General features: G+C 42.2%; 1 protein-coding gene across 6 annotated transcripts; it reads left to right on the top strand.

The window, feature by feature from the left end:
* Window positions 1-12,674: 12,674 nt before the first annotated feature.
* On the top strand, window positions 12,675-58,056 carry SFXN1 (sideroflexin 1). 6 transcript variants are annotated; one of them, XM_082456531.1, is made up of 12 exons: window positions 12,675-12,831; window positions 27,631-27,803; window positions 38,827-38,997; window positions 39,722-39,820; window positions 41,361-41,436; window positions 42,029-42,114; window positions 43,037-43,164; window positions 45,946-45,995; window positions 52,244-52,316; window positions 53,544-53,593; window positions 54,003-54,050; window positions 56,695-58,056. In XM_082456531.1, exons 2-12 carry the CDS (start codon window positions 27,640-27,642, stop codon window positions 56,755-56,757), a joined length of 1,008 nt encoding a protein of 335 aa, XP_082312657.1. In that variant the 5' UTR covers window positions 12,675-12,831; window positions 27,631-27,639; the 3' UTR covers window positions 56,758-58,056. The 6 variants fall into 6 exon arrangements, with proteins under 6 accessions (XP_082312657.1, XP_082312658.1, XP_082312660.1 ...); XM_082456529.1 differs by lacking the exon at window positions 12,675-12,831 and adding an exon at window positions 13,595-14,828; XM_082456532.1 differs by lacking the exon at window positions 52,244-52,316.
* The last annotated feature ends 14,033 nt before the right edge of the window (window positions 58,057-72,089 follow it).

Genomic DNA, 72,089 nt, shown 5'->3' with positions numbered 1-72,089 from the left:
AGCTAAGGGGATGTGATATGCTGATAAGCCAATCACCCTGGAGCTGAAGTCTGGCTCAATCCCACCTAAAACAAATGGCTGCTATGAAACAGTATAGAGGTAACTGTTCCACGCCAGGGTGCTCTCAACAGGCGGGCAATGGATGTTGAAAGGCAATCATCAAATGTCCACTGAATGCATTCTATCAGGCACGGTGTCAATCAGGAAAACAGAAACTACACACGTTAGTTTAACAGAGAGGATTTAATCTAAAGAATTTTTAACTGGGTGGGTATTAGAACACTGGAATGCAAAAAGGAACGCTAAACCATCAGAATGTAGCCACTGCAGGAATCAGCCTCAGCCCTAATGCAGCAGGGGAATGAAGGGAGGGGTCTGGGATCATTAAATCTTAGAGAACTGGGGGAGAGAGCGCAGCTTGGATAGTGCTGGTGTCTCAGAGCTTGGAGGAGATGGCTCTTGGATCTTGGACCCAGAACTCTGAGGAGGGGCACCCCATCTGCAGTGCTAGTATCTCTGAAGAGGTGCAATGAGTCTGAGTCTGGGAGTGTCTAAAAAAACTTGGCCTCTGAGATGAGGAAGCAAGGCTGTGGTGATGCCAAAAAGAATAGCAAGCAAACAGGAAGGGACATGTCCCTCCTTCCTTGTTCAGCCTCTCATTTTCCCCAGGCCCTGGCAAAGCAGAAATGTGGCTTGCAGAGTCCTAGAATCACAAAGCAGAGTACAGAAAATTTGGGTTGGGTACAGAGAGATAATTAGTAGCACACAAACAATTCACATGATCAGGGTATCAGTGAGAACAGTTTGGCTGTAAGCAATGGAAAAAACTCTAACTTAATTAGCTTAAACAATGGCAAAATTTTCTTACTCACCAAAATATTAGTTCCCAAGAAGAACAGCTCCAGGACTGCTTAATTCAACTATTCAATATTGCCATAAGGGATAAAGTTCTTTCCGTCTTTCCACTCTGCCATCCTTTTTTAATTAATTAATTAATTTTTTGGCTGTGTTGGGTCATTGCTGTGCGCGGGCTTTCTCTAGTTGCGGTGAGTGGGGGCTACTCTTCATTGCAGTGCGCGGGCTTCTCATTGTTGTGGCTTCTCTTGTTGTGGAGCACGGGCTCTAGGCGCACAGGCTTCAGTAGTTGTGGCATGTGGGCTTAGTAGTTGTGCCTTGCGGGCTCTAGAGCTCAGGCTCAGTAGTTGTGGTGCATGGGCTTAGTTGCTTCGTGGCATGTGGGATCTTCCCGGGCCAGGGCTCGAACACAAGTCCCTTGCATTGACAGGCAGATTCTTAATCACTGTGCCACCAGGGAAGCCCCCATTCTGCCCTCTTTAGAATGTGGCTTTATCTTCAGTTAGTTTTCCTCATGGCAACAAGATGGCTGCCACAATTCCAGACATCACACAGGCATTACAGATCCAGACATAGAAAAAAGTACTTTGTGAAAAAAATCTCTTTTTAGTGCAAGGAAACTTTTCCCAGAAGCCTCCCGGCCGATTTCCTCTTATATCTCATTGGCCAGAACAGAGTTACATGGCCATATGGAATCAATCCTCAGCAAAAAAAGAAACTGAAGCAGCAAATAATGGCTTAGAGTAATTAAAACTTACTCCTGGGTGACATATGGGGAGAGTAGATAGTTAAATAAAATTGAGACTTGAGCCAGAGGTGTAGGTTATATATTTAACAACCAGTACTCTGAGAAATATATATATACATGTATAAAATAATTTTATTATAAATATACTGATACAAAGGATGTGTAGAACAAAATTTAAAAATTATAATAAATTATACAATACTCTTTATATCACATAGACAACTGATTCTCATAAGATGTTTCATTGATTTTTACCAAATTACTGTATTCTTAGCCAAACTATGATTGCAACCGATCAGCAAGTTTAGTTCTGAAAAAATATTGATTGATATATTAAGACAAAAGTGAAATAACAAAGATGTATATTTGAGCTTCACTCAGCCAATAATGTGAGCAATTTATGTAAATGAACTAAATCTCTATCTCAATCTCCCATTCCACTGAGGTGGTTGAAATTTTGTCTTAGTTAATTAAAAGTTCACCTACCCTCCCATTTTCTTGGGGTTGAATCTAAGTTCCAAGGCATGTTAGAAGGGCCCATCAGTCTGTCGTTAATTCAAAGAGGTTGCTATTTTCACGTTCACATACCCCTATGTAAATGTCAATATTCATATATCCCTCATTTCTGTCTGCCAGCACTCTTTGGATCTATCAGCTCTGTTTCCATAACCCATACCTGAGAGCCTGAGAATCTCTATGAAGCTAAGACTCCATCTCCCTAGACTCATTAAAGTCTGCCAGGGAAGCAAGACGCAGGTTCCCTCTCCCTGGAACATATTAATATCCGGATTTTCAGCATTTTCCTTCTTCTCTCCTCTTCCTTCAGCCTGATGAAATCATTCCCAGTCTGGGGAAGGAGTAAATCCTACACTCCTTAAATCCCCTGATCCACCGTTTAGTAGACAGTGTAGTGAAAACAGGCTCATTCTTGAAAGAAAAATGAAGTTGAATCACACTATATACAAAAGTAGATTCTAGATTGATTAAAGACCTAAGTGTGGGACATAATATTGCACAGCTAAAGAATTAAACATTGGAGAGTGATTTTACAATCTAGCATTGGGGGAGACCTTCTAAAACCAGACCTCAAAAGCTCAAAACATAAGGTAACAAGTAAATGGCTTTAATTACATCAGTATTAAAGATTTCTGTTCAACTACTGTATAGCACAGGGAACTCTGCTCAAAACTCTGTGGTGACCTAAATGGGAAGGAAATCTAAAAAAGAGGGGATATATGTATACGTAAAACTGATTCACTTTGCTGTACAGCAGAAACTAACACAACATTGTAAAGCAACTATACTACAAGAAAAATTAATAAAAATAAAATAAAACCTCCAGACAAAGAAAAAAAAAATTCTGTTCAACAAAACACACTGTAGACAAGGTTAACAGAAGGATGACAAGTTCGGAGAAGATATTCACAGTGTTTACAACAGACTCAGAACACGTGCAAAGGAACAAAGACAGGAAAACTGCTTTCAAAAAAAAAAAGGCAATGAATATGATCAAGCAAGTGCTAAGTAGATGAGAAGATTCTCAAAATCACTGATAACCAAAGAACTACAAATCAAAACAATAATATAGAACTTTATTCCCATCAGACTGGCAAAGATCAGAGAGAAGGATAATGGTAATTCTTGGTGAGATGTGAGGAACAGGAGCCTTTTTGCACACTGCTGGTGAGTGTTTAGATATTGCTGCCATTCTGGAGAGTTCTCTGGCAGTACATATCTAAATTAAGTGTGCTTGTATGTGCAGAAATCTCACCCTTCCGTACATTCCCAGAGTCTTTATTAAATAGGACCATAACTGGACATATGAGAAGGCATTTATCACAGAGTTGTTTACGGCACTGAGAAGTAGAAGGCACCCTGGTGCCCATCATGGATAGCGGATGAGTAAAATATTGTGGCTTTACTCCAAGGAATTGTATCCACAGTTAGAAGGAACAAAAAAGATATGCACACATGGATGGACCTAGAGATTACCATACTAAGTGAAGTGAGTCAGAAAGAGAGAGACAAATACCATATGATATCACTTGTATGTGGAATCTAAAATACGACACAGATGAACTTATCTATGAAACAGAAACAGACTCACAGACATAGAGAACAGACTTGTGGTTGCCAAGGGGGAGGGGAGGTGGGGGAGGGATGGATTGGGAGTTTGGGGTTGGCAGATGCAAACTATTATATATAGAATGGATAAACAACAAGGTCCTATACTGTACAGGGAATTATATTCAATATCCTGTGATAAACCATAATGGAAAAGAATAAGGAAAGAAGAATAAAGGAAGAAATAAAGGAAAAGAATAAAGGAAGTTGGCCCAGAACAGCTTGGTCATTTGAAGGGGACCAGAAAGGGGGTTGGTGGAGGAGACCGGTTAATCAGCTAACCAGCTGATCTCTCAAAATATTATCCCACTGCAACTGTTTCAGTCTTCTTGGTAAGCATTTTCAAACCCATAAAAATATCCCATAAAAACTATTATGTAGACAATGGATAAACAACAAGGTCCTGCTGTATAGCACAGGGAACTATATTCAATATCCTGTGATAAACCATAATGGAAAAGAATATTAAAAAGAATGCGTGTGTGTGTATATATATATGTATATGTATAACTGAATCACTTTGCTATACAGCAGAAATTAACACAACATCTTAAATCAACTATGATTCAATAAAGTAAATTTTTATAAAAATACCCAGAAAAAGAAAGTCTATTCCATCTTATCATTTTCCTATGACTTGGGTGAGTCTGTTTTAAATGAACCTCAGTGAGGGCTGCTACATGCAGTTGTACAGTCTGTGCACTGCACAAAGATGCCCCTGGGCAAGGGAGTGAGAGGGAGCTAGAATCCATCAGGGGCTCTGCTTATAAACTGGGCCAACCTGGAGCTGCTTTAATCACAGGTAGGAGAGCCTTTTGGTAATCTGTCTGCCAGAGAGAGTGACCTTTTGTAACTTCTACCAAGGTATTATATGTTCCAGCTGGAGCCCTGAGTCTCAGTCTGATCAACATTATCAGAAATTCACGTGTCAACTCAAAGGTTTCTTTGTAGCCTCTGCTTTTAGGACAGTCCTGAGGCTATTTCACTGGCCTTTCCCTCTGCCTGGAACACTCTTCCCTGATCTGGACTGGCTCCTTCCCTCCTTCATCAGGGTCTCTGTTCCAATGTCACCTCCACAAAGACGCCTTCCCTGAACATCCCCTCTAAAATCAGCCCCCTCCCCATCCTTACCTTGCTCTATCCTCTTATCCAGCTTTCTTCATTCCACTTTTCACTCCGTGAAATCCTGTATGTATTGGATTATTGTCTGTCTCCCATGGGAGTGTAAGCTCCCCCAAGTGAGGGACTCATTCTCATTCACTGGTGCCTGTCTAGTGCCAGCACAGAATAGATGCTCAGTAGATGTACGTTGGATGGATGAATGGATTGGACCTAAAGGACGAGCAGGATGTCATATTCTTCTCAGAAAACTTACAGAAAAGGACCGGCAAGTCCTTAACCTGAGCAAAAAGAAATGTGAAGTATTATTTCTTCCTTATTTCTGCCCTATTATGTTAAGATTAATTTGACTAATGAACCAGTTTCTTAAAACGCATAATGGAGTGACTCAGCTTTCTCAGAATAATCAACATTGTGTTTAGTCTCCAGAACCTGTTTAAGACATAATTGGCTTCCAAGTGATATTCAGTGTTGCTTTATTTTAAAACAGAGCCAATTCATGATGTGTTTTTCAGATGCTTAGTGTGTGACACACTGAGTTTTCACTCCCAAACAAGAATGCTTTTAGGATTATTGTCTGCATATTTGAGGCATAGAAGCCTAAGGCCTGTCTGCCTGCTGCCCACAGGCCAGCCCCCATCTGGGGCAGATGGCAGGTCAACTCTGCAATTACCCACAAAGATCCCTGTAGCCAACACCCCTCACCTCAAGAACAGGAGGGGCCACTTTGAATCAACTGAAGGATGATTCTGTGGGTTTGCTGTTTGGTCCATCCCTTTACCGCCATGACCTCCATCCCTGGCTTCACACTGAAGCATTAAAAATCCAGATTCCAGGTCCTGCCTTTTAAGATCCTGATGTAATCCATATGGGTTGTGGCCCAGGAAATTGGATAAAATTGGGAAGTTTTTAAAGATCCCCAGGTGATTCCAAGCTGCAGCCTTTTAAAAGGTCTCTGGTAGGACTTAGGCAAACAGCATGAAATCCCACTCTGCCGGCACTCTGCCTCCATAAATGCCCTAAGCTGCTCATTTGTCCATTTTGCTTTGCTGGTCCCTTAGTTTTCCCTTCTTGGGCCCTGGCCCTGGCCCCATTCTCTCCCTAATCTCTCCAATGAAGAAACCCATGAGGATACTCTTTCCAGCTTTGACCTCACCCCTCCCCGGGAGGATTCCTACATGCCCTCTAGCTATGCACCCCTCTCTTGTCTGGGTGCCTCTTCTCCACCTACCCTCAGCCCTTGAGATCTACAGGCAAGCCCACCCCATGCCCATCATTCCCCACATGGGCCACAGCTCTCCCACCCATGCCCAACCAGTTGGCCTCTATGTTACTGCACGTACTGCTCCCCACTGCAAAGAATGTCCTTTCCTGCCCCTTTACCTTGCTTTCTCCTACTTGTCCCTTAAGCCCTGATTCACCTATTACCTCTGTCAGGAACCCTTCCCTAACATGTACACAGAAAAGGCCAGCTGGTCCTTCCTCCAGGCTCCATGTCTGCTGCTGAGACCACCTGGCCCTGCCTGTGTTGGGCCCTGAGTGTCTTACCAGCAGGTGGACGGCGTCTAACTCACCTCAGTGGCTGCTGTACCCTCATGGGGCTTAACCTGATGCAGCATCAGAGAACGTGGTGAGTAAACCAACAAACAAATGGGACATCAGAGAAAACTAGGACATTTGCCTTGGTTTTCAGGTGCATCTCTGTTTGGGCTACGAGCAGGAATTTAACATTCCTATTTTTAACTTTCCAAAGTAAGAATGATCAGAATGCAGATGTTGCATGACGAAGTTTGAAGTACAAGAAGCAAATGAGTGAAAAATGGCCTGAATCCAGCCCACAGACGTTTTTTGATTGTCTTACCTTGTATTTAAAATAACTTACCAACATTCAAAAACTAGGAAACTCTACATATTTTGTGGTTTTCTGGTTTCTCTTGAAACAAATCAGTAGATGTGGCCCCTCGGAGCTCATACTACCATGGCAACAATGTGCTGGGATGGCAGGGCTCTGCACTCTCTGGCAGATGTGCCCCGACCACTCAGCCCACCTCCATGCTCTCTTCTGTTCTCATCACCAAGACCAAGACCAAGAACCTCAGGCCCTTTGAGCTCCAACCCCTGGTCTCCTTTAACTTGCACATGGCGATTAGCATGTACTCCACCATGCGCTGTGGTGTTAAGAGCATTTAACCTGGAATCAGGCAAACCTGCAGTCATAGAAGCTGTGCGGTGTTTAGGTACATTACTTCACAGCTCTGAGCATCCTTCTTTGCCTTCCAGAGCTCACAGACACAAGAGGAGACAGACCATGATCATAGAAATTTATGTGATGAAATAAGTGCTCCTACAACATTAATACCAAACACGTATACCAAAGTGTGTACCCAGTGGAGAGTACAATAAAGTGCCTGACAAACTGAAGGACAGCTCCCTGGAGGAGGTGTCTTTCATCTGGGTTTTGAGGGATGTGTAGCAGTTTGCCCAGGAATCAAGACTCTCTGGGGAAAGGCATTCCAGACAAAAGCTGTACAAAGGCAAAGAGGAAGAAAACAACCTGGTACATTCTAGAAACAGTGAGTTGGTCGATGTGTCTGTATGAGGGTGTAAGGCAAAAGATGTAACTGATTGGAGGTTAAGGTCAGTATCAAAAAGCTGTGAATACCATACCAGGGAGGTTGGACTTTATCAGGAGGCAAGAACTAACTTTCACATGGGGAGTGACGTGAGCTTCAGGTCTTGGTAAAATCACTCTGGAGGCAGAAATTAGGTGAAAACACATGCCCCAAACATGTGAACTAAATGCAAGAAAAGAACTGCTCTTTTATCCATAAAAAGATTGTACATGACTGTTTATATCACAGCTGCTTTATTCATAATAACCAAAAACTGGAAACACTGTAAATGTCCATCAATTGGGAAATGGACACAAAAATTGTGGTCTATTCATATGAAGTGGAATTCTACACACTAGGAAAAAACAAACTACAGCTACATCCAACAACATGGATACATCTCAGAAACATGCTGAGCGAAAGAAACCAGACACACATGCAAAAAAGCACATACTATATGATGCCATTTAGATAAGGTTCCAGAACAGACAAAACTAATTAGAAATTAGTGCTAGACATCTACAGAAAAGTTTTGAGGTGGCGCTGGCACATGACCGCAGCTCAGCCAATCAGACGCGCGTGCCCAGACGGTGGAGCATTCATTCCAGCAGTGGCTGTAGGAGGCAATTCCAGGAGCAGCGGTAAGTCTTGTGTAAGCTGCAGTGTCCGACATCCGGGGTGGAGGCCGGAGGGTCCTCACCACAGTGGTGCTGTGGCGTGATCTGAGCGAGGAGGGTAACTGCAGCAAACATTGTTCAAGGAGCTGAGAGTACAGTGTCAGATAAGGCAGACAGGATCCCTGCCCTTATGGTGGAACATTCTAGTGGAAGAGACAGAGAAGAAACAAGTCAACAAATAAGTCAACAAGGTGATTTTGGATAGTAATAGTGCAGTAAAAGAAATAAAAGAGTGATGAGCTCCAGTGGGAGTGGGAGGGGCTACTCCAGACAGGTAGTCAAGGAAGGCTTCTCTGAGGAGGTGATATTTGACCTGAAAGCATTCCAGGCAGCTGGACCAGCATATGCAAAGGGCCTGAGGTAGGAATAAGTTGGCCTGTTCAGAAGTCAGGAAGTTTAGTGATATTAACATGAAACCACAGAAATAGTACAGGACAGATTATGAGGGTCCATAGGCCCATGATGGAAAGTTCAAATTTAATTGTAAGTAAAACTGGTAGCCGTTGAGGATTTTAAAGCAGGGGAAGAATTGATCTGATTCACATTTTCAAAAGATCAGGGGATGGATTGTTAGAGGCAAGAGTGAATGGAGACATAAAATCAGGGGAAGGGTAATGTGATGGTTAGTTTTATGTGTTAGCTAGGCTAGTCTAGAAACCCAGTTATTCAATTACGCACTAATCTAGGTGCTGCTGTGAAGGCATTTTGTAGATATGGTTAACATCTGTAATCAGTTGACTTTGCATAAAGAAGATTGTCCTCCATAATGTGGGTGGGCCTCATCTAAGCAGTTGAAGGCCTTAAGAGCGAAAATTGTTTTTTCCCAGAGAAGTTCAGCCTTTCAACACTGCAGCATCAATAGGAGTTTTCAGCCTGCTGGTCTGTCCTATAAATTTCAGGCTTGCCAGCTCCCACAATCATGTGAAAAAATTCCTTAGCAAAAATAGACAGACAGATAGACAGATAGATAGATAGATAGATAGATAGGTAGGTAGCTATAGAGATAGACATGTATCCTATTGGTTCTGTTCTCTCTGTGAACCCTGACTAATACAAGTAGTTAACCTCTCAGAGTTTCTCTGAGGACTAGAAAAGATGTTTGCGAAAGTGTCTACTATGTGCCCAACTCACAGTGGGCACTCGATGACTGTTATTCCCCTATGTTCCTTCTCCTATAAGGCTCAGGAAGAACAGAAGTTTGATTAGGTCAGAAAAGAAAATAAAATCTTAGAAGGAAACATACTAAAAATCTCTCAGGGAGAGAGCTGAGGAACAGCAGAGAGTGTGTACATGAAGTTTTCCATACCTCTCAAATTCATATGATTATGCATTTCTTTTATCATCACAAATACATTTGCTAATTGAACCTGGAACTTAAGGTTTTCATTTAAATATTAATTTAAAAGAAACATATTAAGTCTCACTGAATTCCCTGTTCTACCGTGAGGAAACTTTCATCTTGTGATATATTCTGCAAGATCTTTGATCAGCTCACGGAACTTTTGCTATGCTCAGAAATGTCCCCCTATCTTTGCTGACATAAGCGTTGTTTCGTTTTTACCATGCCCTGAACAGTTCAAAGTCCATATTAAAATGCCAGTGTTCTGCGACCTTTGTCAATGCTAGACTAGCAAGAATTCCCAAGCCCTCAGTTTCCTTATCAACAAAGGTGAAAAATACTACTTTAGCTTCCTTGAAATCTCTTTCTGAAAGATGTTTATTTAAAACAATGGTAGGAACACATGTGGACATCTGCTTTTTATTCTTTAAACCTTAGCTCATTTCTTCTTCCTTCATCTGCCTTCTTTTCCTTGATTTTTCAAATTTGATTTCATTCAGCTCAAATGTCACCACTTCTGTGAAGCCCCCAGTCAGTTAGAGACAGAACTTCAACTCAAAAGAGCTTATGATTAAAAAAACAAAAAAAACAAAAAAAACTGTATGTGGGTGGATTTATTGGCTCTTATAACTGGAAGCTTAGGAGGTAGACCTAGCTTCAGGATTGGCTGAGCCCAGGGCCTGCAGTGATGTCATCTGAACTCTCTCTCTTGCCACCTTTCAGCTTAGTTTCAATTCTTCAAACAGGCAAAAAGAGCAGCCCTGGCAGCCCCTGATCCACATTCTCCCAGCTTAGCAACACCTATAGGGTCAGAGGAGGGTGATGACTTCTCTTTTTCCCAGTGTCTACATATAACTTCAGGGCAGGATTCTGTTTAGCCGAGCTTGGGTCACATACCCATGGCAGTGGCAGGCATGAGAAGATGAAAGTCCCATGACTGACAATCTGACCAGGATCAAATGAAGTGAGAGTGAGGAGATCCCCAAAAGAAACTGGGATGCTGGGAAGGCAAAATACACACAAGAAAGAATTTCTGAAAAAGAAAGCCCCCAATTCTCCACTTGTCTATATATCACATCTATTTATAATGTCACTTTGCAGCTCATCCCATCAAGAGATAAAGAATCTGGGCTGGTCTTGTGACTTGGTTTGACCACTAGGCTAAAGCAGAAGTGAAGGCAGCCTTGAGTATTCTCTCTCCATAACTTTGCTGGAAAAATGAGACCTGGAACAGAGTCAAGTCAGTCCACATGTCCTAGCTGGAGCCTCAGACAGTGAGCAAACCCTGCCAAGACCCACAAAGCCACCAACTGAGGAAGCCTTGCAGAGCCCAGCTCTGATCAGCAGAACTGCCAGCCAACCCATAGATGCAGAAACAAAAATAACCTTTTTCTTTTTTTGTATACTCCTGAGGTTTTTGTGGTTCTGCTGCAGCATCACCGTGGCAACAGATAATGGATACACTTTGTATCTACCAGACCTCTCTCACATCACCATTCTGCGGGCAGAGCAGGGCATCCCTCCTGTGCTCTCATAGCACGCACTTACATAACCCAAAGTATGCTGTTGCAATATTTATACTGGGTTGTAATCATCTATTGTAACTACTTGTTTACATATATATCTCCTTGACACTAAGCTCTTTGAGGGAGGAATTTTTTTTTAATCTTTTTGAGCCCAACACTTGGCACAGAGTGTAGTAAAGAACAGAAACCGGTTGAACGTTCCTAGGAATTCTGAGGATGAGGAGTCCCACCAAAAAACTATCTGTGAAACCTACGCTGAGTGCCCAAATCCCTAGCCAGGTTGGATTTTTTTTTAGGTATCAAGGTCATTTGTTTTTCTTTCTCTGTGAATTGCATGTTTCTTGTTTTTTATTTGTTTATCTATTGGATTGTTTCTCTTTTTTCTTATTAATTTGAAAACTTTTTAATATTTTCTCCATATGTATTCTTTGCCAGATCCATGTATTGAAAATATTTCCTGCCAGTCTGTGAACTCTTTCCCTTTTATTATGCTATCATTGGTGAGCATGACTTTTTTAGTTTTAATGAGGTTTAACTTTTCAATCTTTCCTTTATATTCCATCCATTTTGTGTTTATTTAAGACTGCATCCTTAACCTCAGTCATAAAGATACCCTCCTATATTGTCTGCTAAAAAGTTGGGAGTTTTGTTTTTCATATTTGGGTCTTTAATCTGCTTGGAGTTCAGTTTTATACATGGTTTAAGGTAGGGGTTCAATTGCCCCAGCATCATTTAATGAATATCTAACCTTCCCGTTCACTTGGGATGCAGTTAATAGAAGGTTTCTGTATGTGCAGGGTGTGTGTCTGGTACCTCTTATTTGGCTGCACTATTTTTTGATCCCTGCACAAACACACAACCTCTCTGTGTTCATAGGATGAGTCACTCCACCCTGCTTTTTCTTCAAAATTGTTTTGGCTATTTCTGGCTCTTTATTTTTTCATATACATTTTACAGTCACCCTGTTAAGTTATACACCAAACTCTTATACCCACTAGAGTTGACAGAATTTTGTTTGGTATTGCATTATATTTTTAGGTTAATTTGGGGAGAATTTACGACTTTAAAAATGGAATATTCCTATCCATGAACATGATGTAATTTCACTACTTATTAAATTTCACCTGTCTCCAAGATATACCCAGAATCCAATAATTCTCACCGCCTCTCCTGCTACCAACCTGGTCCAAGCCACCGTCATCTCTCCCCTGGTTAGCCCCGGTAGCCTCCCTGCTGGCTTCTCTGCCTCCACGTCATCTCCTCTACAGCCTATTCACACAGCAGCCAGGATGATGATTCTTGTTTAGACATAAATCAGGTCGTGGCCCCTGTACCACCTAAAATCGCCTTGTAGCCCCAGTGGTGCCAAATTCCACGCTTTGGGAAACAATGGTTTGAATGAATGAATGAGAGGATGCTGACTGTATGTAAGACCCTGGGAACTGAGAAATGATCAAGTAAGGGGTCGGTCTCGGGGAAACCAAAATGGGAAACATGGCACGGAGCCCCGCACCACGGTGAGGGTGAACTTGGGAGTTCATGATGGAGCCAGAAGCAAAAGCGCGGGCATAGAGGATCGCGCCTGGACCAGGCGGAGGCTGCTTCCAGAGCGCAGCGACTGCGAGGGCGCGTCCGGGGCCTCCCGCGCGCGGCCGCCGCCCAGCCCAGCCCAGCCGGGCCTCGGGGCTCCGCGCGGGGACGCGCTCTGAGGGCGCGCTCCGGACGGCGGCGGCGCGCAGGGCCGCCGTGGCGGGAGAAGCGCTTCCGGTGGCGGCGGAGGCGGTGTTGAGCGGGTCTCGAGAGCGGCGCGGGCGGTGGCCGGGGGGGAGCGGTGAGTCGTGGGCCGCGGGCCCGGGTGCTGTGGGTTGGAAACGCGCAGGGAGCCTGGCGGAGGGGCGCGGGCTGGAGCGGGGGCGCGCTCCCGCGGGCCGGCTGCCGGGAGACACCGGGGCTGGGAGGTCAGAAGCCCCCTCGCCATGCCCGGGACTTCCCGGGCCAGGGGTCCCTGCACCTTGGAGACCCCTGCCATCCCGCTGCCTGAGCTCCCCACCTCCAGCAGCCTGACCTCCTCTGAGCTCCCCCTGAGCCCCCGCGGTGGAGTGGGTCTCCCGGCATGGGAGGGGGCTCACCCATCCACGCCCGCACGCGCCCTGCCACGCTGTCCCCGCGGCCGCGTGACGAAACTCGCCGCGGGGAGGACACCCAAGATGGCTGCCGCGGGGACAGGCCACGGCGGGGACTGGCGCGAGCGATTGCTAGGTGGCCCGGTGGCACCGACCCCCACGCCCCTCAAGCTCCTAGCTCCTGGCTTCTCCTCCTGGCGCAGAGGCGGGGCTCGGAGGTCAGAGACCACCTGGCCCCTGCCCTAGAACTCTCAGTCTAGTAGGGAAGAGGAAAGCAGGTAATGGGAACAGGAGTGATCCTGCCCGGACCTTGCATTTCCGTGCTGACCGCCTGAGCTCTCCCACTTGTCACGAGTCTCTGACCTTCTCAGAATGACAATAGCCACAATGCCTACTAAGAGTTTGCAGGTGATTCAGGTCCATCTACTTTTACATTCCTCCAGCCCCATGAGGTACTTGGCCTTGCCTTCCTAATCCAGATGGGGAAGGAAACTGGGGCTCAGAGAGGTTGTGTAACCTGCCTAAAGTCACACAGTTGGTTATCTGTAGTCTCAGCTTACATGTTACTTCCTCAAAGATGCTCTCCCTTGGCTGTGTTGTTTGAAATTGCCCCTTCATGCACACATCCTTTGTTAGATTACCCCTGTGATTTTTCCTTAAGAGAATTTGTCACCAGTTGAAATTAACTGTTTATTTGCTTGTTTGATTCTCTGCTTGTGATCAGGGCCTCTGTTTGTCTTGCTCATCTGTCTGTTCCCTGCACCAGGGAGACCCTCACTGAATATTTGTTGAGTGCCTGAATGAAAAAGCTCAGCATGAGTGACTTCAGAGCTCGGGCACTTAACCACTCCATGGGCAACTGCCTTCTGAACCCCCATGGCATTTTGGTTTTACTTTTCTCAAAGTCATAATCTCTCTTCTGCCTCATCTTCTAGATTTTTACTTGCGTGTCTCTAGCTTTTCTCTTCCTATGCCCATCCCCAGTTTGCTGAGCTGCTTCCATGTTCCAGGCACTGTAATAGGTGCAAGGTGGGTATACAGGTAAATAAGGAGACTTTGCAGCTCTTGTGGTGCTGAACTTGCCATATAAGAGCTGTAAGCTGAGAGGGAAATCTGTGAGGATGAGTGGAGGCTCCACCAGGAGGTTCTGGGACCTCAAGCAGCTCCTTTCTCCCCTCAGGACTGCAGGTGTCTAGTTTGCAAAAAATGATGGTGTTTGGAGAGGAGGATATATCGGTTTCTATCCAGCTCTAACATATGATTGCTTTAAGTATGTATTCAAGGGTTTGCTTGAGCAGGCAAGCATTTAATTTAAGTCCCATGGGCTTTCAGGAAAGGGATATCTGTGGTTGCAGTTGTCAGAGAAGAAGCTGTATAGCAAGGGGTAGATGTAGCTCAGGATCAGCAAAATATTTAGAATGCTTTTAATATTCTGTAAAAGTTTTATGAAATCCCATGTGGATGAGTATAGAAAGATTTTGTCAGAGGGAGGGGACCCCTTCCCCCTCCTCACTTCCTGCAAAGGAAGGTGAGAAGACAACCAGAGCAGCAGTGACCCTTAGAGCAGACCCATCATACAACTTCTTTGCTCTCTGATGCTTTAGAATGAAATATGGCATCTACATCCTACTAAGCAAGCCATGGTTAGATGCATTCGGTTGGAGTATAATTGTGAATGGAACCAACCTTTTGTTTGAGGTTAAAGGTAAGAAATCAGCACTAAGTCATTTTTTTAAAAGGCTGACTCTTGCCTAGACAGTGAAAAATTATTGTCAGAATACATATCAAACCTATACTTAATTATACAAAGTTCAAAGTTATTAAGTTTTTAGTTAACTACTATTACTTTGTGAAATATTTTAATACACAGTATATATAATCTGTTACTTGATTCTTTAAAGTAGATGGGAAAATATTCAACTGAATATGTCCAAAATACTACAGTTCGGGAGTACTTTATTATATTTACAGGCTGATACCACCATCTCAAGTAAAAACTAATAGAATTTTTTTTTAAAAAATGGATAAGAGCTTCACTCATCATAAGAAATCGATTAAGAAACCCAAAGTTGATCTTGAGGTTCACCAGAATATGAACCATGATTGTATTGTTACCTGGGTGTTTTAAAGTTCATAGAAGAATGGGATCTGCCTTGTGGATGGGGAGGTGGAGGCAGGGAGTATGGTGGCAGGAAGACAGACAGAAGGCAGTCATTCCCCATGGCTTCCTGATTCTACACAGGCCCCATGTCTCCATGCAGACCTGTCCCTGGAATAGAGGAGAGTATGCAACAGAAAGCCATTGCTGAGTGGAAATGCCCTTTGAAAGAATCTACTCCTTAGCACAAGATTCAACTTTCTGATCTATAATTTGATCTCTTGTGTGGCCATGCCCATAAGAAAGGAATGCTGTGTGTGGATGACCAGCACAAAGCCAAATTAGGAAATGTGCTCCTTCAGTGAACGTGACTGCCCTTGCCAGACACATCACTTCTGGCTCCACAAGGGTCAGAAGTGGGGTATAAAGTCAAGCCGAACTGCCTTCTTGGGCGTGGCACTTGATTTCTCTGAGTAACTCTGCAAAATAGGGGGAGATTTCTTAGAGAGCTGAAGTGAGAATTTAGCAGTCTAGTGACGCATGGAACACCCTGTGTCTGGCACACAGTGGACACTCAGCCGTGTCCCCCTACGGTGACTTTGATAGGGTATGTCACACCTCTCTGGCCCTAACTAAATAAACCAAGAGCAACCAGACTCTTCTTCAACTCTTTCAAATGCAGTAAACAACTGCATTATGTTAGTTAAAACATAACTAACAATAAGTTTCCAGTTTAATAATTTAATTATCGTTGTTAATCTTTAGCCAGGGTTAAAGGTCTTTCTTACCAAGTCCCTGAGAAAGCACATTCCCTGCTAGTTTGTCTTCTGTGAAGTTTTGGAAAATTCTTCTTTTTTTCCAGTAGCTAAGCATTTTCTTGGCATGTAGCTAAAAGTTTGAAATACAGCTTATCTCAGAGAAAAGTCATTTTTCTTAGGCATCAGCTTCAGGAAGCTCAGGAAGCCAAGTGCCATTCCATTTCCCACCCTCCTCCCACCACCAACCCCACCAGTACTACCAGCCACTATGTTTCTGGGCAGGACTTGAGCCAATGAGGGCAGGAGATCCCTTGCATGGAGAATGACATGTTAGTAATGACCCTACCTTTGTTTAGCCCTTTACACTTAATAAAGGTCAATAAAGCCCTCTTGCACACCTCAGTTTCCTGATTCTTCCCACTGTGTCAGCCAACTCTCATCTCCATCTTACAGATGAGAAAACTGAGGCTGAGAGCGGTGAGGTGACTGACCCAGTGACATGCTTAGAAAGGAAGAGGCAGAGTCAGGACTCTAATCCACATTGCAGTGGTTCAAGTCCAGTTCTCATTCCGTGGGTTGTCAGTGTAGGTACTCAGCAGACCAGGCTACAGGGCAGGGAGCCTTCCTCGACAGGACCCAGCCAACACCCGGCCTGAGTGGCCATGGGGTCATCTAAATATTTATATTGCCCCTGAAAGAGGGTAAGAATCTTCCCTTAGCTGGTAGGGCATTTGGTTATTTATTTATAAGTTTTATATTCTTTCCCACATAGTGTTTCCCAAACTTAGCTAATCATAGGATACCCCTGGTGTATTTTTTTTTTTTTATTTGGTTGTGCTGGGTCTTAGTTGCTGCATGTGGGCTTCTTAGTTGGGGCATGTGAACTCTTAGTTGCAGCATGCATGTGGGATCTAGTTCCCTGGCCAGGGATCGAACTCCGGCCCCCTGCATTGGGAGCGCAGGGTCTTAGCCACTGCGCCACCAGGGAAGTCCCCCCGCCCGGTGTATTTCTTAAAGATCGCCTTCCTAGGCTCCACCCCCGCTTTACTGAATCAGGATTTCCAGGAAGCTACTTTCCAGGTCAGAACCACCTCCCCAGGGAGCAGGGATTCTGGAGCCAGGTAATAAAACGTCACACTCCGGCAGCACCGCTTCCTCGAGCAAGCTCGTTAACCACCCTTGTAACCAAACCGTTGCGAGGGTTACATGGGGTAATATAAGGAATGCTCTTATGATAAGTGGTTATTAAACATTAGTGTTATTATTAAGCAGCATCCTAATTTTGCTGATAAAGATGCAGAAACTTGGGGCAGTGGGATAATGTGTACAAGGTCACAGAGTCGTCGGTGGAGCTGGCATTTGAACTCAGGTCTGTTGCCTCCACAAGCATAAGCCCCTAACCACTACACACCCCTTCCCTCATCACCTCCATCGGAGGATTCCGGGTTACAGGGCAGTTAGGGAGGTGCGGCTTGGAGCCAGAAATTCAAGTTCCGCTAACCAACTGGTTCAGTAAACTTATTTGGAAATGAAACTGATCACCGTTGTCTAATTGGAACAGACTGTTTACCAGCCATGAAGGCTTTTTTATATGTGGTGCGAAGTGGTCCTGGGCCTCTGAGTCAGGGGGTGGTCCTCGCCCTTGCATAGCTTTGCACTGACTGTGTAACATCTAACCTAAAAGGGAGACAGTATTGCCCTCCCAGAATTGGTGATGAAGGTTGTGATATAACTTAAATAATGACTTGAAAAAAGCTGGAGTTAAGTACCATTTCCGGTAGGCCTATAATGTGTAATACAGTATTATGACTAGAGAATCTTGGTCATGGCACTCATTTTGGCTTTAAAAGCTTATAAATTCTGTGACTGAGTTATCGTGGATGTTAAAGCAGGTTTACTTCATTGAAATAATGGATATTTTTGAAAAGTGTGTACAGATTTGGATATGAGAATCATTCATATCACAGTCTTCAGTAAGGTTTACCCAGGTTAGTAATCTGATAACTCAGTTGAAGACTGCATGGACAGAGGTGGGTGAGGTCCATGCATAATAAGCTCTGTATGAGAAGGGTGTCTATAAGCACGTTTGGGGAAATTTAGGCTCTATTCATTAGAATGTGTTTGCTTTGAAGTTTATTTACTGCATGTTGGGTCTTTCCAAATCCAGGGCCAAGCCAGCGCTGGGTATAGGAGAGGCCTTCAGTGCGTATTGAATGCATATATTAATTTTGTTTATGAATGAATGAATAAAGAAAACTTGGAGAAATTCATTTTGATGAGTTTTGATGAGGCTTCATGATACTATATTTACCCAAAACCTTAGCCAAGAGATTGAATTTTAACAGGACTTTTTTCCCCTCTAGGAGATTATTTCTATCCCCTTTGAGGGGTTAATTAATGTATTAACGTATATAATATGTAAAATAATATCTTTAGGAATGACTCATTTAATTGCAATCTAATGCTATAATTATTAATGGCCCCAGATAGCTGTCATTCTTAGTTTATTGATTTTGTCTTCAGGTAACAAAGCCTTGACTTTATTTCTTAGCATAAGTGATGTCAGTCACTACAGAAATTTGTTTTGAATCCCACTTTTTTTCTCATACAAAAAAATATTTTCACACCTTTAAAATCCAAATTTTTCTTTGAAATCATTCATTTAAAAAAAAGATTCTTAAGTCAGAATTAACAGCTCAGTTGGCCAAGTGTCAAAAAGCAACATTATAACTATTTAAATATACAGAGACCTCCTTTCACAGGTCGGTTCCTGTTAACGCCTCTCTTTCAGAATCTTCCAGCCTCCTTTGCTTCTCTACACCCCCTATTCCATCATTTCTTCAGGTCATGGAAACTGAGTTTGTTGACCATCAGATATCTACTGATATGATTATGTGTAAACCGTAACATTCCACAGTTGACCGTCTGCAGCTATTCAGTCAGCTGGTCACTGGTTAGTAAATTTCTCCTTGGGAAGCTCTTCACTCAATCTATGTGTAGCCGTGATATTTCCACCTTTCCTGTCTCTCCTTCTGTAGCCTCTCTAAATTTCTGAAGATATTTCCGCCCTTCTGCATAACTGTCAAAGCCTCAGATAGACGTGGCAGAGGGAAGATCCTCCCACTGATGTCTTCTAAGTCCGTTCATGGCATCTTTCACTTGCATGACTTGTAAAGCTGATAAACTCGCACATCCTTGAGCACATTGTTTGGTGTCCCGTGCAGTCTGTCCCTTGGAGGTGTGGCATTTTCCCTTATCCCTGCCACCCCTGAAATTGGGCGATATATACATATATGTATGTATATATACATATATTTACCTTGTTCTCTGAAGCTTTCTTTTGAGCCATTGTGGCTTCGCAATCATCCGCATGGTCCCCAATATCATCACGAGGGCTGTGCAGCAGAATGACTTACCCAGTCTACTTCACAGAAATTCTTAGCTGAGAAGCACTTGTTCTAAACTGTCACCATACATTGTCATGAAATACTGTCAGAACCGCGTGGTCAGTGGTGCTTAAGAACTCTCTGGAAAGGTATCTGATCTTTGACCAATGCCAACCTTGGTGAGGAGACAGAGAGGAAAGTCCAGGAACCACAAGTTCAGGGATGGCTGTGCTCTTCATGCATAAACCAGACAGTGGGGAAAGCAAATCTGTTTCTTCCCCTACCACCCCTGGGACTTCGCTCCCTTCCCACGAAGGTGCCCGCGGTGGCCCCAGCCCCACGGCCTGGCCCGCTGGTCGGTACCGAGCGTGTGGGGTGGATGACCCCAAAGTGCAGACCCCGGCAGCCGGTGGGCGCCCTGGATGCTGCAAGTCGCCGACCAAGTGACCAGCCCACCAAGCCCTGGCGATGAGGCAGGTAGGAAGGCGATGTGCCCCAGGGACCCCCGCGTAGCGGCCAAGGCCATGGGGGTGCCTTGGCCCCGGAGGCCGCTACTGGATCAGGAGCCCCAGCCGTGGCCCCCTGCCTCTTGGCCAGATGTGCAGAGCTGCTCCCGGGTCCACAACTGGAGGGAGACCAGTGTCCAGGGCAGCAGCACCTGGGTGCACTGGTTTTTTAGTGCAAAATAAGAAATAATTGTTTTGAAAACGGGACCCCTAGTTATAGAAACTGGTTATTTATTTAGAGTGGGGAAGAAAGTGAAAACTGTTCCTGGGCTTGAAGGTTGGTGTGTGAAAATGCTTGTCTAATTGGAACATGGGAGTCCTAGTCAATAATTAAAATTTTATCTGGTTTGAAATCAGCTGTCTTTGTAAGAATGTTCATATGGCATTCCTGATTAGCCTTATGGTTTTGAAATTGGTGGGGGCAGGACAGGCTCTCAAGTCTAGTTGGTATTTCTTATGCCAGTATAGAGTTCTACTAAAATCCTTTTTAAATTTTTTTATTTATTTATTTTTATTGAAGTTTAGTTGATTTACAATGTTGTGTTAGTTTCAGGTGTACAGTAAAGTGATTCAGATATATATATATATATATATATATATATATATATATGTTCTTTTTCAGATTCTTTTCCCATATAGGTTATTACAAAATTCCAAGTATAGTTCCCTGTGCTATACACACAGGGAACTATAGGTGTAGGTCCTTGTTGTTTATTTTATATATAGTAGTGTATATATGTTACTCCCAAATTCCTAACTTATCCCTCCCCCGCCCCCGCCCCCTCCTTTCCCCTTTGGTAACCGTAAGTTTGTTTTCTAAATGAACTTATTTACAAAATAAAATCCTTTTAAGTAGGGAAAAAGAGTGCTGAATTAGTAGCCTATTGCTATTTAGCATATTACCACAAATGTACCTTAAGACAAAACAACTATGTGTTAGCTTACTGTTCTGAAGTCAGAAGCCGACAGTGGTTCTGCATTGCTTCTGGAGGCTCCGAGGGAGAATCTGTTTCCCTGCTGTTTCCAGCTTCCAGAGGCTGTGCACCTGCCTTGGCTCGTGGCCCTGCATCACTCCAAGCTCTGCTTGTCCCTTGTCGCATCTACTTCTCTGACTCTGCCTCTCCTGCCTGCCTCTTTCTCTTATAAGGACCCTTGTGATTATCAGGCCCCCCTAAATAATCCAAGGTGGTTTCCTAGTCTCAAGAGCCTTAACTTAATCATACCAGCAACCCCCTTTGCCGCGTAAGGTGATCTATTCAGAGTCTGTGGCTGTTGGGAGGTGGACATCTTTGGGCGGGCACGATTCTGCCTACCCCAAGTCTATACGAAGTGCATCAGTATGAGCGTTCAGCGTTGGGGTGTTGGTGGGCTTGGCCTGTAGTCTGATGATAAGCCTGCTTCCTCCCTTGCCGGGGAGATAAGGGGGTAGCTGTGAGTGACATCTCAGAATCTTACTTTCCTCTTCTGTGAAATGTGCACAATATGCGTAAAGCACAGCGTTGTGAAAACTGACACAGACTATTCTGCCACTGGCACATAGTAGGGGCTTGCACTCTTAGGCAAGCATCCAGCCCAGGTCCCTGTATGTAATGGAAACTCCGAAAATGTGGGGTTTCCTTTCCCCATCTGTCTCCTTTTTCTTTGCCTTTTTAAGAAGCGACTTTGTACACACTACTCTATATAAAATAGATAAATAACAAGGTCCTACTGTATAGCACAGGGAACTGTATTCAATATCTTATAATAACCTATAATGGAAAAGAATCTGAAAAAGAATACAGACACACATACACACACACACACATACACACATACATACATAGGTATGTATATATATATCTGAATCACTTTGCTTTACACCAGAAACTAACGCAACATTGTAAATCAACTGTACTTCAATTAAAAACAAAAAAGAGACTTTGTGAGGCCTCCACAGCATTCTTCTCACGTATACTATGGAGGCATCAAAGGGTTAGCGTAGCACAGAGCTTTGTGGTGTGAGTAGAGCTGTTTTTATTTAAAGGAAAAAAGGAGGGCTTCAAAGATACCAATTCTGTGCAGACATTAATTGCTGTACTTTGGCGGGGGGGAGGGGAATAGCTAACAGAGAGTAATAGAGTAGAAAGAGTGAACTTTCTGACCAGTGCTCAGGAGTCCAGTCTGGCTTTGCGTCCTCGCCCACTGCCTTCTGCCACCAGCACCAGGAGCACACCCTGGACAAGTTATTTCCCCCCTGTGTGCCTCTGTTTCCTATATGATGAGAACATTGGGTGGATTATTTTTAAGATCCTCTCCAGCTCTTATGCAGTAGAACATTTTTATTTTATGAAGCACCATGTTGTAAAACCAAATCATGTTTTCAACAGCTTGACCTAAAGTTTGCCCTATATTTAACAAATTGGAGATGGTTTGTTATTAAGAACTAGAATTCTATGAAAGCTACATTTTAATTTTTTGTTTGTGCTATTGTTATATATATTAAGTGTGAAGGGGAAATAGTGAGAATTATACTTCAAAAGGAAGATAGATTGCTTGGTACTCAATTTTATGAGAAAAAATCAGTATCAGATATCCGCTGGGAAGCATTGCAGATTGCTCAGGCCTGGGGGAAGGCACAGGCAGCACAGAGAAAGATGCAGGGAAGGAAACAGCTCCCAGCTTCATGTAGAGTCACAGCCTGGTGCCCAGAGAGCTGGAGCTCCAGACCCAGAGCGCCTGCAGAATCACATGCCCAGCCTTATGTTAGACCTTCTAGGTCTGAATCTCTAGAAGGGGGATAGTATTTGTCTTTTTCAGAAGCTGTCCAGGTGATTTCAATACGTTCTGTTGGTTAGGAATCACCAGTCTGTGCCGGTGACTTTGCAGGAATAAACAGTGCCCCGAAGAGGGGGCATTTAATGTGCTGTGCATTCACTCCCTACTTGCCATCACCATTGCTAAGAATTTTTAGAATTTGCCAAGATAACCATCCTTGCAGTGTTCCCATTCCCTAGATGGCCCTTCAGGAGTTGTATCCCCCTCTTCACTAGCCCACGATGGGAGTAACCAGCTACCAAGGTGTTCTTCCTTTTGGCCGATGGGACTACCAATAGACTCACTTCACCTGTCCTCCAGGACACCACACTCCGCTGAGTTCCTACCCACTGGTCACTCTTTCTCAGCCTCCTTTGCTATAACTTAGTCTTTCCTGACCTCTTAACATTGGAGGTCTTGGATCTCTTCTCTGTTTACGTTCACATGCCTGTTGCTCTCCCATTGCATGAGTTTCAGTCGTCTCTGCTCACAGATGAAGATCTGCAGACGAAATGTCTCCTCTGAACTCTGGACTCTTGTATGCAACTGCCTCCTGGACATCTCCACTTGGAAGTCCCCTAGGCATCACAAACTCCATCCATCCAAACCCGAACTTGCTGTTTGATCCCTGACACCGGCTCCTCCTCCAGTCAAACATCTTAGGAGTCATGCCTTTTCTTTCTCTCACACCCCACAACCAAGATTTCAGGAAATCCTGTTGGCTCCATCAACAAAATATCCAGAACGTCAGCACTTCTTGCCCCTCCTTGCTACCACCTGCACCACCATCAGCCCTCTCCTGGATGCCTGCAGGAGCTTTACAATTGCTCTTATAGCCCCACTGCTTTCTCCACACAGCAGCCAGAGAGATCCTTTTCAGTTGTAAGTCAGATCATTTTAGTCCTCTGATTGGAACCCACCAATGACTCCCATTTCCCTCAGGGTAAAATGCAAAGGCCTCACGGTGGCCACGAGGCGCCAAGCAGTGTGATTCCAACTAAACCCCTCCCCATACCTCTCTGACCCCTCATCTCCTGTCTCCCTCCCTCTTCCTCTCTCCACCCCAGTTGCATTCCTTCTTGCTGTTCTTTGAAGACACCTGCTTCGGGGCCTGTGCAATGTCTGTTCCTTCTCCCTGGAATGCTGTTCCCCTGGATACGCACATGATTCAGTTCCTCACTTCTTTTTGATCTTGCTCCATTGTTATTTTCTCAGTGAGGCCTACCCCGACTGCCCTGTTTAAAAATGCAGTCTGTCCTCATGATGCTTCCCATTGTGATTCTTCCCCAAACCATTTATTACCTTCTAATATAGTGTATACTTGGCTTACCTTGTTTATTGTCTGTCTACCCTTCCATTGCCAACACCCAACATCAGCTCCACCAAGGCAGGAATTTTTGTCTTTTGTTCACTGATTTAGCCCAAGAATCTGTCACGTGGTGGGTACCCAGTCAGTGAACACTAAAGGTAGGAGCACTTTCTAGACCTTAAAGAAAAAACAAAGCTAAAAGTTTTGTCCTGGTCAGAATTTCATCTGTTCTGTATTTAATCTGTGATCTACTAGAGGGTAGGAATTATACCTTCTAGTGGTCCATTCAAAAACAGAAGTGAATTAGACCAGATTATCTGTCTTTTCTAGTTACGTGATTATATGTAGCATTTATTTGGTGACGTTTAAGTATAGAAACAAATTGTGATCTATACGCCTAAGTGTAAATTCAAATTATGACCCTTGGACGAGGCCAGTGTCCTCATATTGGGGAAAATACAGAAATTGGGGGTAAGCATTTAGGAACTTTCATAACAATATGATAGAGTTCTAGTATATCTGCTGAACCTAATAATAAAAAATGGGGGCTTTTATATGTGTCCCACTTTTTTATTTCATTTTTTCAAAATTTATTTTTAATATAGTTTACAAAAGTATTGGTTCATGATGGGACTGGAAATTAGAACAACCAAAGCAGGTCCTTCACCGCACATAGTTGAAGAGGCACTAATCAAATGGATGCCAGGGCTGACTTAGGAAGCTGGAGTAAAAAAAAAGCTTGAAACCTTCTGGACCTTTATGAATCGTCTCATAGATCTTCAGATTGTCCTCTCCTATAGTGATTTTCAACTTTTTTCTTTTTTGCTTTTTCTTCCCCCCCGCAAGCATTAGAACCCTCCCTTTAAATGATCATTGCCATAATTCCCAGATGTAGAGAGCAGATGAAAGCAGACCTGCTCTAGTTGACTATAAACTCAGGGGCTCAGAACGCACCTGCTTGAATCCCCTCCACTCCCTGCAGGTCACTAACATGCCTCAGCAGAGCCCTAGGTCCCTACACACAAGTCTGAAAACTGTTCTCCTGGATGGGAATTAGAGTTTTTGTTTTACTTTTTGTATGTTTTATAAATAATACATTTGATACATTCTTATTCAAAATTGAGACATTTCTTCATACAATGACACAGCTCTTTGAAGTGCATTATATCCTTACATCCCTGGACTTGACATTCATGACTTAGAGGTGTCCTAATTTGAAATTCAGACACTTCTCTTATCATAGCCCAGCTGACTGAAAACCAGCAGGGACAAACCTTAGTTAAACAAAGTCATGTGTATTTCAATGAGGGAGACCACACACTGGAGGAACTGGGAGTGTCTCACCAACAAAGGAAAAGATAGGTCTTTCAGAGCATCTTGGAGAATGGTGGAACTTAGGGAAGTTTAATGAAGCAATATTTTGATTGGCTCAAAGCAGGGCTGGGTGTAAAGATCTGAAATGTGAAGTAGCCCATGACCTGGAAACTACAGAGTTTCCTTGGAAACTTCAGAGTTAAGAAAGACATGGAAGGGACTTACCTGGTGGCGCAGTGGTTAAGAATCCTCCTGCCAATGCAGGGGACACAAGTTCAAGCCCTGGTCCGGGAAGATCCCACATGCTGTGGAGCAACTAAGCCCGTGCGCCACAACTACTGAGCCTGTGCTCTAGAGCCCGCAAGGCACAACTGCTGAGCCTGCCTGCCACAACTGCTGAAGCCCATGCACGGAGAAACCGTGCCCCGCAACAAAGAGAAGCCACCGCAATGAGAAGCCCACGCACCACAAGGAAGAGTAGCCCCCGCTCGCCACAACTAGAGAAAGCCTGCATGCAGCAACGAAAACCCAACGCAGCCAAAAAAATAATAATAATAAATTAATTTTTTTAAAAAAGAAAAAAGACGTGGAATGTTGTGTCCAGAAACTCCCTAATCTGAAACTCTGCACCTGGGCTGGAAATCCAGGCTCCTTTTCTGTGTCAAAAGTGGGATGATTCACTCTTCCTAGTATGATTTCAAACAGCAAAGTTTCTGACAGTCTGTGATTGTGGAGAACAAGGTTTCTCAATGAGATAAGAAAGCAGTGGTCACCCAAAGAAGGGGGTTGTTATGACACCTTTTAGCTTCAGTGTGACCTTGGGAGAAATATGGTTTCCTGTCAGCTTTGCAGCTGACTCTATCTGTGTTTGTCATCCCAGCCTGCTTTATGAATAACGGGGCTGATTTTTACTTTCTTACTCTCACTGACTAGCTGTTTTACATATACTAGATTCCTCACATCTCTGGGCCTAACATGCTTGATTTTGATCCAGTGGGCCGTGAAATGTGTTAATTTGAGATTCTGATAAAGTTCAAATGACAGGCATCTGCACCTGACATCTTAACACACCTATGATCTAGTGAAGCACTGAAAAATAACTTAATGAAAAATACCTGGAAAAGAAAGCCACTATAAGAACCAATATTAGAAATATAGAAAGAGGAAAGAGGTATGAGAAAGCAATGGTTTGAAGCCTTAATAGTGATAAGATCCTTTGACCTGCTAATATCACATAGATCTAGTTTAAGGAAGTCACCAGTTGTGAGGAAAAAAATTAATAGACAAGGATACAGCATTATTTTTCATGGTGAAAAACTGAAAATAACATAAAGGTTGAAGGTGTTGCTAAATACCTGAAATGAATATTTAATGCCATAGGGAGTGCTCATGAAATAAGTACAGCAGGAAACAATCAGGATATTAAAATATAGAGTATGATATCAACTTTATTTTTTTAGTTAGAGGGTAATATGTGTAGAAAATGTCTGCAAGGAAATATATCAAAACATCAACAATGGTTATTTCAGCATGACTAAATTATAGCAGATTTTGTTTCTTTATTCTTTATTTTCTACAATAAGCTTATATTATTCAAAATACTACAATAAGCATGTATTACAGCAATACAAAGCAGCTCTAAAAATAAGCATATATTACTCAGGGAAAGAAACTAGTTACTTTAGAAAAAAGTAATGGTTCTTAGCCAGAAAATAAGTATTTTATGAGGAAAATTATATGCTCTTATGTTATTACTATTTTTGGGGTTGTCAAAATGTGTTTTTCCCACTATGACTGTTATATTGAGGAGAATAATTTTTCATTTTTGATTGGTGGTTTATACGCTGAATAAGGCTGAATGAATCTGAATCTTTTTTTAATTGTAGAAATTTTAGCATGTAAGCCTTTGTGCATAATTAGTCACTTCTAGTTGTAGGAAAAACAAATTTAGTAAACCAGAATGCCGCAGTAGTTTGACGTTGGTTCTTTCATCCAGAAAAAGTGTTTCAGACTTCAGACCCTATTATTGTTGATGTTATTTTTAACTTTTTATATTTTTATTTTTTTCTGAAGAATAGATTTCCAAAGTAAGGGATGATGAAATACTATGTCCTTATAAAAAGAACTATGTGGGAAATTATTGAAATTTGGTTAAGATAAATTGAGATTTACAGACAAATTTAGCTTTGGATTTAAATAGCCTTTCTGCCATTTATAGCAAAATTATTTTCATAAATAAAATGTATATAACTCTTTATTTGAAGATTAGTGTGACTACAAAGTTTCTAAATGTGTAGTGACTTTTTAAGTCTTAACTAGGCCTGTCCTTTTGACCCTCTACAGTCCAGGACAATGTCTGGAGAACTTCCACCAAACATTAACATCAAGGAACCTCGATGGGATCAAAGCACTTTCATTGGACGAGCCAATCATTTCTTCACTGTAACTGATCCCAGGAATATTCTGTTAACCAACGAACAACTAGAGGATGCAAGGAAAGTAGTGCATGATTACAGGTAACATTAACAAGTATGCTTTGGGGCTTAATATATTAATAGATCATCATGTTAGCCTATTGTCTTTAAACCTTCCCTTAGTGATTTTTCAACATTTTTTTTTGCAATTGAATCCTTTTTATAAAAAAAAAAAAAAAAAATGTAAGAAATAGGAAGACGTGTTTCATTCCCCATTGTTGACCCTTAACACAGATATCCAGGGTTCGTAGTAACCTGAAAATAAGCCAGCCATCCCTCCAACTCATAGGTGCCAATCCGTGAGGTCCCCTTTCTAGAGCCCTGTCTTCTGCTCGCCAATACAACCACACCTGCATCCACAACTTTCTGTCTCCAGATGGAGACTGCATCTTACAAAAAGCAAGTTGTCAAGAATTAGGGTAGGTTGTTCGCTTCTTCTCAGATTAAGCCCCAGTGAATAAACCCCACATATAGTAGCTCAGATGGGAAGGGTGCTGGTGGCACAGTTTGTAGGTTTGGGATGGACTCCGTCAGTTCAAAGAGCCAGGCATGAGGTGAGAGAAGAGACATGCTCTAAGGCAATGGTCACAACTTTCTTTTTTTTTAATTTATTTAATCTTTTAATACAATTTTTAAAGATTACACTCTGTTTACAGTTACTACAAAATATTGGCTATGTTCCCCATGTTGTACAATACATCCTTGAGCCTATCTTACATCCAGTAGTTTGTACCTCCCACTCCCCCACCCCTATGTTGCCCCGCCACACTAGTAACCGCTAGTTTGTTCTCTATATCTGTGAGCCTGCATCTTTTTTGTTATATTCACTAGTTTGTTGTATATGTATGTACATGTTCCACATATAAGTGACATCATACAGTATTTGTCTTTCTTATTTCACTTAGCATAATGCCCTCCAAGTCCATCCATGTTGCTGCAAATGGCAGAATTTCATTCTTTTTTATGGCTGAGTAATATTCCAGTGTGTGTGTGTGTGTGTGTGTGTGTGTGTGTGTGTGTGTGTGTATGCCACATCTTCTTTAGCCATTCATCTGTTGCTGGACATGCAGCTTTCTTGATAAAAGACCATATAAGAAATATTTCAGCCTTCGTGGACCACAGAGGATTTCCGTCTTATTCTGCATGTTCTGCCTATTCTTCTTAGTGTCTTGGGGGTTTGTTTGCTTGTTTGTTTGTTTTCTAGGGCTTTTTGTTTGGTTGGTTGTTTTACAATCCTTTAAAAGATGTAAAAATCACTCTTAGCTAGCCAGCCATACAGACCACAGACAGTAGTTTGCTGACTCCTGCTCTCAGGGAAAGTCAGCCAGAAGCTGAGAATTGGATTAGTGGGAGCTATGAGCCTAAACATGCCAAGAATAATCCACGCAAGGTACGTATTTGACTGTCACATGAGTAGTCAGTGAGGCTACCAAGGGCGGTCTATAAACTTTGTTACCAAACACTGAGTCTGGCCAGGTCTTAGCATGCACAGCCGTGCAGAAAGAGGGCTCCCGGAGCAGCAGAACGTCATGGAGCCCTACGAGCAAGTCCTGAGGAATGAGGCAGAGGAAGACAGCAGAAGCGCATTTCACAATTCCATCAAGTAAATGCTCCATGATTCTGGAACAAAAGCCATAAAAAGAGGAAAGGTGGAGATGTAAAGACAGCTAGAGGACTTGAAAGGAAGCCATAAAAGAGATTGCAAAGCCCCTAAACTTGTAAGAGCAAAATTAAAATCTTCACTGGAGGCAGTGGTGGAGAAGTAATGACATCAATGGTACCGAGAAAAAGTGGAAACAGAGATACTGGGGATAAACCTGAGTCACTCTCCAAGGATGAAGATCTGAGGTCGGCACACTTTTTCTGCAAAGGGCCAGATGGTAAATATTTTCAGCTGTGCAGACCTTACAGTCTCATTCTGTGTTGTTTTGCTTGTTCACCACCCTTTAAAAATGGAAAAACCATTCTTAGCGCACCAGCCATTCAGAAATAGGCATGGGCTGTAGTTTGTCAACTCCTGATATAGATGAAAAGGTGAGTGCGTGAAAAGGATTATATTTCAGGGGACTAGAGGATGGAGAGTGAAGATATAATTTATTGATGCTTCTCAAGGAGAAACTAGAAAAATGCGAAAGAGGTCGTAGTAAGTAGATAAAAGAATTTTCCTGTAGTGAGGACAAACAGCCACAAATTAGGCTCACCCTGTTTCAGGCAAAGAGACCCACATATGGAGTTTTTTTTCTTTTTTCTACAAAGCAACTTTTTAAAATTTCATAAGCATTCGAACAGGGAATAAAGTCATTAAAAAAGAACAAATGACAGAGAAGTCTCAATCTTCTTATCTGTGCACTGAGCGCCAGAGGACGGTAAAGGAATGTGTGCCGAGTTTCCAGAAGAAAGCATGTAACCCAGGAATTTTATACCAGAGTGACTCTGTTTACAGAGGCAACAGAAAAATACATAACAACATCAAAAATAAACTCATAAATCCTTCTTGAGAGGTCAGGAGATGAAGCAAAATTGAGTTCAAAAATAAGAAATCCATAGTATGTTGTGATTCCTCAAACAATTCAAAATGGAATTACCATATGATCCAGCCATTCTACTTCTGAGTATATACCCAAAAGAATTGGAAGCAGGGTCTTGAACAGACATTTGCACACCCGTGTTCATAGTGGCATTACTCATAATAGCCAAAGGTGGAAGCAACCCAAGTGTCCGTGGATGGATGAATGGAAAAATAAAACGTGGTATATTCACACAATAGAATACTATTCAGCCTTAAAAATGAAGGAAATCCTAGCACGTGCTACAACATGGATTAACCTTGAAGACATTATGCTAAGTGAAATAAGCCAGTCACAAGAAGACAAATTATTGTACAATACTACTTATATAATGTGCCTGGAGTAGCCAAGTTCATAGAGACGGAAAATAGAATGGTGGTTGCCAGGGCCTAGGGGGCCGGGGAATCAGGAGTTATTGTTTAATGAATACAGTCTCAGTTGGGGATGATGAAAACATTCTGGAGATAGATGGATGGTGGCAACAGTTGGACAGTAACATGAATATGCTTAGTACCACAAAACTGTACAGGTAAAAATGGTTGAGATGGTAAACTTTATGTTACATATTGTATTACAGTAAAAAAAAAAAGTAAGAAAGCTGTAATATAAATAGACTAGTGACGAATGTCGAAACTTAAAATAGAAATAGTTGTTGCATTTCTAGTTATAAAGCATTGTATAGGCAAAAAGAAATTTTAAGTGTTTTGTAAAAAATAGTAATAGCTATCTGAATCTAAAGCCCTAGATTGTAGTATCAAAAAAAAAGTTTTTTAATTAAAAAAAAACAGGAAGAGGAGGAATTAAAAGTATACCAAATATTTATCTTAAATAGGAGGTGGACTCAAAAGTATATATGGTTTGGCTCTTTACTATGTTAGAGAAACGTAGAATGGTTTTGAGAATCTTAATGGTAACCACTAGTCAAGTTAAATCTTAGTATATATCTTCTAAAACCCCAAAGGCATAAAAACAAAGACAGTGTAATAAGTGTAACTAAAGGTAAAACCAAAAAACTGTCATAGAAGCTTTTAAAATAACGTAAAACAAGATGGAGCAGGCCAGACAGCTTAGTAATAACAGTATGTGTAAAAGGGATTAAAACCCTCTATTAAAATCAGAGACTTTAAAATAGTGTAAAAACACTTTAAAAGCTCAACAGTGACATGTCATTCCAATTAGAATGCATGAGGGTTGCTAGCTACATGACTAATCTCTGTATGAGGTCGTTGTGCATGGAAAAATACAATGCCTTCCTCCAAGAATCGCTGAGCACCTCACCTTCTTTTCTCTTCACCTTTTAAGGAATATAAAACCCTTAAAGTCTGTGCCATAAATTGCTGCACTGGGGATTAGGGGTAATGCTGCTTTTATCATGTCTGCTTTTATATACATTATATATCTATATCTATATATCTGTATCTATATCTATATCTTTATATATTCATCAGTAAAACCAATTGGTGAATTAATGGATAAGAAATATTCCAGAGTTCTCCCCCTACCCACTAAGAGACAAATTAGCTGTGAACTCTCAGAGGAGAATAGCTCAAAGGGTTAGTTGGGATCAAGGAAGTATCATGTACAGTGTACCTTCAAGGAATATGAATACCAATGATCTATAGTCCTCATGGGATACCAACGTGCTATTTTAGTATGAATCCAAAGGGAGGTAATAAAAATGACTGACATCACAAAGCAGGACGAAGGTAACTGCAAATAAAAAGGAAGCTGTATGAAAATCAGACAAAATTCAGTTCAGGGCGAATAGATCAGAAAAATTTGATATTTATAAAATGACCATGTTCAGTATTCATGAACTAGTTAATGTCACATCAAAATATACAAAGAAAAGACTGTTAGAAATACAGACAGAACTTGATTAATCACGTCAGAATTGCTCAGTACTTTCCTTTAACTGTACAAAAAGAAAAACCAAAAGTAAAATTACAAAGTAAAAATAATGAGAAAATTAATATGAAAACTTAAGGGATTGCGCCAAAATTGTACTCTGAGTGGAAGTTTATAGTTTTACATGTCTCTCTGATTAAACGTTAAAGGCTTACAACAAATGAACTGAGACTTCAGCTTAAGAAATTAAAGAACAGCACAAAATAATAAAAAGAAAATAGCAATAGCACATGCTGTGTAATGATACTGCCTGAATCACTTCATGTGCATTCAAGCCTCAACAGCCCTTGAAGGTAGGTGCTATCGTTATGCCCATTTTTCAGATGAAAGAACTAAGGCAGAAAAGTCAAAGTCCTGCCACTGTTAAGTGGCAGAGCCAGCATAGAAACTCAGACGGTCTGACTCCAGAGTTCCTGCTGTTAACCACTATATAGACTGTTTTTCAAAGAAAACAGAGAGAAGGTCATTTTTTTAAGGTCAGAAATTAACAGAATTGAAAAATACATGAAAAACTGGTTCTCTGATAAGCCCAGAGAAAGATAAGCCTCTGGCATGTCTAATCAATATAAAATAAATAAATAAAACTCAAAATATGTAACAAGAGGATAAGAAAGTTGCCTGTGAGAAATAGAAATATAAAAATGAAGGGGCTTCCCTGGTGGCGCAGTGGTTAAGAATCCTCCTGCCAGTGCAGGGGACATGGGTTCGAGCCCTGGTCCAGGAAGATCCCACATGCCGCAGAGCAGCTAAGCCTGTGTTCCACAGCTCTGAGCCTGCGCTCTTGAGCCCGCAAGCCACAACTACTGAAACCTGTGTACCTAGAGCCTGCGCACCGCAACGAAGAGTAGCCCCCGCTCACCACAACTAGAGAAAGCCCGTGCACAACAACGAAGACCCAATGCAGCCAAAAATGAATAAGTTCAATAAATAATTTTTTTAAAATTGAAGCCTACTATGTAGCTCTTTGCTAAAAATTTTAGAAATATTAGTGAAATGTCTAGCCTTCTATGAATATATAAATTACCAAAATTGACTCAGTCCAAAATAAGGCAGGGAAAGAGAAAAAAAAGGAACCAGGAGAGATGAGGCAACCAGAAAACAAAGAGCGAGATGGCAAAATAAATAAGTAAAAATAAAACTTTCCCACAAAAATCAAGGCCAATTAGCATCACAGGTGAAAGAAATTATTTCTTCACAGAAAGAAACTATATCAATTCCATCACAAACTCTCTCAGAAAATAGAAGAGAGGGAAAGACTTCTTCATCCGTTTTATGAGACCACTGATAGCAAAACCAGAGGGATTACAAGACAAAAATTACAGCCCAATATCCCTCATAAACATAGACACAAAAAATCCTCAACAAAATTTACAACTTAAATCTAGCCATCTTTATAAGGGATAATACCCAAAATAAGCAGAACCCAAATATGGTTCATCACAAGATTGCAAGGTCATTTTAACATTTGGAAATCACTGTATCAGTAGACTATGACAGAAAAAATCTTCCCAAAAGGTGAAGAAAAAGCAGACAAAATCCAACATCCCTTCATGATAAAACTCTCAGCAAACTAGGAATAGAAGGAATAAAGTACATCTAAGAAAAGCCTATAACTAACACCAAACTTAATGATGAAAGAATGAAAACTTTCCCCCTGAGATCAGGAACAAGGCAGGGAGTTCAGCTTTCACTACTTTTATTCAGCATTGGACTAGCATAGCTAATCCAATAAGAGAAAAAGAGCAACAAAAATAAAAGATGTACAGATAGGAAAGGAACTAAAACTCTCTTCATTCACAGAAAACATGATCATCTATATAGAAAGAATCTACCAAAAATGCAAATAGAGTGTGTTTAGCACAGCCACAAGATACAAGATTAATATACAAAAATCAATTGGGTTTCTGTATAGTAACAACTAACAACTGGAAATTGAAATTTTAAAAATCATATTTTCAGTAGCAACAAAAATATTAAATGCCTGATTTCAAGACTTACTGTAAAACTCAAGTAATCAAAACAGTATAGATATATAGATCAGTGGAACAGTATAGAGAATCCTGAAATAAACTCAAACATATATAGTCAATTGATTTTTAAATAAAGATGTCAGGATAATTCAATAGAGAAAGAATATTCTGTTCAATGAGTGGTTCTGGAAAAATGGATCTCCACATTAAAAAAAAGAGTATTAATCTTTAAACAAAATCATAAACATAACTTGAAATGGATGATAGACCTAAATATACAAGCTAACACTGTAAAACTTCTAGAAGAAAACAAGATAAAATCTGTATGACTTTGGGATAGGCAAAGGTTCCTTAGATAAGACATAAGCATGAACAATAAGGGAAAAGATATGTCTCTCCACTTCGTAAGACACTGTTTAGAAAACAAAAATGCAATTCACAGACTGGAAGAAAATATTTGCAAAACGTATAGCTCATAAAGGACTTATGTCCAGAAGAGATAAAGAATTATTTTCATTCCAACCTAATTTGTTTAAATGGTCAAAAGATTTGAATAGGCTGATGACACTAAACCAAAGAAAATATAGAAATATCAAGTAAGCATATGGAAAGAAGCTGAGCATCATTAGTTGCTAGGGAAATGCAAATTAAAACCACAATGAAATATCACCTCACACCTGTCAGAATCAAAAAGACAACAAATAACAACTGTTGGCGAGGATGTGGAGAAAAGGGAACCCTTCTGCCCTTTTAATGGGAGTGTAAATTGGTGCAGCCACCTATGGAAAATAGTATGGAGGTTTCTTTAAAAATTAAAAATAGAAGTACCATACAATCCATCAATTCCATTCTTGGGTATTTATTCAAAGAAAACAAAAACACTAATTAGAAAAAGATATATGTACCCCTGTGTTTATTACAGCATTATTTACAATAGCCAAGATATAGAAGCAACATAAGTGCCAATCAATAGATGAATGGATAAGAAGATGTGGTATATATAGATACGTAAAACATCTATTACTCAGCCATAAAAAAGAATGAAGTCTTGTCATTTCCACCAACACGGATGGACTTAGGTGTTTTATGCTAAGTGAAAATAAGTCGGACAGCGAAAGACAAATACTGTATGATTTTACTTATATGTAGATTCTAAAAAATAAAACAAATGAACATAACAAAACAAAAACAAACTCATAGATACGGAGAACAAGCAGGTGGTTGCCATAGGAAAGGGGGTTGGGGGAAGGAGAGAAATTGGTGAGGGAGATTAAGAGGTACAAACTCCCAATTACAAAATAAATGAGTGACAGGTATACATGAGCCACAGTACAGTGTGGGGATATGTCAATAACTATAATTTTAATATCTTTGTAAGATGACAGATGGTAACTAGACTTATCGTGGTGATCATTTTGAAATGTACAGAAGTACCGAATCACTATGTTGTGTACCAGGAACTAACATAGTGTTGTAGGTCAATTATACTTCAAAAACAAACAGACAGACAAACTCATAGAAAAAGAGATCAGATTTGTGGTTACCAGAGGCGGGGGTTGGGAGAGGGGGAATTGGCTGAAGGCAGTCAGAAGGTATAAACTACCAGTTATAAAATAAATAAGTACTTGGGATGTGATGTACAACATGATAAATAGAAATAACACTGCTGTACATTATATATGAAAGTTACGAGAGTAAAGTCTGAGTTCGCATCAGCAGGAAAAATATTTCTTTCTATGTCTTTAATTTTGTATCTGTATGAGGTGATGAATGTTCACTAAACTATTGTGCTGATCATTTCATGATGTATGTAATTCAAGTCATCATGCTGGATACGTTCAACTTAGACAGTGCTGTATGTCAACTATATCTCAACAAAACTGGAAGAAAAGAAAAGAGTATACATTGGAAAGTCTAAAAATAAAAAACAAAACAAAAACCACAATGAGATACCACTTTATACCTACTAGAATGGTTAAAAAGAGAATTGATAAATACCTGTGGTTCATTCATTGAATGGAGTACCACTCAGCAATTAACCGGTCACTGATACAACAAAGATGCATCTGAAAGCACTATGCAAAGTTGAAGAAACCAGACACATAATACTACTCACTCGCATGATTCCATTCATGTGAAATTCTCAGAGGCAATACTGTAGTGGTAGAAAGCAGATCTGTGGTTGCCAGGAAGTGGGGGAATGACTCCTAAGGGGACTGAGGGAACTTTTGGGGAGAAGAAAATATTCTATACCATGATTCTGAAGGTGGTTATACCACCGTGTACATTTTTCAAAACTCATCAAATTGTATACTTAAATGAATGACTTTTATAATATTTAAATGATACCTTAATAAAAAGATTTAATTTCTTTTAATGTTATGGGGACATAGAAAACAAAAAGAGATGCTTTCCCCTTTGGTAACCATAAGTTTGTTTTCTATTAGACAGTATTTTTCAGTTTCATTCCTAAGAACAATATATACATATATTTTTTAATATATATAAATAAATTAAATACCTGGGAATTAACTTACCCAGAAGTATGAGGCAAGTACAGACCACTGGGCGACATTAAAAGATGCCTTTGAGTAACTGGAGAAATATGTGGTAGGCCTGGATAGAAAGTCTTATTGCTGTAGAGATAGCAGTTCTCTCCAGATTAATATAGTTTTGGTCAAAATACAATTGCGATCCCCTATAAAATTAACAAAATAATTCTAAGAGCTATCTGGAAGAACAAATTACTGGGTGTAACTAAGGCACTTTTGAGAAAGCAGAAGAAGAGTAGTGGAGGGAAGGACCATTGCTCTACCAGATAATAAAATGGGCCCTCAGTTACAATGGTGGGTTTGGCAGCATGAGGTGTAGATGATGGGCACACTGTAGAAAGTCCAGAAATCAAGCCTAACATTCACAAAAGTTCATGATGGTAAATATAGCATTGAAATCTTGGTATTGGAAGGGCAGACCAGCCAACTGGAATCTAAAATTAAGCAATTTCACATATTCATATCTTAAGATAAATTTCAAATAGATTAAAACTGTGACCAAAAAAAAAAAAAACTATTAGAAAAATGCAAAGAAGTATATAGGTGAACATACCTGTAATCTTGAAGTGGGTCACACCTTTCTAGGCAGAAACTTCATTTGTTCCTACCTGACTGCATAATAGTAAAAATTTTCAGGGTGGCAGATAACATAACTAAACAAAATTATCCACATTAGTATAAAGAATACAACAGGTTACCTAAATAATAATAATGCCACTGCTGCTGAGGATAAAAAAGAAAAAGACATACTCAAGTAGAGAAAAAGGATAAAAGATATATTTACAGTTTTAATATTTTACATAGCTTTTGTCTCAGCAAATGTACTCATTTCTTTCTAAATAATCTCGGATGTGGGAAAAGTTTTATTTATAAGGATATTTACTTCCTTATCCCTTACCAATGGAAAAGGTTAAAAGCAATTAAAATGCCCAACAGTAGAGGATTGGTATAATTTCCAAGGCTGCCATAACACATTACCACAAACTGAGTGGCTTTAATACAACAGAAATTTATTCTCTCACAGTTCCAGACTCTAGAAGTCTGAAATCAAGGTGTTGGCAGGGCCCTGCTCCCTCTGACGGCTCTAGGGCAGAATCCCTCCTTTCCTCTTCCAGCTTCTAGTGGCCCTAGGCTTGTAACTACGTCACTCAAATCTCTGCCTCTGTCATCACATGTCCTCCTTCTTTGTGTAGCTGCACTTGGTCGTATAAAGGCATCAATCATTTGATTTGCTCCCCCCCACCCCCGCCAATCCAGCATGACCTCACCTTAACTATGTAATTACATCTGCAAAGACCCTGTTTATAAATAAGGTCACATATTGAGGTTCCAGGTGGGCAAGAATTTTAGGGGGGACACTATTCAACCCAGTACAGATGATATAGAAGAATATCTAAAGATATAGAGAAATGTTTGCAAAATATTATTGAATAAAAAAGGTGATTGGATACAATGCCTTTAAATAAAAACATCATGTATAATAGATCCAATAAAAGCCTGAAAGGGCATTTACCAAAGCATTTTGCCAGTGGTGCTAAGTTGGGAAAGGCTTGAATGATTTTAATTGTGTTAATGAATTCCTGTATTTTCTAAATTTCTTGCAATGAATATGTGTTTCTTTGATAAAGAGGAAAAATAGTGAGCCTTTCTTATCTAGGTTTTCAAACTATAGGTTTAAAAATGAATTCATATTCTTGATTGCTACAGCTTTTGTCTAATGAGTTAAAAATATCTTAGCATTTACATAGTTCAAAGTACATTTTTAAATGTCATTTAAAACAAAGAATATTTCAAAGTTGAATACTTCCCTATTATACAAGATGCTTTTCTTTTTCCAAATTATAGACAATTTGAGGTTTATGGGTTTGACATGCTCATTTTAAGTGTTTATTGTCTTTTGTGTTATTAGAATTTCCCTGACTCTGTAATAGTTAGATTTGTCACTCCATCCAGACACAGATGTTCTAGGTAAACATAAACTCCAGAACATTCTAGCTACATGTCTCTAGAGCACTGGTGAGATATTTGGAATGAACAATTGCCATGTTATTTGTTGCTGTTTTCCTAGGCAAGGAATTGTTCCTCCGGGTCTCACAGAAAATGAGTTATGGAGAGCAAAGTACATCTATGATTCAGCTTTTCATCCCGACACTGGTGAAAAGATGATTTTGATAGGAAGGATGTCAGCTCAGGTTCCAATGAACATGACCATCACAGGTTGTATGATGACATTCTATAGGTGAGTTCTGGCAATGTAACGACAGTTTGTTTGCTTTATAGTCCAGAAGCTTAAAGTACATTTTTTTATGTGAGTGGTTTTACCGAAATAAATGTCATTTCATGTGGAGTTTCATTTTGTTGCAACTCTAGGGGGTTGTTTTACCTTTTCCCTCTGTTGAATAGAACTCTCCTTGTTGCCCAAAAGGAGGTTGAATTTCTCCCGAAATCTTAGACCCAAAAGAAAATGAGAAAGAAAATAAAAAGGTCCTCTAAGCAGATTCTGTTTTTAATCCATCCATATGATATAGGTATAAGTATAGGTGTAGGTGTAGACACAGAGGCTTATACATGTAGTGAGGAGGGACCAGAAATAGCCTACAAACGGCTTTTTTCCCTAAGAGAAGGGACCTGACATTAATCACATTAATTGAGTGCCTACTCTTTGCTGGGCTCCCTTGCAAATTTAAGATAAAATTTAAATAAGTTAGCTCCATCCTCACCCTAACCCTCTGAGTTTGTTGCTATCCATATCTAACGAATGAGGAAACTGAGAATCAGACAAGATAAACATCTGCCCAGCCACACCGGTCCTCGGCCTTTGACCCAGAACACACAGTCCTGGACCCAGCGTTCTCCCTTCTCCAGTCCATCTCCCCTCTGGTTACTGATGCTCACATTGTCCATTCTGCATGGCGGCGAGTTCACAGGCGCTGGTGGTTATGTGATGGGTCGCTCTGTTTCAGGACCACGCCGGCAGTGCTGTTCTGGCAGTGGATCAACCAGTCCTTCAATGCCGTGGTCAATTACACCAACAGAAGTGGAGACGCTCCCCTCACTGTAAAGTAAGACTGGAAGATGTAACTGTCCTCTGCACGTCTCTGGGGTTCATTTGATTCGCTGGTGATGCTCTCCTGGTTAAAAAAGTATATTCGTACAAATTGCTTATATGGTTTGGAATCCTAGGGAGCATATTTTTCAGTAGTGTTTCTTTTCCTCCCTTTCTATGTAGGTAACGATTTTTTGCAGCCTGCCTTTTCAGACATTATCCGTGCTGTTAGTGGCTCTGGTAGGAGGACACGGCTCCCACACCCTAGGGCGCATCCCCCCCCTCACCCCCGCAGAACACACAGCAGGCAGCTCAGGGCTGGCCTGTGTCAAATGACACACTGTACCCCCATCCACCCTGTGGGTGTAGACGGATACCAACATCAAAAGTAGCAGACTCAACAGTGTGATCTCTGAAGAAATCCAGGGGAATTTTATATCTGATTTGTGTTTAAGTTAGGACGCCTCCGGAACCCAAAAGAAAGTGAATGGATTTAAAATTTTGCCTCCTGTGAAAAGATGTTCAGATAGGCTAAAGTGATTAGTTAACCAAAACTTTGAGCCTAACTTAATGACACTTCAAAGCATTTTCTTTTTTGTTTTAACTCTTAAATTGCTGTTGACCATCTGTAGACTTCTATTATCATCCTAGGGACAAAGAATATTGAAATCTGCAACCCAGCAGTGCTGACCACACCTTCATTTCATCCAATCCTTGAATTAAAATTTATTTTAAAATAAGAGAGAACTGCTTGGGCTTAATTGTATTTTGAGGAAGAGACTTTCAGTATTTTTATACCATAAGATGTCATTTTTAGAATGGCAGCACTGCATTTTTACTTTCAGTATGTATAGTGATATTTTGAGAAGTATTTTTTTATTTAAGCAAATATGCTACAAACATTTAAGCTAGTATGCATTTTCCCACATTTGTAGCTTCCTGCACAGTCCCTGCTTCCTTCCCCCCCACCCCACGCATACATATATACATATTCTCTGTGTCTGCTCGTTTGGCGTGGTAGTTAGGTTCTATGTGAAGAATGCCATTTTTGTACGGGTCTGCTTTCTTTTTCTATGAATATCTCTACTTGTAGAGTGATGATGAATGTTGTTTTGTGGAATCTCCTTTTTTTAATTTATTTTATTGAAATATAGTTGATTTACAATGTTGTGTTAATTTCTGCTGTACCGCAAAGTGATTCAGTTGCACATATATACATTCTTTTTCATATTCTTTTCCATTATGGCTTACCACGGGATGTTGAATATAGTTCCCTGTGCTATACAGTAGGACCTTGTTGTTTATCCATTCTCTATATAATAGTTTGCATCAGCTAACCCCAAACTCCCAATCCATTCCCTCCCCCACCCCACTCCCCCTTGGCAACCACAAGTCTGTTCTCTGTCTGTGAATCTGTTTCTGTTTCTTCGATAAGTTCATTTGTGTCATGTTTTATGGAATCTCTATTCTTAATCTTCTTCATTTCTTCGAAAAATGTTGGGCTTGAGTTTTCTGACATACACTTGTTGTTTATGTACTATTTTCCTTCTTTTCAGTGAATTGGGAACAGCTTATGTTTCTGCAACAACAGGTGCTGTAGCAACAGCTCTAGGACTCAATGCGTTAACCAAGGTACTCAGATTTTTATTTCCATAGCAGTAAAGCTTCTTAATGTGTTCTCACCTGCCTGGCTCTAAGTCTCTCTGTTAATTTCTCAAAATAGTTCAAGCCCTATGACTCTCTTATTACAGTCATTATCTTCGACTGCTTTCTTAAAGTATATCTTTCAATACGTTTGGGAAGGAGTGTCACTAATAACATCTGCCAAGATCCTTGTCTGTACCTGGCACTGTGTATTCAATGCTAAATGCTCACCCACCCATACAGCCCACCAGAGGCTGGGTGCCGGGCTGGGTACCTCCAGGCATACCCGTGAAGAGGTAGAGGAGGCAGCATCTGAATCCAAGACTGTGGGACTCCAAAGCCCCTGCTCCATCAGCCACATAAAGCCATCAAAATATCTTGGAAGTCTGCCTTGTCCCAGTATGCCCAGGCTGGAAATAGAAAAATACCTCTAGGAAACCAAGTTTTGAACGTACTCTTGGCCCAAGTTTCTATACAAATAGGACTCTGCATTTGTAGAGGTTTTCAAGAAGAAATAAGTACTTGCATTCAGTACTACAGGAAAAATAAGATCTTGCTTTTGGAATTATCTTTTCTGCAGCATGTCTCTCCGCTCATAGGACGCTTTGTTCCCTTCGCTGCGGTAGCTGCTGCTAATTGCATTAATATTCCGTTAATGAGGCAAAGGTAAGGTTAATATGCCCTCTTAGAGAGGACTTGTGCTTGACAGTAGGGTCTTATAATAATCTGCTTGTTGAAACTTAAATAAATTTGTTTTATTTTAATATTTACAGATGAAGTTTTATGAGATCTGGGATCTGCTTCCAAATAATCTGGTTTTGGGGGTGAGGATGGGTCCGTTGATGAAACAAGCTCAGCTCTGAGTTGCTGATTATTAAAGCAGGCTGATGGCCTTATGGGGTTTAGAATAGTCTTTCTACCTCTGTATAATAAAAAGTTTAAAAAATAAATCTCAAACTTACGTCTATGCCTAGAAAGCTTCTTCTATAAAATAGGTTCTTCCCCCCTTCCCCTAAATTTTCTCTTGGGGTTTCAAATAATATTAATCTATATCTTTGGAAGTATTTTTTAGTGCTGGCAAAAATTAAAGGAGAAGAAAAAATGAGAAAAAAGCATTTTGGAATGGATAACGAAAAACAGGGTAACAGTAGGAGCTATAATTGTAGCAGTAGTGACCGTAGTTAAATATCCAGTAGTTCCGTGTACTTGTGACTCCTGTGTCAGTATAGTTAGTTTATTTTTTAATAATTATATCTATCTCTCATTTGGAAAGTTGCTCAAATTTGCACACGAGCTTAGAAATCAGCCTTATCTCTAAGTTAGCGTATTCACCTGTTGAGTCCCTATTGTTATTCAAAATGCTACACCTTTGTTTTTAGAAAGTTTACTAGCATTATTTTACTTGTGTGTCTATCACACGAGGATTAAGCATGTTTGTGGTTTTAAAAATAGACTTATTAGTGCCAAAAATGACACTGGAGTGGATTTTTGGATTAAGTAGGGACTCGGGCTTTCACAGCTTCAGTACTGTTTCCAGCCATTCCGCGAAGGCACCTGTGAACTTCTTTGCCCGTGTCTTGCTCTCTAGGGAACTCAAAGTTGGCATTCCTGTCACAGATGAAAACGGGAACCGCCTGGGCGAGTCGGCAAGCGCTGCCAAACAAGCCATCACACAAGTAGTCGTCTCCAGGATCCTCATGGCAGCCCCCGGCATGGGTGAGTAGAACTTTGCCATCCATTCATTTATTCGGTACGTTTCAATCAAACAAGCGTTGGTGCACCAGTGAGCAATAACCACAAAGGATCCCTTCCCTTGGTGGAACTTACTTTCTGGCAGGGGAGGCAGAAAACTAACAAAAATAAGTAAAATATGAATATGTGAGATGGTTGTAGAGCTAAGGGGGAGAAAAGAGGGTTGGGGATCTTGGGGTGGAAGTGCTATCGAACGTAAGTCCGTGTGCCCGACATATAGTGAGGCCAAACGATACCAAAATGTCGGAGTTTGGAGCAGAGAAAGGTTTATGGCAGGGCCATGCAAGGACAACGGGTGGCTCATGCCCCCAGAAACCCCCGAAGGGTTTCAGCAAAGCATGTTGAAAGGCCAGGTGAGGGAGGTGGGGCACAAGGTGTGTGATCAACTCATGCACAATTCTCTGATTGGTTGATGGCGAGGCAACAGGACAGTTAACATTATCAATCCTTAGGCACCAGAAGGTCTGGGGGCTACATGCTCATGATCATCAAGTAGTTAATTTCTTCCATCTGGTGGTGGCTTTTAGCATCTGAAAAACTCGGGAAATATCCATGAGGTACTGTTAGCTGGGTACTTCAGAGAGGAGATGCAGCAGAGGATATGGGGAAGGGGTCTGTCCCAGGAAGACCCCATGGGGTCCTGCTCGGTTACAGAAGTAGACTGGACAGATGGGAGGGAGGGAGCCAAGTGGTTCCAGGGTCGAATATTCTGGGCAGACGGAACAGCAGGAGAGCAGGGAGCTATGCCCGGTGTGATGGAAGCATCACAGGAGGCAGGTGCAGTGGGAGGAGAGAGAAGGGGGTGGGAACAGTAGAAAGGAGTAGACGAGGCCCCAGTGGGCAGAACGCAGGTGGCCCTGCAAGCGTTTGGAGCCCTCGCTTTTAGTCTGAGGGGTAGGAGGCCATGGAGGGTTTCGAGCACAGGAGTGGTAATAATAACCCGGCTTAGTTTTAACTGAGTGACTCAGGGTCCTGCGTTGAGAGTAGGCTGAAGAGGGACCAAGAATGGTGGTTGGAGACTGTTCAGGAAGCTCTTGACTACTGCAGGCAAGAGATTACGGTAGTTGGACCAGGGCAGTGACAGTGAAGGTGATGACAATTTGAAGGAAAAGAATTTGATCTTTGTAAACCTTGAAAAGAAACTTCCAAAAGTTCTTGAATAGGAATAACTTCTACTGAAGATTTATTTGTATCAATTGGAAACCCTTAGAGCACGAACCAAGTTTGGTTAGTTATAGCAGCTATTAATATATGACTCAGTTTTGTCCATGGGGCTTGGACTCAACATGACCAAAAGCAGAAAATCTCCATTGTGGTTTAGTTGCTCTGAGAATCTCTGGTCCACTCCTAAGGCTTCTTCAGCTACCCTCAGACCAGGGCTCTCGAGAAGGTTCTCAGACTTACTCAGAAACCAGAGGGCCCGGGAATACATAACTCTTTGCAGAAAAATATAAATATATATTATACAGAGAGAAATGAGTATGTTTACTTTCCTTGTCTAAATCAAATGCAAACAGCACTTGGCTATTAACTAAGCTCTCAAAAGAAGCATACTTAATCAAGTGCTGTCAGGTTTTCTCACTAATATTTTTTGTTGTCTTTAAATTCCTTTTGTCACTGGGAAAGCTCATCAGCAGACAAGTAGGAGTGGGCAAAGGAAAGTTGAAGAAAAGGGCATGAAAGAAAACTTTGAGGCGCATTCCAGCTAATTGCACTCCAGCTAATTGGTTATCTGATTTAACCACATTAAGTGATTTAACAAAGAAGCACCTCAGTGCCCTCATGAGACAGCGGTGTGCACCGTAGGGGTGAGTGAATGGTGGAAACCACAGTCTTGAACTGTAGGCCAAGAGTCCCCTGAGTCCGGGACCAGCATGTTGTCACTAACCTATGAGGAGGCTGGGGAGGCCACCCCAGAACACCTGCTGAGCCCAGATTTCCAGTTTGCCGAAATCAAGGTGGCCATTCCGGTTTCTACCCTGGGTGGGCTTCTGGTTTTGTTCTTTCCCATTTTGAAATATGACGCTCCTCTTTGGAGTTCAGCCAGCCCAACAAATTTGTTTCCAGTGGCTTGGTTACTTTAAACATTATTTAGTCCCCGGAGAAGGAACACAATCTTTCTATCCCAGTGAAATCTCTAAAGGTAATTGATATATTGAAATTGATGTGACAGTTTAGTCTGATAAAAATCATGAATCAATGAACTAACCGCTATCCAATGTTTTACGTGCATCATTGCATCTAATCATCCTGGCTAGTTTGATACAATTGTCCCTATTATATAGATGAGGAAAACAGAAAACTGAGGCTCAGAGAAGTGTTTTCCAGGATCACCCAGCTAGCAAGTGGTCTGCGTGACTCAAAGCAGGAATCTTTATACTGGACTCTACGTGGGATGGACACCCCGGGAAGGCTGCATTTGTTTCATTGGTATAGGAGGGAAAAGTTCCTGATGTTTGTACTGTTGCATATTTAATGTTAGATATAAAGTTCTCTTCAAGATCATAAAATTTTCTGGCTGGCAAAGAGCATTGTGTTATTTTTCAAAAATCTAGAGAATGGAAACAATGGATTTTTTTAAAAATACTAAGGTATTTTAAAGAATTATTGCAATTACTTTTACTCTGCCAGTGTGAAAATAACCTAAAAGTAATATAAGCCTTTTGTGAAATTGTTGGGGGAAAAAAAAAAAAAGTGAGCTGAAAATAGACATGAAGATTTAAGTGGATCTATCTTTACTTCCAGCCATCCCTCCATTTATCATGAACACTTTGGAAAAGAAAGCCTTTCTCAAGGTAAGCCCCAGTTCTGTTTAACCTTGTCTCAATCCTTTCAATTTGTTTTCAGACTTCAAACTGAACAGAATATTTCCCACATGAATAGTGAGTAAAGAATTTGAAGGCCAGTGGCAATTGGGCACTTCAGGGGATATTTTATTTCTAATATCAGATATTTGAAAAAGCTCTCATAAATCTTCATTTATTGAATGCTGCCCACTCCTCTTGAGAGGTTATAACCCGGGTACACGTTCATTGTCGTCATCAGTCGGATCCCTAGCTAGGTAATAATGAGGAGATGGTGCGAATTTGGAATGATTTGTTTGTAAGTTCCTATACATACTATCAGAAAGGAAAACATAATCTGGAGTAGTAGCTTCACAGAACACTGAATTTAGTGCCCTGATGTATTTTTCTTTGGTGATCATATCTAATAATCTATTAATCTATCAGCCGCCTCCCCTCAGGGTCTGAAAATATTATAGGATGAAACTGTCACTGAGAAATCTCTGTGCATTGTCTGCATTCTTTTTGTAACTTCCTTGATTTAATGCAATCATATTTATGCTTCACCTTAGCTTTCCAGGTCTTGTAACAAGTAGGAAAGAGTGGGATAGGGGGACTCGTTTGGCTCCTGCTGTGTTTGGAAACTGACACCATTACACCTGCCGGGAGGAATGGGTCCAGTTCCTCGCTGGAGGAGCAGGTGTGTTGTAAACACTGCAGCTCTCTTGGGGTGAATTGTTTTGGGTCTTAGCGACAGAACCGTCACCCTGAGAGGACAGTATCAGACTTTGAAAAAAGGACATGGTTCACAGACCAAACATTTCCTGAATGATTTCTGTGATTAGGAGAATTCTAAGTGTCCAACAGGTAGATGTTCATTGACCTATATTCACCCTATGGGCTCCAGGAGGAAAATTAAGGCCAACACTAATTACTTTCGATACAATCACGTTCTTAGAAAAATAAGCCAAGAAAGTGTGCTTTGAAAAAATAGTAGTGTTGAGGTCCTCATTTGACCGGCATGTCAATGCCCCAACCCCATGTGAGGGAAAGGGGACCCTCTCTTCAGCAGCCCCCTCACAGTCTTTCTTGGGAGCTTTGGGTACGTGAGCAGATTATATTCCCTGAGCTTCTTCCTCTGGCAATCTTACATGTCGATGTGAATTGCAAGATGGGGCGTCACAGTGGCTCTGTAGTGATTGAACTGTCCCATTGCTCCTGGGAACGTTCCCAGGGGGCATCCACAGACCCCCCGGGCCACCCCAGGAGGCTGCATCCTCAAATGCGCTCTACGTCCCCATCCATCTCCTGTGAGGGTTTCTACAGCCTTAAGTGTAAGATTAAACAAAAATATAAAACAGTTACACTGATTTAATCAGTAAAGCTATTAGTGATGACCAAAATGTAAATTTGACCTCATTTGGCGTAATTTACCTACTTCGATAAGCCCTTATTTTGAGGATTCATGAAAAGGCTTTGCTGAAGTCTGTTTCTGCTGCAAAATTTAGAAAAGATGAATTCTTTAAAACTGCTCAGGGCTTAGTTTATGTACTAGAACAGAGACTAGATCTTGAAATTACCAAATTATGTAAACAGATGAACTCTTTAAAGCTGCCAAGGAATTAGTTTATGTACTGGAACAGTGACTAGATCTTAAAACTACTAAATTATGCAAACATCTAAAACTCACCAACTTTGACATCTCAGCGATTTTCAAATAATCTAAAAAAATAAAACCAAAAATTAATGCTCCTTCCTCTATCCATCCCTGCTTTCCTTATGGGAAGTAATTTAGGCTTTGAGGGAGAAAACCTATCAAATGAACTTAGAAAGGGGGCCATCAACATTATTCTCCAGGATGCTAATAGGAAGTGACCCATCCTTGGATCCATAACTTTGCAGACATGGAATTGATGCCCTGGGTTCTTCTCCGCTGGCTCTTGATCTGATAAGTCATTAGGATTATAGTCTTTCTGCAAGGGCATATGTTGACCCAGGCAACCTTTGGATTTGCCTGGTTGTTAATTTCTTAAGGTATTGGCATGCCAACTTTGGGAGCAATGGAGAATCAAAAACCATGTTTAATAAACCCAACTTCCCCCTCCCATGGAATTTAAGCAAAATCAGGTTTTTAAAGCAAGACCAGACTTCTGGGTAGATACAAGGCTTGGAAATTGTCATCTCATCATGTTAGTTTGTCTGGCATAAAAGTGAACTTTTGCAAGAGAGGAATACTTTTGCAAGTGTGGGTCATTCCATCAATAATATATGATTGTCGTGAATTTGCAGGTGACTGTGAGAGCAGGTGGGAGGCCACCTTCAGTGGCAGTGTCCCCACCATTGAAGCTTTCCCATCCCCTTCTCTCTGCCTCTCAAGCATCACCCAGCACCCGGTTAGCAGAGGTATGTCAGCAGCCCGGCTCTGGAGTGGAGCGGGGCCTTATTCCCCAGAGTCTCACTCCAGGCTGTGGATATTGAGCACACATGGCTGCTTACATGTGAGCCGATCATGGCGTGGGATTCCAGAAATTCTGTAGGAAAGTCTGCATTCGAACCTACATTCATGCTAAAGAGTTAGGTCACCGGGGAAGACATGTGAAATGAACTTGGTCCTTTACTATCCCAACTGTCATGCCTTTGAACTCCTGGGGTCTCAGTGTTGTTGGAAAAGTTGCCACGGTTACTCTAGTATCTTGGTGACAAACACTGGGCAGGAGACATAGGTGGGCATATTGCATCGTCTTCTTGCTGGGACAGACAGAAACTGCTGTAGATACACCTGGCATTTTCTTCCATGAAGCAGCCAGCAAATGATACAAGCAGTTAGCCACTGTTGCCACACTGCCCTAGGCTTTTCACAACAATACACGAATAAATATTGTGTTTTCCTCCCTTGTTTTTGTTTGTGGTTTTCAGCTTTGCTTGGTACCATACCCTTCAATAATCATATAGAGGTGTGCCACCTCGATTCCCCTCTGCCCGCCCCACTCCACCACTGAAGGGCCTCATGTGGACCCAGAAGGGACCGCTGGCATCAGAAGCCATGGGGCAGGGTTGGGGGAGGCGGTCAGAGTAGCTCATGGGTCAGTCCGAGCGCCTCGCTAGCTACAGAGGGTCTGGCCAGCTGAACTCGTTCAGACCTCTGTGGAGGATGGTGCTTTGAAAAAACGATGGCTAAATGTTGAGCTCCTCAGACATACATCCCACTCCCACATTCAGGGTTGCTGTTACACCAAAATATTGCATTTTGCCCATGTAGCGAGGACTGTAGGACTTCACTGATACCTATGGCCATTACAAAAGCATAGGCAGAGGCAGCTTATCTTCCTATCCATATGTTTCCATCTGCAAAGCACTTTCACATGCTGTTTGGAAGGGCAGGCTTTTCTGAGCCCTTCTACAAAGGCTTAGAGGTCATTTCCTCAGCCGTTCATCATGCCCATGTGGGTGGCATCTGCCTGGGTCGGTTAGCGCTCTGATTGTTCCCGCAGCTCCAGCGGCCAGATGTGCCTCTCTGCAAGGATGTACTTATCTGGGCTTTTACCTTGACTATGACCAGACTCCTCTGCAAACATGAAATGAATTGAATGTTCTTGGCTTTTTTAAACGTGAGCTTGGGGAGCATTCAGCATGACTCATCCTTCCCCCTACGCTTTATCTTTTCCCAAATGAAGCGCTGGCAAAAAGCATCAGCTGTGGGCAGGTGACTCACAGAGATCTTTGCAGTAAACCAAAAAGTTCACTGCTTAAAATCTGGTGCTTTTCCCAACAGTGTTCTTGAAGAATAGCTCCCGTGGTCTCTTTACTTTGCTGGCACTTTCATTGGGAATAAAGTTGATATGGTTTGGGTCAAATAAGAGCTCCTCATTCCTTAAGTTCTAGTTCGTTTATATTTTCTTTAATAAAAGTGGACGGCTCTGTCTACTCAGTAGATTTTCAGGATTGTCTGCTAATGGAGTGTGAATGTAGCATTTATTTGTTCATTCATTTATTTTATTCAGCAGCCCTTTGTTGAATGCCTGTTGCATGCCAAGCAATGTGCTAGGTCCTAGCATCAGAGAAATAGGGCTTGGGCCCTGCTCTCAGGGACCATATAGCATGGTGGTGGGGAGAGGCACAGGGCAAATGGTTCCAATACATGGCGAGTACAGCGTGGGGCACAGAGGGAACATAGAAGAGGTTTCGCCCCCAACTGCCATAGGTGGGCAGAGACTTGAAGACAATTGGCCAGGGGCACCTGCTTTGCAGAAGCTCAGAGAAGACACAGAGCACGGCTTGTTGGGAGACTTGTAGATGGTCAGGTTGCCTGGGCTGTGGGCCGTGTGTAGGGAATTGACTGTACCATATATAAAAATCAACTCCCAATAGTTCATGGAATCTAAATGTAAAAATCTACAATTGTCAAACTTCTAGAAGAAAATATAGCAGAACATCTTTGAGATCTAGAGTTGGGCAAAGATTTCTTAGACATAACACCAAAAGCACAGTCCATAAAAGAAAAAATTGACAAATTGGGCTTCAACTAAGTGTTAAAGTTCTGTTTTTTGAAAACTGTAAAGAGATTGAAAAGACAAGAAACAGACTGGGAGAAAATTTATGCAAAGTATGTGTCTGATAAAGGACTTGTATCCAGAATATATAAAGAATCCTCAATACTTGTTAAAGAAAACAACCCAGTTTTTTTTTTTTAAAAAAGGGCAAAAGGTTTGAACAGACATTTCACCAAGTATATATAGATATAAAATAATATCACGTGTAAAGATGCTCAGTATCTTTAGTCATTGGGGGAAATTCAAGTTAAAAACCACATTAGCTACCATTAAACACCTATTGGAATGGCTAAAATCAAAAAGACTGACCATAACAAGTGTTGGCAAGGATGTGGAGGACCTGAAACTCTCATTCCCTGCTTGTGGGAATGTAAAATGATACAACCACTTTGGAGAACAGTTTGGCAGTTTCTTAAAAAGTTAAACATATGCTTACCATGTGACCCAGCCATTTCACTCCTAGGTATTTACCTAGAAGAAATGAAAACATATGTCCATAAAAGACAAATGTTCAAAGCAGCTTTATTTGCAATAGCCCAAAACTGGAAACAATCCAAATGTTCATCAACAGGAGAATGAATGGATTATCAAAGCAATACATTCCATGCAATGGAATACCTAACCCAGCAATAAAAAGTCCTGAACTATGGATACATACAACAGCATGAATGAATCTCAAAACAATTACACAAAAAAGTAGATACTATATATAAAATCCTAGAAATTATAACCTAGTATATAATGACAGAAAGTAGATCAGAGGTTGCCAGGGAATGGGTACAGGGTTTAGGGAAGATGGTGGAATTGCCAAGGGCACAAGGAACAAGGAAAACATTAAGGATGATGGCTATGTTAATTATTTTGATTGTGGTGATGGCTTCACAGCTGAATACTTATGTCAAAACTTCTATCATACACAGTAAGTATGTGCAATTTATTGTATTTCATAAAGCTATTGGAGAAAAGATCATTGGGAGGAGAAAGAATTTACTCATATTAACTTTTTGAGCTTTTACTTCATTGAATATATATCTTTTAAACTTGTGATTACTGTCTTTAATTCATTTAAACTTTTCATTTAAAATATCCTCTGTTTGCACAATTCTGTGCTAAATAAGGTATGCCCCTCCCTCACGGAGTTCTGTGATTATCTAGGGGAAAACCAAACATCCTCAGCTCGCATATTTAATCTCAGACTAAGTTCTGTTTAAGAAGTAGGGATGAACGAGGCAGGATGGAATGCTGGGAAGGAGTCGGGAGGAGGGATGACATCCAGGTTGGGTTTCACAGGAGAGATCAGAATTCTCCAGGATCCTTGTCATTACCGAGAGCCTTTCCAACAAAACCCTCTGCACAAGCCACCATCAGCCTTTGGTTTGTACACATCCATCGTTGAGATTACACGCAACTGTTCAAGAGTCCACTTGCCGTGAGGGTGGGCTCTCATGGGTTCATCTTCCCACAAGATCTCATTCAGGGCTTAGCTTGCCTTCCCATCACCAAGTCTGTGTACCCGCGCAGATGACACACATCTGGGAAGTGCTAGGAAGAGGATTTACCATCTCCTTATGAAAATCCTTCATCATCAGACAGAGCCAGTTGCCCCAGATACAATATTTCCTTTTCCTGCTTTCCTTGGAGGGGTGGGGCCCCTCTGTGCGAGCTCCATGGTCTGTCTCTGCTTGATGACATCTCTCCCTTCCTCTCCAGTCCACGTCTCTCTCCCTTCACGTTCACCCATGTGATGTACCTTTTCGCCAGAGGAGTCTTCTCGGGGACCAGGGTATGCCTATCACGCAAGCCTCCTTGGAGTCGTGTGATCTTTTAACAGCTTGTGTTGACACTTAACTAAGTTGGCTGATTTCATTACAACCAGTTCACAGCTTGGTTGCAGCTCTTTCAGTGGCCTTATTTATACAATCTATATATTTCGTTGCTCTTTATATTGCATATTATGCTTTTTTAAAACTCCCTTTTGAAAACTAAAAATCTAATAGCACTTATTCTCTAAAAGACCAACCAACTCATTCACTTCCATTAACAAAAAATTGACAGGCAAAAATTTGTCATGCCAGCAATAGTTTTAGCCATACCGACAGCAACTAAAACCAAGAAAGGAAAGATGCAGAGGAGGACGGGGGATACTTGTTGGGTCTCTGCTACGTTCCGGGCACGTTACTAGGTGCTTTATTTATCTGGCATATCTTCACCCACACGCTTTTAGGAAGCTGCTGTGATCCTCCTTCTACAGAGAAGGAACCAAAGGTTGGAGACCGTGCCCTTTTCCCACAGTGGGGATGAACTGGTAGGGCAGAGATTTTTTTTTTTTTTTCTTTTCTTTTTTTAAATTTATTTATTTATTTATTTTTGGCTGTGTTGGGTCTTCGTTTCTGTGCGAGGGCTTCCTCTAGTTGCGGCAAGCGGGGGCCACTCTTCATCGCGGTGCGCGGGCCCCTTCACTATCGCGGCCTCTCTTGTTGCGGAGCACAGGCTCCAGACGCGCAGGCTCAGTAGCTGTGGCTCACGGGCCTAGTTGCTCCGCGGCATGTGGGATCCTCCCAGACCAGGGCTCGAACCCGTGTCCCCTGCATTAGCAGGCAGATTCTCAACCACTGCGCCACCAGGGAAGCCCTAGGGCAGAGATTTGATTGCAGCTTTGTTTGTCTTCCAGCCTTGGAACCACCTATACAGATCCCCAGCTAGGAGAGAAATTGTAGCTTAGTGATAACGATTTCTCCAGCTCCCATATAGCCAGGCATCTCTCAGATTATATGTGCAAGGGAGAAAAATGAGAAGCCGCTTAATCTTTGCATGTGCATTCATGGACAGATCGAAGAGGGAAGTCAGGACTAACTGTAATGCTGTTACAGTGTTAGCCCTGCATTTCACTAATCGCATTCCAGCTGGATCTTGTAATGTGGCGAGGTTCCTGTCCCAGTTAACCAGCAGAAGAAATTGTTTCTAATAGCCTATATAAAAAGTACTCAAAATAATTTATTTCTCAACACAGAGGTTCCCATGGATGAGCGCACCTATTCAAGTTGGATTAGTTGGCTTCTGGTGAGTAGAATTACTTTGATGTCATTAATTTCTTTTTTTAAGATAAATATACAGCATATGAAATGTGAGGGATAATACGGGACACACGTTTTGAAAATGAGACCAGCCCAGAACATCTGGAACTATGGTCCCAGTCATTAGCTAGACATAAACTGTCTTTAGAGAAACCTACAACATTTGGGGCTATTTGTGTGATTCTTTTTTAAACTCCTTTTATCTCTTTGATTTAAAAAAAAATTATTTTGGCAGCCCTTGGTAGTAAAATTATACAAACAGGACATATTTTTGTGAGGCAGCATAATACTCAAAAGAAAGAAAGGGGAGTGTTATCAAAGTAAAATAATAGAAAAAGAATCTGAAAAGTCGACCATTTCAAAAATGCTCTGATTTTTTTCTTTTTTTTTTTAAGTTTGGTATTTGCTACACCTCTGTGCTGTGCTCTGTTTCCTCAGAAAAGGTATGTATTTGTTATTCTTCAGAGTGATCATGCGTTTTAATCCTAAAAACCAGTTGAAGACACAGGTCCATTTCACTAGTAGGAAAGTTGAGTCTCAAAAAGATAATGAAGCCAAGTCTCTAAAAGGAAGAGAGAAGAGGCAGAAATCAAATGCATGTCTATTTAATATCAAAATTCTCTTTGCCCAGTTCTTTTCTACCTGCTACTGTTACATTTGAAAATTCTTTACTCTTGTGTAAGACTCAGGTTAACTCGTGCCAATTTGCTCTTATAAAAATTTAAATATGGTTCGATGTCCAATCCATTGGCAAATGCATCTATAATGCAGATATATTTGAATTTAAGTTCCACCCACAGGGACAGCAGTTATATGCACTTAGCTTTGGTGGTTGGTATATTTGCTTCCCTTCTTCCTACTTAGGGTTTTTTTTTTTCTTTTTTTTGCCTTAAAATCTTGATTGTGCACGTGTCTTTCATCACAAGCTGCCCTTGAATCCTGCCTTTGATGTAAGAACTGTATTGACAGGCATTAAATCAGCATCACATAAATCTAAGGCTTCAGCTTTTTTCTATTCTAACATCAAGGCACAGAGGAGCAGCATTTTGTTGTTTTGCTGTGGTTTGTGTTACCAGACTCCTGCCCTTGTAGTATCCTTCGTGGGCCAGCAGGCCCCAAACATATGGCCTTTAATGCCCTAGGCTTTCACAGTAGATTTGGGATGAGGTATTCTGTTCTAGAACTAACTTCATCAGGTCCCTCTACCTGATAGAAAAATCCATCTTTTATCTGGTCTTTCACTTCTGCCTTTGATCCCCACTGTTCTTAGTTGGGGATTTAAATTTCAAGGAGAGGGAACCTTTATCACCTTGATGCCTATAGCTAAGCCCTCCTTGAAGAGGGCGGGACCTTCAGAACCTCTGCTGAAGCCCAATACAGATGAATTTCCTAAAGAGGAACACTCATGCCTATTTAACTGTACAAACCCCAGAATCTCAGGGCTTAAGGTAAGAAATGTTTATTTCCTTAGTATATTGCATTGGAATATGTGTTCAGCCCTTGACCTTGCACTCGGTGACTTAGGAACATGGCATTTGGGTTGAGAAAGATCTGACTTCAAATCTCAGTTACACCTCCAGTTTCCTTATCTGTAAAATTAGGATAATACCTGACTTGCCAGGTTTTTATAAGGGTTAAAATGCATAATGTCTGACCCAAAAACTGAGTGCTAACTCATACCCATTATCATTATCATCAGCAACATCATTTTAAAATACTCAAGTTCCCACTATATGGAAAAAAAATAGCCATTGTGGTTTTTTTTCTAGTTTTTTCCTATATTCATAATTTTTCTCTTTTTTGCATACGTTTATAAATCTATATCCTACCTTTTTTACCTCGTAGTTTACCACATCTCAACTATATTGAAGAACAAATCTTTTTAAAAGACTGGTTATATAGTCTTACCAAACCCAGGTTCGGCTGCTCGCCGCTCAGAAGCCAATAATTCAAGAGGCAGGTGTCAGTAGAAAGGAAAGGTGCTTTAATCATAAAAGCTGGCAATCTGGGGAGATGGTGGACTTGTGTCCAGAGACCAATTCTGATGATTCTTCTCAGCCATGACAGTTTTTAAAGGGAAAAATGGAGGGGAAAGAATCTCAGTGAATCATCGAGGCAGGAGGTTGGATTCTGCATCATTCTCCGTTGCGTGCAGACTGGCTGACTCTCTTTGTTATCTTGCCCACATGATCTGCCTGCGGGATTGCTTAGGGGGATTCGTTGGGGGTAGAGAGCTAGTCATTTTTCTAACTGCTTACTTCTTCATTCTTCTTTTTATCTAGGAAAAGAATCAACAGGTTAGACACGGCATGGTGTGCATTCAGGACAGCACAAGTCAGGAGTTAGGTTAATTGCCTAGTGATCTCATTCCTGTAATTAGGTTCTTTTAAGATTAGAGGGGAACAGAAATGGGCAAACAGGAAAGGGGCAAACGAGTTGCTTTCAGTAACAAAACGTCCACAGTTTTTCTGGACAGTTTTTCTTCATCCTTAATACATATGCACATGTAAAACATTCAAGTACATTTTTAAATGCATAAAGCAAACACGAACAGTGGTCCTCTCAGTAGTGTGACAACAAGAGATGTTTCTTCTCGTACATTTTAGTATTTTCTGAAAGTTTTAGAATAAGTATGTTTTACCATACAATGGACAAAAGCACATTAACGCAAGTGAATTTTTAGTGCTAAAAAACTCCACTGAGTGCATATATCTTTTTTTCATTAACGGTGAACATTTATGTTGTTTTCCTTGGGAAGTGGCATGACCACAGGTTGTTTTCCAATACCATCAGGGTCTATGAGTGTCATCACCATACCTCCTTGCTGGCAAAAGTGGTTTTTAAGGCTTGTAATAAGATGAGAGGTAAAAAGGGTTGGGTTCTGATGGCGCCTTTCTTTGATATTTAGTGACAGTTTTCTGAGAGGAACAGGATACTTGTTTTCTGGGCACGTGAAGCCTTTTTCAAACAGGACTCTGTCGCCCTAGTCACGGGGGTGGGCGGGGCCACTCTGTCTCCTCTCTCCAGGTTCTAATTCCCACCTCCGCCCGTGGAATGACCCTGTCTGTCGTCTCTCCCTTCTCCCAGTTCCATGTCTGTGACAAGCTTGGAGGCCGAGCTGCAAGCCAGGATCCGAGAGACCCATCCTGAATTACGGCGGGTGTACTTTAACAAGGGATTATAAAGTAGGGAAAGAAACATCTTCAGAGGATCCTACCAACCGCAAGTGTGGTGTAGCCAAGTTGGTAAGGGGTATCCTGGTCCTGGTCAACTGGTGACAGAAACCTTTTAACGATCCACATTAGCCTTTTAGAGTCAAGCTGCTACTTATAGCACAGCACCTGGGGTGGCCTCCCCTTACATTTGAATCATGGTATAATTTACAGAAACACCCTTCCTGTAGCTTTTATAGCCACTGTTTTTTCAAAGACCATATCCCAACCCTCACCCAGAGTTTTCAAAAGCACCGTTAGGCATACAGTAGATGTTCAGTATATTGACTGTCAGTCAGTGAAAAGGAAATCTGTTTAAAATACTGAATTTTTATCCTACTCTTGTTTCAAATCAAGGAGAGCTCTCAGTAGTGAGTTGAGAAAACACAAAAGCCCTGAAGCTAAACTGTAAAAGAAAATGACTCATAAATATTAAGGACAGTTTACTTTCCTGCCCAGTTTGGGCTGGAGGCAACCCGAAGTAGAAGATGAGTTCTTTGCATTTGTAAGATAAAAGCTCCTTCATACACCTCCCGGAAAAGTCAGAGTGATAGACAGTGGTGAAAGGTCCCTGCTGTCAACAGCTGTATGCTTTCATATTGCTGGTGGATTTCTTCGGTTGAGTTTGAAATTTATTCTATTTTACATTCTTATGAAGATATTAATCTTACCTTGCATTTGTTGACTTTATATTCAGTCATTTAAATCAACTAATCAAATAACGGAAATGCACAAATGTCAAATTTTGGAAGTATATTCGAAACCAACGCTGTATGACTGGGTTGAATCTGGCGTGTTTGATTTTTTTTTTTTTTATAAGCGAGAGAACAGTTCCATCTGCCTGCATGTCTTTTCTTGTCATCCTCGTAGATCTCTTTGGCTTTCAGAAAGATACGGTAATAATGTGTATGTGAATCAATGACTCAATGAGTTTTACTTGAATGTTGTATATTACATTCCACCCTGTTTGAAAATAATGAACCCGTGGACCACTGTTTACATCATCTGTAGTAGCTTCACATATAATATATCTAATGTAACAGATTATGTTTCAATTCTGTAGAGGTTCAAAGGCATATGTGAGGTGGTCATTTCACTGAGTGTAGACCACTTGATTCAATTTGTAATTCAGAGACTTATAAGTGGGAAAAAAATGTAGAAACTAGTTTGGGCAAATTTTTCCTGACAATGTGACCAGACTGAATTTCCTCATAAAGAAAAAATGGTGTGCCTCGTGTCTGTGTTTCTCTTTTCTCTAAAACGATGAATGGACCTGAAGCTTTTGGGCCACTCTGAGCCTTCCTTTATACTGCCAAAATATTCTCATTTAGATTTTCTGTCTTAAACCATTTGAAGCAAAAGAGCTTCCCCATGACATTCTGGCCTTGGATGTCTTTTGTTGCCATAGATGCTTCTCTTTAAAAATGGGTAAAAGCGGGAAATTCAAGGCAGAGCTCCACGAGGTGCTTAAAGGGCACTTTTAACAAGAAACTAAAGCACTTGAGGCCTACCCCACTCGCCCCAGCTAATCTCAGAATTCTTACCTCCAGTCAAGTGGCAGCTCCATGTCAAAATCTTAACCCTCGTTGAAAAATTAATGAATGCCTGGTTGGAAGATTGACAAACTAACCGAAATTTTAATACACACCAGGATGAGATGACCAAAGGATCATTATAAAAGGGTAATGAGCCTGGAGATGTGTCTTTTTAAACATTATCTGTTGAAGCTTCTGACTCTTGATGCTTTTATAGAGAACTATGAACTGTATAGTTGAATCATGGTTTATAAAAAGGAACAAAATGAACCAAGATTGGCAATCTTCGCTGATCTCTTAGGAATACCTCTTCTGGAGAAAATTCACATGAAGTGCAATATGCTTGTAAAGGTAAATAGTTATTAATATTTCTAGTAAAATGATATAAAGAATTATGACTGTAAGTATTAACTGACTGGCAGCTTTTTTTCAGTATTAGCACAGTGTCTGGCCAGTGTTGGAGTCAATGTATTATTTCAGTTCAACTGGATGAAATGTTAAATAAACTCAGAATGAAAAAAAATTCTCTCTTTTATTTGTATGTAAAGGATGATGCAGTTTTTATGTTATAGTCAATGGTACCTTTCATTCTAACTTAATATCTGGGTACCACCAGTAACTCCTGATGAAGAGATATTTTTGTATTATGCCTTTAGCAGGAAATATATTTCTAGTTTTGGCTACCAGTTTTCCACCTTCTTGAACACCATAGAGGCTCCCATCCGCCCCTGGCAGCCCCACACAGCGTAATTCCAGGTAACGTTCATTATGACACAGGGGGAATGAGATTCTGCCTTAGACCCTGATGACTGACACCCTTACACATGGTGGTGAGGTCAATTTGTTTTTGTATTGTTTGTCAGGTTCTAATGTGGAACTAACGTTTACCATAGTTCACAGAGAAAATCTAAATTTAACCCAGGATTGGGGAGTGCCTTATTAACAGATGTAAAAAAGAACTGAGCATTTTACCCACCTTGGTCACGTCTCTGCTCTGTTTTGCTACAGGACCTCTGTTCATCACTTAAATTATTGAAATATATTCAAGAGCTTGGGTCTAGGAGTCAGACAGAGCCGGTACAATCTTGGTTGTACCCACTTTTAAAATAAACATATCTGGGCTGCTGACATTCTCTGTGACCTTCAGTTTTATTAGTTTGGATAGTTTGGAGAGAATAATTGAATCTACCTCATAGAGTTGTTGTAAACAAGATAATTCCAGCACAGCGGTTTACGTAGTGCCTGGCACAGAGTAAACATTCAGTGGATGATTGCTGATTGTATATTTGTCTACAGATGCTGGATGTGCATTCAAAATGCCAGTATATCAATATACTGGTAAGATTTCAGAATCTTGGCGGCTTCCCCACAGATAACCCACAATCTCACTAAAAGTAGCAGATTAAAGTGGCCACGGGGAGACACTTGAATCCATCCTTTTAAAACGTCCAACAATTAAGGTTTTGCCTAAATGAGACAGAGGTAGGAAAGTCTCTGCTCACAGATGAGAAAGCTGGGGCTTCAGTAGTACAAGTTCAAGGCTGCTCCTGGTCGCTTGAAAACTATAGTGGCAGCCAAGGTCTGACACGTGAATCTACAGCCCTGTCCAAAAGTGTAAACAACTGGAACACTCCAGTAAAATTAGTTTTCAAACTGGTATATTCTTGAGTATTCAGAATTTCACTGAAAGCCAAAGAAAAATAAGGTTACATTTGTTAGTGATGTTATAAAGTATCACTTAAATTCTACATGTTCAAAGTATGGTCCATAGCCCAGCAACATCCAAATTGGTTAGAAACGCAAGTTCTTGGGCCCCAGCCCAGACCTGCTGAGCCAACATCTGCCAGATGGCAGGAGCCCTGAGATCCCTGTACGCATCACAGCTGGAGAAGTTCTGGCTGTGCCACGTCTCCAATGTTCCCAGGGACCCGAGCTTCACTGGGTCAATTTCAGATCAACTTCTAATACTCGGTGAATTTGCGTATTTACCCCTCACCAGATTCCAAGGAAGCTTCCAGCTTCAGTGTTGACGTTCTTAGGGACATAGGATCAACAAGCTTACGAGGGCAGGGATTTCTGTTTTGTCCACGGCCGTAGCTCCATCACCTAGAACAACTGGCACCAGCCAAGGGTCCCCCTGGTCATCGGGTTCATCCTGGGCTCTTTCTGGAAATCTGAAGAAGGGTCTTCACATTTCCAATTTCCAGTTGTGGAAAGGAATCCACTTGGTGTCACGGAGAGGTCGTCACCAAGATGTGGAAAGAACAGGGAATCTGAGGGTTTCTGGGACCAGAGCTGGCAATGAATGTTATCCTTGGGAACCGAGAGGCAAAATGACTGGGGGCGTCCAAGTTGTAAGCATTGTTTTGGAGCCAGCCCAACTGTCACGGAGGACACCACTGCCCCTGTAGCTTTTGGAGCGGAAGGAGCACTTGGAACAAGACACGCAGGGGCTTGTTTAACCCTCAAGGAGACCACGATATGCCCAGTTTTAAAGAGAAGGAATTTGAGGCTCAGAGATGTGGGCTGATTTGTCTAATGTCATGTGGTGGCCCAACCGCTATCTCAGTCCAGGCCTGTCAAACTCCAGTGTCTTCCACTGTACTTCACAGCTTCTCCATCAATAGGAATAATTAGAACTAGCTTCGGTACAGCATTTTACAATCTTCAACATGTTTTTATTTCTGCATACATTACTCCTTGTAATACCCCCAGCAGTTCCTCTGAACATCACCTCCATTAAAAAAGTGGGGAAACAGTCTTGAAGAAGTGAAATCACTTACCACCAACCTAACTTGGTGGATTCACAGGATTATAAAAGATGTATTCACGTTCCCACACCCCCCCCCCACAAACAAAAGGTTTATGGAACATACAGAATTCCAATAAGGGCCCAACCAAGGTCAAAGGCAGATCAGCAAGGTCACTTCCAGATAGGATCCCCTATTAGAGTAATAGGAACAATGGTTTTCAAAGTGTGGTACCTGGTCCAGCAGCATCAGCTTCACTGGGAACTAGAAATGCATGTTCTCAGGCCCTCTTGTACTGAATCAAAAACTCTAAGGTGGGACCCAGCCAACTTCTAACAAGCCCTCTGAGTGATTCTGACACAGTCCATTCAAACTTGAGAACCACTGGGGTGGATGTTAGGATGAATGCTAGAGTCGCGTTCAGCTCCGTTCTGTGAACTGAGGCAGGCTAATCGCTCTAAACCTCAGTTTCCTCATCTGTAAAATGAAGTTAATACCACTTCCGTCACTGGGTTATTGGGAGGATTCAATGAGAATTAATAAATGGACAGCACTTAGCCTGGCACAGGGCACACTCAACGCATTGTAGCTAAATTTATGTGATCCCCGGGGCCGGAAGTTTGACAACACTGTTTGTGATCCTACAGGGAAACAGGCACTCTCGTGACTGCTGGTAGACATGACATCCACATTGCTGCAGTTTTCCTGCAAGACAGTTTGGGTGTATCTATCGAAACTTATTAAAGCACGTACCCTCCTTAAAGCAATTTCACGTCTAAGAATTAATCCCACAGATGGATACACTCTGGTTCACAGGAGACCTGGCTACTCCTGGGAGGGAACCATATGAATGGAATGGTCAGGGGAGGTGAAGGAAGGGGGAGGTTGGAGAATATTTCCAGAAGATGGTGAGAAACTGCCAGGTAGGAAAAAAAAAAAAAAAGTGTACGCTATTGTGGGTAATCCCAAGTATAAGAATAAATTTTCCCTTGGGGAAAAGAATTTTTTAATTTCTGAATTGGATTTTTGCAAGATAGAAGGATAAATAACAGGTGATTGTCACAAATATGAGCTAATTTGGGAAGAAAGGCTATCTCTGGATGGTGGGATTTTTAAGTGATTTTAAAATTTTCTCCTTTATGCTTTTCTAGTTTTACAGATTTTCTTCTGTTTCTGAACTCAGGACATATTAAATGCTACTTAAAAAAAAAACAAAACCCTGTAGGTTACAGTCCCAATTTTATAATAATAAATGCACTGATATGTATAAAAAGACATATTAGAGGAATATATGCCATAATGGTTAACAGTTGGTATCTCTGGATTTACAGGTAATCTTTATTTTCTTTACAGTTTTCTGTTTCTCAGATTTTCTGGAATGCACCTGTATTGGTTCTAAAATCAGAAACACGTCAAGTTCAGGCCATTGAGTGACCCCCAGCTCAGGCTTGGAAGCGGGTGCCTCTCAGCTCCCAAGCCCTGGGATTACCGAGCCAATCATTGACCCTCCCCTTGATTCCATCTCTCTCCTGGAAATGATGGAAACGGTATCTACCGTATAGACAGGCCTGAACCTGTGGTTTTGGAGCTCCAGGCCGGAGAGATCCGCAACTCCGAGAGACGCCGCCAGGGGGCAGCATTGCCTCCAAGATCGCGCGGCTGGAGCCCACCGATCCCCAGAGCTGCCGGCAGGTGGCGCAAGGCAACAGACTGCGGCCCTCGAACGTGCATCTCTGGATTTCCAAGGCCAGGTCCGGAAGATGGTGCAAGAAGCCAGGAGAAGGACATGATCTCTCTAGCTTCAAGAAGCTGTAAAGATGCCGACAAGCAGGAATGGGGCTTATTGTACAGGGCACCTGATTCCCCGTAGGAGGGGGGCAGTGCGGAACACAGAACAATTGTAGACCAGACCCAGTCCCTGCCCTCAGGGCCATCAGTGCTGCGACACAGGCCAATCACACTTGAAGCCGGCTCAGGGAAAGGGAGCTGGGAATCAGTGAGGGCTTTAAAGAGTGGCATCTCAACTGATACCGGGAAGAGGAGTAGAAATTTCTCACTGGGAGGAGAAAAGGGGCAGGAAGAAAACTAGGGCTTCTCCGTACTGGAAAGGGCTTCCCTTTCCATGGAAAGATCTGGAAACCAGGGAGAGTGTGGCTGAATGGTGTGTGCAAAGGAGGGAACTTTGGGGAAGATGCCACCAGGATCTCAGGGTCGTGAGGGCCCTTCAGTGCCCAGGGAAGGAGTGCGGGCTTCATCCTGAAAGCAGGGACTCCTTCTGGAGGCTTTTGTCCCGGGGAGGAAAAGCAGTCAAATCCTAACTCTGTCACTTACCGTTTTTGTCACATGGGACCAGCCAGTTCCCCTCTCCGATCCTCAGTGTACTCATCTGTAAAATGGAGACAATAAAACCTACATTACAGTCTTGCTGTGAAGCTTAAAATGGGTAAATGGAGAACCTGAAGTCATGACTTTCCTTCCCTTGTCCTTTTATTTCTCTGCAATAAACCAAATGGAAAAGACAGACAAGCAGGCCATTTCCAGGATGTCACAGCGTCGGTTTGGCAAGTGTGAAGTTTCCAGGGGCCAGGAAATCGATTCATCATGTGTGATTGCAATCAAGAACAAGTTCTTTCCTCTTATTCTCATTTATGATGAAAATGTATTTTAATAATGTGCACTCTCCAAGATGGTAGCAGGAGAGAACAATTTTTAATAACGAAAAGCTAAAAATAGAGACGAAGATGACGATGCTATTGAAATTCCAAAGGATGCCACCTCCTGATACAAACCCTGAATAATAATTTTGGTCCATAACTAGGAGGGGGGTTGCCGGGAACCCTGTTCCCCAGGGGAGCGGCCTCAGGTGCAGCCGGGTGGCTTACCCGCTGGATGGCTGAAATAGGAAAGAAGCAGAAAGTTTTCTTCCCACGGCCTTCTCGCCGGGCGGGGTGAGTCACATCGGCAAATCTAGTGAGGATGACCCGATGAGGAGGAAAGGGATGCTGGCACCGACAGAGAAACTGGGACTGGATTCCACTTGTGCAGCGCACCTCCAGCTTCCCAGGGCTCCTTTGCAAGGCAAAATCTGGACAATGGTGAAACAAAAGAAAACAAAGCAAAGGACTCCCAAGTAGAGGCTGACAATAAAAAATGGAGAGAGGAAGAGGAGAAGGCTGGACAGAAAAGCCGCTTGGACCAGGTGTAGACAGCAGCTCTGGAGTCTGGGAGTTGAGAGAGGGGAAGACAGGGTCTGGGGGGAGGGGACACAAAGAGGCAACAATGGGGAGCCCCCATCCTCGATGCTGGGCACGAAGAGGGCACCCCCGTTTGGGTGTAGGGCAGGGTTTCTCCCCCTTGGCTTCACTCCAGAATCACCTGAAGAGCCTTTCACAAGTCTCATTGCTCAGGTCCCATCCAAACCAATCACATCCCAATATTCGGAGGTGGCCTGGGAACCGGCATTTTAGGCTCCCCAGGGCTCAGGTTCTAAGAGCAGCCAGGGTTGAGAACTGTTGTTCTCGAGATCCAGGAGTACATTAAGGTGATGCCACGGCTCTGGAGGTGCTGGGGAGCGGGGGGAGTGGTTAGTGCACTGCCGCGGTGGGAACGGAACGTCCCGCAGTGAACTAGGAGTGTGGACGCTAGGAGTGCGGACCTGTGTTATCATTTATTTACACTCGACCACCGTCGAGCCTGCATTACAGACGGTGATGGCGAACAGGCACTGAGCAATTATTTTACCCTGTCGCCGCCTCATTTACTGTCACAACACCCTGTCAAATAACTGCGACTCTAGTTGCTCCCACTTCACGGATGAAACTGCAGCATTTCAGGAACTTGCCAGAGATAGCCAGCTCACGCGTGGCAGAGGTAGGCAGAACGCCCTCTGCCTACGTGTGCTGCCCAGACCCTCCCCGCAGCGTGCCATCCATCGCGGAGGGGTGGGGGTGGGGGGGTCGAGCCAGCCTCTGACCCCAGGGTAAGCACAACCAAGGCTCCATTCCCACAAGCCTGGGAGAAGGAATCTGGAACATCACCAGAGGCAAACAGATGTTCCCAGGACCGCAGTGGCTTGTTAGTTCTGGACAATGTGGCTCTGGAAGGATTCCAGTGTGAGTGGAGTTTGCGATGTGAAAGATGAAGCTTCTGGAGCCCTGCAGCGTGCTCTCTTCTGGGCGCGTAGCTGCTTCCTGCATCCTTTCCCATCCAGGGTCCTCCTCCTCCTCCTTCTTCAGCCTTCTTTTCTTTTCTTTTTTTTTTAACATCTTTATTGGAGTATAATTGCTTTACAATGGTGTGTTAGTTTCTGCTTTATAACAAAGTGAATCAGTTATACATATACATATGTTCCCATATCTCTTCCCTCTTGCATCTCCCTCCCTCCCACCCTCCCTATCCCACCCCTCTAGGTGGTCACAAAGCACAGAGCTGATCTCCCTGTGCTATGCGGCTGCTTTCCACTAGCTATCTATTTTACGTTTGGTAGTGTCTGCCTCAACCTTTCTGACCTGAGAAGTACTTTATTTTCACCACCAAAATAATACACGCTCATAAGAATAAACTAAGATGACGCAGAAGTGTATAGAGATCTCTTCCTTCTTCTCCTTTCCTAATCTCAACCCCAAGGCTACCTTCTCCAGGGGTAAGGGCTGTGGACTTTGATCTCCATTCATCTGGCCACTGAATATGTTATGCGCTCACCTGTAAGTGTATTTGGTTTGACTTTACACAAGAAATATACATATTCTACTACAACCTCATTTTTCCCCATAAAATTTTTTATTTTTTAGGTAATACTTATAGATCTTCCTCATTCTTGTTAAGAGCTGCATAGAATTCTGAAACATTAATTCCTATAATGTATTAATCATTCCTCTATTGACGGGCATTTCTGTTATTTCCACAATTTTGCTACTACAAAAAAAATTCTGTTGTGAATATCCTTGTGCAAAGCTTTATATTCTTATGCTGTTGTTTCTTTAATAGGGGTTCCTAGAAGGGACATTAGTTAGGTCCTAGGATGTGAGCATTTAAAATTTTGTTGATGATGATGAAAGCTAACTGTATTTAGCCTTTATTTTGATGTGCCAGGCCTGATAAGCGCAATTTATTCACTATCCCATTTGAGCCTCTCATCAACTCTATAAGATAAACTCTCTTATTAGCCTCACTTTTCACACAATAAATTGAGGCCTAGAGAGGTTGAAACCCTTGCCCCGAATCACCCAAGGAGTAAATGGACTGTCTTCCAAAAAGGTATTTCACTCTAGCAACAGGGCCCACACCCTCCCCAAGACAGGATATAGTTGTCTTTGTAAGAACTAAACATCTAAAGGTCACTTTTTAAAAATTTACTTCTCATCCCTTGGAGTAAACCTTTTGAACCTCCACTGTTACCATTCTCTTTTGGACCATTGTCTCCCCTACTTGGACCAGAGCCTCCACTGGCTCCTGCTGCCAGGCTTCCCTCTTTTAGCCCATCCTCCACATTTGTCTGAGCAGGCACACCCTCCCCTGAAGCCATTTGACAAAGTCCTGGCTCCTCAGTCTGACATGTGAGACCCTCCATGACTTCCTCCCTGCCAGACTATCCAAGTGAATATCCTCTCTCTGGCCCTCCTGTCCTTTTCCCGTTGGCTTTTGCAAACCAAGTCCATGTACTTTCACATCTCCAGGCCTGTGCACATGCCATTTCCTCTTCCTGGAAAGCTTTCCTATCTTTGATATGCCTGGTGAACTCCTACTCATCCTTCAAAGCCCAGTTAAAATGGCCCCTCTTGAGACCAGGGTAAAACCAAGAAGAACACCAAAATATTAATATTGAAGTGAGACTGATATTTATTTCTGTTTTGTACTTTTTTGTGCTTTCTAAATGTTTCAACATGAGTAACTATTTCATAATTAGAAAGAAATAAAATAACTTTAATCTTTGAGCATTTTTCAGTTGAAATGTCTTAGTCTGTGCTTTCTAAAGTAGTGCTTTAGGGGCCTGACCTAGATAATTCTAAATTGCTCTCTGAGAGGAAACTTGGCCTTGCCTCTTTGTTCATATTCGGGTCCAAGTAAGTGTCTTTTTCCTCTGAGAGAATTTCCAGGTGCCTGGCACATAGGTGACACTCAATAAGTGGCTGCTAAATACATTAATTAATTAACTAACTGACAAAAAAGTCAAGCCCACGCACACACCTTGGCTGACTTCTAAAGCATAAGCTTCTCATGCATTCAAAAGAAGATTCCTTCCTGGGCGCCTCTCCCCCAGACACAAGGACAGACATGCCCTCAAGGAAGTCCCTACATGTGATTGCTTCTGGGTTCCTCTGGGTCTTCGGCAGCTAAGAGAGCAGATGTTACATATTTGGCTCAGTGTTGGACCGTTGTCACATTCTCCAAAGCTGGGAGGCACAGTTTAAGAGCAGAGGGATTGGGACTTCCCTGGTGGCACAGGGGTTAAGAATCCACCTGCCAATGCAGGGGACACGGGTTCGAGCCCTGGTCTGGGAAGATCCCACATGCCGTGGAGCAACTAAGCCCGTGTGCCACTACTGAGCCTGCACTCTAGTGCCCGTGAGCCACAACTACTGAGCCCACATGCCACAACTACTGAAGCCCACGCACCTAGAGCCCGTGATCCACAACAAGAGAAGCCACCACAATGAGAAGCCCACACACTGCAACGAAGGGTAGCCCCCGGTCCCGCAACTAGGGAAAGCCTGCGCGCAGCAATGAAGACCCAACTCAGCCAAAAAAAAATAAAGTAAAAAATAATAAACTAAATAAATTTATTTAAAAAAAAAAAAAAAAAAAGAGCAGAGGGATGGAGGAGAGGGTCAGGGGTACTCAGGTCTGGCTATTTCTGTCCAATGCAGATTCTTCTAAAAACAACCTTTGCTCTAGAACTTGATGCTGCCTTGGCTGAAGGTCAGAGCTGCACCACCGTCTGAAACTTTCCCTGCCTCTTCCCCCTTTTATCTTTCATGGGCATTATGCCCACTGACCTCGTTGCTCTGCTAATTTTTACCGAGCCTTTAGCACACATCAGGCACTGATGTTCTCCGTGCACTGCCGTTTAGTCCCCACAGGAATCCTCGGCTGTAGGAAACGATATCATCCCCCTTTTATAGATGAGGAAACCGAGGAGCGGAAAGATTATGTGGCTCCCCCCCGGGGGCCAAAGCCAATGGGAGGAGGAGCCAGGCTTGGACTCGGAGGCGGTGTCTGCATCCCTCCCAAAGGGAGAATGCCGAGCAGCTTTCCAGCATTCTCGTTGCTCCGTCCTCTCACCTGGATGTTTTCCAGACTCTCATTAACTCCAGATTTTTAAAAATACACTTTCCTTCTTGGAATTTGTCCAATTAGGAAATGATGTTTCCTGGTAATCTGGTCATAGATTCCTTAGCAAGAGCTGAAATGAAAGGCTTCTCCTTGGTAAAGGTGCATCTGAAGTCCCACCTTGGAGATGTGAGTCAGAATGTGGGAAGGAGAGCGCTCGGTGTGCACAGAGTGGAGGAGGATCTGCCTCGGTCTCCCCGTGGTTGGCAACCCTCAAAGGCCAGAGACCCAAGTTCAGGAGATGCTGTAGGTTAGAGGAAGAGCAGGGTTGGCTGACCCCTTGCATCAGAAATGCACCTCCAACCTACACTGTTGGTGGGAATGTAAACTGGTGCAGCCAATGTGGAAAACAGCATGGAGTGTTCTCAAAAAACTAAAAATAGAACTACCGTATGACCCAGCAGTTCCACTCCTGGGCATAGATCCAGAAAAAACAAAAACTCTAATTCCAAAAGATACATGCACCACAGTGTTCACTGCAGCATTATTTACGATCGCCAAGATATGGAAGCAACCTAAGTGTCCATCAACAGGTGAATGGATAAGGAAGATGTGGTGTATATCTACAATAGAATACTACTCAGCCATAAAAAAGAATGAAATTTTGCCATTTGCAGCAACATGGATGGACTTGGAGGGTATTATGCAAGTGAAATAAATCAGGCATAGAAAGACAAATACTGTAAGATCTCACTTATATGTGGAGTCTAAAAAATACAACAGACTTGTGAATACAACAGAAAAGAAGCAGACTCACAAAAAAGGAAGGAAGGAGGGAAGGAAGGAAGGGAAGGAGGGGAGGGAGGGAGGGAAGGAAGGAAGGAAGGAAGGAAGGAAGGAAGGAAGGAAGGAAGGAAGGAAGGAAGGAAGGAGGGAGGGAGGGAGGGAGGGAGGGAGGGAGGAGGGAAGAAAGGAAAAAAATGTGGTTCCCAGTGTGGTAGCTGCCCCACCACAGACATGATGCATTAGCTGCCCCTCTTGTTCCAGGAAGCCCACCTCCTTCCCAGGAGTCAAGCAGACAGAGAATGGCTGAGAGAACTTAATTCCTTTGTGCCTCTAGTAATATCATCAAAACACACTGATGGCCTCTTCCCAGGCTCGACTGAGCTCTTCTATGGCTCAGAACCCCACTTTCATCAATATCTCATGACCCATAGATCTCTAGAGCCTGGATATTCTCCCCCCATCCCCTTGGAGGTGGTCTCTAAAGTCCCCGCTGAAGAAGGCTCTTCACGTTAAATCAGTGAAATAGACATAGAACAGAATCAACCAGTGTAACCTTGGCTTCTGGCCCAGGTTCTCTGTCCTGGAAAATTACTAAGTCACGGTGTGAACTTGGGTAAATCACTTCCCTCTTGAGCTTTGGTTTTCTCGTTTGTAAAATAGGGCTAATAATAGGACCTGCCTCATGGGGCTTTTAGGAGGATCACGTGCAGTGATGCTTAGGGAGGGCTAAGCACAGCACTCGCACACAGCCAGCACTTAAGTATTAGGTACTATCTTGATCCGCTAGGGCTGCTGTAACAAAAATACTATAGACTGGGTGGCTTATAAACAGTGGAAATTTAGTCCTCACGGTTCTGGGGGCTGGGGAGTGGAAATCAGCTGGGGACTGGCTTCCTCACTGAGGGCCATCTCCTCACTATAACCTCTCGGGGTGGAAGGGACCAGCTGGCTGTCCAGTGTCTCTTTGATAAGAGAACTTATCCCCATCAGGAGGGTTCCGCCCTCAAGGCCTAATCTCCTCCCAAAGGTCCCACCTCCTAATACCATCACTTTGGGGGTTAATTTCAAATATGAATTTGGGGGATTGGGGACACAAACATTCAGACTACAGCAGTTACCATCTCATCTGGGGTTCCTCAAAGAGTAGAATTTGGGCTCGTGTTTTTTCTATGAGGTGATGGCAGGAAGCACGGGGGGAACAGGGAGGAGTGACAGGAGCAAAGCCAGTACTGGGTGTTGTTTTGAGCGGGTTCCTGCTGTGGGCACCTGGGGCTCAGGCCCTCGTGGGAACCTCTGAGAAAGAGTGTGGAATCATGTCAGTATCATCCCCCCGGAGGATGGGAAGGAGGCTGGGACGTTTACCCAGACTCTCACCCCCATGATGTAGGGGTCTGCCCTGGGAGGCAGCGACCAACCCCACTGCGCATCTGGGCACAGCTGCACGGGGAGAGAAGCCCTTGGCAGAGAAGAGAGATGCAGAAGCTCGGGGAGGGAGGTGCTCAGCTTTCGGGTCAACCCTGGAGGGCCAGGGGCATGTACAGCGGGGCTTCCATCACTTCTGTTACCGTTACCGTTATTATTACTAGTAACAACAAGTATGCATGGTAGGGTATTTTTTCTTTCACTACCCACTTAAATATAACAGACTGCTATGACCAACTCAGTCTGATTTTCCTTGTCCTCTGTGATGCTTGGATTTCAATAAATACTCGAACAGCCTCCATGGTCCATGCAAAGGAAAGAAGGGAAATGACCAGTTACGGAGGGCTTCCGTGTACCAGGGACCATGCTAAGCACCCAATCCTCGCACAACTTGTGCACGTGGGGATTCATGGCCCCATTTTGCAGGAAACAAAAATGAGGTCTAGAGAGGTTATGTATCTTGTCCCAGATCACACAGCTTGTAAGAGATTCAAATATGCAAAATAAGACTGGCATTGCAGACGTAGAGAATGGACTTGAGGACACAGGAGGGGGATGGGTAAGCTGGGACGAAGTGAGAGAGTGGCATGGACTTATATACACTACCAAACGTAAAATAGATAGCTAGTGGGAAGCAGCCGCATAGCACAGGGAGATCAGCTCGGTGCTTTGTGACCACCTAGAAGGGCGGGATATGCAAGGTGGGAGGGAGACGCAACAGGGAGGGGATATGGGGATATATGTATGCATATAGCTGATTCACTTTGTTATACAGCAGAAACAAACACAACATTGTAAAGCAATTATACTCCAATAAAGATGTGAAAAAAAAAAAAAAGACTCTGGCATCGATCATCCCGACCACTGCTGAGTTAAACCAAAAACGGCTCCATTCTATGAAGTGACGCAGAGATCTAGTGAGTGAGTAGGACAGAGCAAGGTACTCAAAGTCAGGTGCCTAGAGGGCTGAGTTACTGACCTTAAAACACTTCCCAAGGGTCTCCTCCTGCAGTGTTTCTCTTCTATTCTCAGGGAAGCCAGGAGATAATTTGCACATTGAGAAGGAGAATGGTCCTGCATTCAGGTTGACTGGGTGTCATTGGTAATAGCGCCCCTTTCCAAATCATCCTGGTTTGGACAGTATATTGTCCCCCTCTACAAAATGCTAGTTAACAAAGAGCTTCCTGTGGATAATTTTATTTTATCTTCCCCACAACCTTGAGAGAGCAAAGAGAGACCCAGAGAGGAAAGATAATTTGCACAAGGCCACACAGCAAGCCCCTGGCATATCTGAGACTGGCGCCCAGATGCCCAACCCCAAAGCCCATGTTCTTTCTGCTCTATCATCCTGCATTTTTCTTAGACTGGTATCCATTCATTTGTTCGTTTATTCTTTCATTCTTTCTTTCTTTTTCTTTTGAGCACATGATGCCAGTCCTCATGTTTGGCTCTGCTTCCAGAAGCTCAGGGTCCAGAAGGACACAAAACCCAGGCTTGCATCCCTGCCG

This window comes from Balaenoptera physalus (assembly GCF_965194825.1).
Source record: "Balaenoptera physalus genome assembly, chromosome: 3".
Classification (NCBI taxonomy): Eukaryota; Metazoa; Chordata; class Mammalia; order Artiodactyla; family Balaenopteridae; genus Balaenoptera; species Balaenoptera physalus.
The sequence above is the reverse complement of the archived record's forward strand: the minus strand, read 5'-3'. Positions and strand labels throughout refer to the sequence as shown.

What these genes read in the sequence shown, in the direction of transcription:
- SFXN1 (XM_082456529.1), top strand. Translation starts at nt 14,799, where the DNA reads ATGGAACCAACCTTTTGTTTGAGGTTAAAG. An exon ending in TGTATGATGACATTCTATAG is followed by an intron (nt 38,998 to 39,721) that starts GTGAGTTCTGGC and finishes GCTCTGTTTCAG; the next exon opens with GACCACGCCGGCAGTGCTGT. An exon ending in GACGCTCCCCTCACTGTAAA is followed by an intron (nt 39,821 to 41,360) that starts GTAAGACTGGAA and finishes CCTTCTTTTCAG; the next exon opens with TGAATTGGGAACAGCTTATG.